This window comes from Saccoglossus kowalevskii, chromosome 9 (assembly GCF_978046115.1).
Source record: "Saccoglossus kowalevskii chromosome 9, keSacKowa6.1, whole genome shotgun sequence".
Lineage (NCBI taxonomy): Eukaryota > Metazoa > Hemichordata > Enteropneusta > Harrimaniidae > Saccoglossus > Saccoglossus kowalevskii.
The window spans coordinates 23,525,289-23,597,377 of NC_140649.1; the positions used below are offsets into that span (position 1 = coordinate 23,525,289).

The 72,089-nt window shown below is 35.1% G+C and overlaps 1 protein-coding gene across 1 annotated transcript; it reads right to left on the reverse strand.

Moving 5' to 3' along the window:
• Nucleotides 1-4,496: 4,496 nt before the first annotated feature.
• On the reverse strand, nucleotides 4,497-44,037 carry LOC102802061 (uncharacterized). Its single transcript, XM_085504019.1, has 23 exons — nucleotides 43,989-44,037; nucleotides 40,583-40,867; nucleotides 37,353-37,613; nucleotides 35,266-35,397; nucleotides 33,620-33,769; nucleotides 24,019-24,150; nucleotides 23,068-23,229; nucleotides 20,102-20,377; nucleotides 19,431-19,757; nucleotides 18,357-18,424; nucleotides 15,755-16,028; nucleotides 15,111-15,331; nucleotides 14,359-14,428; nucleotides 14,162-14,268; nucleotides 13,571-13,763; nucleotides 10,861-10,975; nucleotides 8,746-8,956; nucleotides 8,348-8,393; nucleotides 7,964-8,117; nucleotides 7,728-7,783; nucleotides 7,544-7,622; nucleotides 5,208-5,269; nucleotides 4,497-4,744 (listed from the first exon to the last, which is right to left on the reverse strand). The coding sequence occupies exons 1-23, from the start codon at nucleotides 44,035-44,037 to the stop codon at nucleotides 4,662-4,664; spliced, it is 3,513 nt and encodes a 1,170-aa protein (XP_085360145.1). The 3' UTR covers nucleotides 4,497-4,661.
• Between the last annotated feature and the right edge of the window lie 28,052 nt (nucleotides 44,038-72,089).

Sequence of the window (72,089 nt, forward strand, 5' to 3'; positions counted from 1 at the left end):
AAATTGTCGAAAAAATTGTTCAACAACCATCATGAATACTGCGCGAAGTGATCGCTTTTCACTCGTTGACCATTTTGAGATGCGTGTGAAAGTAGAAAATATATAATCAAATCATATAAATTCAAAGTATATAAATGCTTTATACCGAAGAAAGTTTACATGTAAATTTGTATTAATACTATTACTGTTATTTTACTAGTATTTTCTTCGGCGACAAGCCACCGATTCTGGTTGCCGGACCAATGACGCTCAAGATGGTTCATGTTCTAGAAAGTATGATCGAGAACACATCAGATAAAATAAAAAATAAAATTACCACTGCAATAGAGCAACAGGCGGTAATTTTAGGGCTTATGCAATTCTCGAGATTTTCCTTAGCACAAACATGTAAAAATTTATTACACAGAAAGGAAAATTTACCCCTTAACAACAAATGAAAAATTTACTGTATCTAACCACCTTTTCTGCTTTTTGAGCACTCTGTCGACCATTATGAAAGGCTACATGTGATAGACTGTGGCCTAAACGAGATTTGAACGGAACTTCTATGAGCACTTTTAAAAAGCTGCCAGCAAATTAATAATAAATTCAAGAAAAAGCAAGTGCATTATTGTCGCATACGACTTGTTTACCACTTCCGTGTGACTGAGAATGTTCTAGAACCGTACTGTGTCTGGGTGGAATTTTTAGAAGCTGGTTAAATAGGTAATAGAACACTGTAGAAGGCAATAGAAGGTAATGGAACATTCTAGAAATTTGTAGTAAAGTCCAGACTCATTATGTATGCTGATGTAATGGTCTATTTATAGACAGTGTGGGTATATGCAGGGGAGTTGTTCAGCATTGAGATCGGATCGAAGATCTCGTTGAATTGTATTGGAGTTTAAGTATATAATTATTGGAGTAGTTGAGTTTTACCGCGTTATTGTACTTGATGTTTGCGGAGTATAATAATACCAGTACCAGTTAAATCCTCATCTGTTGGCTCCGTGTTCGTATTTTATCATCGCCGCCAGGGAAGTCTTTTTGTTACTGTTGCCATTTTGGTATTTGAACCATCACACATGTACTATACCAATTACGGTAATATTACGTTGCATGTGACAATTATGAAAATAAACAATCACATCTTTGAAAAAACAATTAAGCCCATTCAAGTAAGAATGAAATCTGTTTATGCATGTCAGCGATTTGAAAGCGGATGTACGCATAGATGGAACCAGAGGTATAACTGTTAGGCAAATAAGTTTTTGGCAAGGATTACAATTGTGATCGAAATATACCAAAGCTACATATGTATCAAATATCAATACAATTCGGCTGATAGTTTACAAAAGTAGTTAGTAATATAATTATATTTGCTAACAAGTAATTGCAAAACATAGTTCTTGTGACTTCTCAAGTTTAAGAAATATATAAATTATGATCTGACAAAGTGATATGGATCCTATCTCCAATCGAATTAAATTTACATACCATCCAGACCTGTAATTGCAGAAATGCTTGATTTTGATGATTGTTGTAAACAGAATAATCGAAATTCAGCAATTTGGAATCAGATAACCAGATGAATGAATATGCACGTGCGCATGGTATATAATGTCAGCACATGTCGGAGATATAGCTTCATAACTGTATGAGCTAAAACAAAATTACCACCAGTCGGGCATATAAAACCTAATCCAAAAAACAGACAAACATGCATTGGGTTCCATATTGTCTAACGTATGTACCAACTTAGAAAAGAAAGGTAATGCATGACCTAAACCTGGTTACGGAATATTGAAGCATTTTTAACATTAAAATGGCCACCACTTACTGGTGAATTTTGAATAGAAGGAACACATGAGCTTATATGCAATATAATGTATATTTAAAATTCGGAAATGTTTGTTTGGGCAGGGAATGTCCGAGACATAGTTCTGAAACAATATTTGTTGAAACAAAGTAGCCACCAGGCAGTCATTTAGAATCCGACCTAAAAACAAAATAAACTGCGTCCAAAATCCCACAAAGTCTGATGTTTATAGCAAGTGTGAACACAATCCGCCCATAAACAACTGAGATTCGATTTGTGAAGTTTTAATTGATCAGACAAGGCACTTCCGACAAACAGGATGATAAGCCACATACACACAAACACAAGCTAAAAATATAAATTGATCAAAATGACGTCATTCGAAGTCACAACTACACCACATATGAAAATAATTTGAAATTCAGGAGCACGTCTCCAACAGAAACACAATAAACACAACACAAGTGTTGTATCCTAATTTAACAATAGTTCGATCAAACACAAATATATATGAAAAAAGTGTGTTAGCCATGCTCATCATTTGTTACAAGCATGGCTCCCATATTTGTATTTGTTCGATACCATGCTTTGGCAAAACCTAATACTCAGCATAAGCAAATGTATTCGAAACCATGCAAAATTTAAATGCGAGAGATATCTGTCATGTTTTTTTTCATGCTCGATTTGCCTGAAACAGCGTCCTACTCTTAACAGCATAGGAAAGGTCAAACAAGATACTAAAACCATATAAGGCCCATATCAGACTTCGATCAATTGTGTAAAAATTTGACATAACTTGTGCAAGGGAGGTGAAACAAAATGAACTTACGTCTAACAATAAATCTCATAAAACCATTCATTCTCTTTGTCGTTGTTTTTGAGTAATATAACATTCATAAATTCCAGAATCTGATGGTTTAGCTGATGTAATAGTAATACTACTTTGTCCATTTCATGCTTCTATATCCACACCATTATGTTTCCATTTCAATTGTGATTCTGTTATTGATGTTGATTGTATGGTCATTGTCAGTTTTACTTCATCTCCCCAACTCATGACTCATGCCCATCCATATTTAACTGTATGCCTTATGCATATGTATGTCAAACGTAAGTATCTCAGTGTAAAATATTCTCACTTAAACGAATTTATTTACACATATTATTAAAAACAATGTACAAATGTAATGCGCTCATGGGATCGCGAAGACTCCCGTGACATGCAGGCAACTGCGAAGAGTTCAGTGACTAGAAGTGTCATTACATAGTTCACAAGCACACTGCCAAGCTGACCACCTTCTCTAGTGGGAGGACGTATTATGCGTGTATAATATGGACAATAAAATCGTGGAAATTCGCTAATCACAGCCTCGTCTGCACTTACAGTAACATTACCCTCTCGAAGACTGTGACTGCTTTGTTAAAGATATTGTCTGGTGCTAAATTGAATAGAAACCACGGGGGACACGTTATTATATCACATATTTATGCTTTGATGTGTTGGAGTTGGGTATGTGCTCCTTTAGAACTAAATTTGGGTCTTTGATCACATATAAACCAGTTAATGTTGCTTTAATGCGTGGGGTAAGTTAGTCATCGTCTGTCAATTCATATTTCTATCCGCCATCAACCAAACAATGCCATCATACAATTAAACATATTCATTGATTTAGATTCCCAGAGAGTGGCTGACCTATTGGCATTCGATTTTTTCCCTCACTAAAGGGGATGAGGAAACAGTATAACATCACATTATCTGTTACACAGCGAATAATGTATTAACACGGGGTGAATGGAATCCACCTTCGAACTTGACCAGGAGGTACTATCATAAAATGACAATTCTCAGATTCATAGCATTGACACATAGCGGGATAATATCTAGTCATTTCGTAGCAATATGTAACAAGATATATCGTATCATTACACGATTTTATGATAACTGAAAGAAATATTGAACAAAGAAAATACAGATACACATTTGCATCAAATGCAACTACACAAATAACAAGGGTGCGTGCAAACAAAATATAGTACCAGTAGATTTTTATCATTTATTATTTTTCTTTTTTATTTGGTTTTAAAATAATCATATTCATTCAAATATGATCATGTCATTCGTATTGTCATTCTAAAATGATTTAAAATAATATCAATTTGTTATGCACTATCGATAAATACTTGTACTTGTATAGGCCTAAAAGTTTTAAACACAGTCTATCACTACAATAAACTGTTATTACATAAATACCATCTTCCAAGAAGGTTCAAACGTATATCTGGAACTGCGTACTATTATTATATATACCTATCCATTGGTATACTTTCTGTGAATATATATGTCATCCTGAATGAATAATATATTATGTCAACATGATATAAATGCGCCTTTTTAATAAAGTTGAATGTGTAATACATGCAATGGATTATGTACATGTTGACACAACGATATTGTGTGCTTCAAAATAGTAATTAGGAGTGTTTACGTATACACCAATTCTGTGTTTATATGTTTAGAATTCCATTGCGCGTTTATACTTATCTTTGGTTTTCATAATTTAATACGAGATCAGGGTAGATATGTCTAGGCCTATACCAATATGATACAAATTATATTGAATCTTGCTTTATGAATATCAAGGTTACCCAGAATTTATGAAAATAATTTGAGCGAAAACAATATTCAGCAGAGAAACAATCAAAATTGTCTACTATACACACGAGAATATATTTGCTAATATGTAATACCACCACGTAATGTTATATGTAATGAAGCCACGTCGTTGGGAGTAACTTGTTAATACAATACATAATGTACATGTATATTCTGCTTATATTATAGTTAATATGCATGTTTCATGATTCATATTTTGCCGAGCGACTGATACTGAGATTCTTGTACACTCTGAAGGTCTTGATAATATCCCTGTGGATCTTTATTTGGATCTGTGAGAAGGTAAATATACATATGGACATGGACGTTGCAAATAATATCTTTTAATATACAACCTGATAGTGCGATGTCACAATCACCGAATTAAGTTGAATTAAGGTGAACTATGGGTTGGAATAATGAATTGAGGTGCAAATTACATCGATATAAACATTTAGAATATTGCGCATATGTATATAATTACATGTAATTATTATTGATGAATTTTAGTAATCAAATTATGTAGATGCAGACATCTTTACGCATACATACTGTTCAGTATTAAGTAATTGGTCTCTTGTTAACTGCGATCCCAAAATGGTGATTGGTTGATGATAGCATAGTCAACTAGCAATCACAATATTAAATTCATGAATTACACAGATGAAGCTAAATCGGTATATCGACATGAAAATTTAATTTTCGCATAGTTGAATCAATGTATTTTATTGTATTATAATAATTTAATTTGTTTACCTCTAGTTCCAAACGACTTGGAGTTAGCTGTTCGTGTTTGCATTGAAGACTTGGCGACATTGCTATTAAAACAACAAAGAAATCTGAAATTAATTTATTAAAAAGCTTTATACATTACATAACTACAATTGCATTTGAACTGCATTTGTAAGTTGTCATGTACTGTTTTGTATTTTTGACAAGTAAATAACAATTTTAACAGTATATTTGTCACGTGATCACGTATAATATAATTAACATTCAATTCTGAATGTATTATTTGCAATATGTCACAGACCGTATATTTAAGCAATATATACCTCGAGATGTTCCATAATTTACGACATATATGCACGAGCCGCAGTATAGTGACAAATCGATAAAACTCAAAGAAACTCGTGCTATACCCTACTTCGATGGATGTTATTGCTATTATACTATACCAGTATACTGACAATTTGATAAAACTAGTAAAAAAACAGTTTATTTGCATCTACTATAAACTCATGATTATGACCCTTGAACATGACTATTTATAAACAGCATGTAGTTGTACACTGAATGCACACACAAAATAGTTAAAATTAAATAAAAACTTCTTTCATTCCGTGCGAAAGCGAAACGTACCCACAGTGAATAGGAGTAAACACAAAAATTAGCAAAGACGACCTTACAAACCTTTTACTGACTACGTCAACGCCATTTTAAATACAGGTTGGTGTACACTTTGAATCAATCAAACAACGGATCTCCCCGTTTTCATTACGGTTTTTGAACAATTTGAGTGTAATTGGCCAATTTAAAGTACGATTGTGAAATAAACCTAATGTCTGACTCATCATGCTACTTGTAACTGTGGATATTTGACGTTCAGCGGTACTTGGTTGGATCGAAATTTGAGACATGGCGGGACACGGTAAAAATAATAATATTCATGAAGCCTTTGAAACGACAACAAAAGCAAACAAAAGTGATAAAAGAAAAGAGAAATATTGTACATATCTGAGAATGAATAAACATTAAATTAGAAAATAATTCTCCTGATTAATTCATACAACTTTTATTTCTGTGTTTAAAAAAGATATTTAAGAAATGGTCGTACCTCTTTAAAAACAATATCCTGCAATTCATTTTTAATATTCCAGGGATTGTCACCAAAAAGCAAATTCAACTTGAAATTTAACTCATCTGAGATAAGGTAATTTGCTAGTGTCTGTCCTTCATCAATATTCGAAACTATTAAACTATTTTGATCAAATCAGAGTAATCAGTACGGTGGCGTATCATGTACGGTGACCGGCACGGCAATCTCAGACTCAACATCTGACCTGAATACATCTTTGGTATAACCAAGGTTTTGTGACAGTATGCCTGACAAGTTTTGTCGTTGTTCTGGGGGTAATTCTGTCGGATGCTCGCTTCGTTTTTGTAACAGGACACGTACATGTTATGCTTTGTCCCAACTCCAGCCCAATCAGCCGACTGTGCACGCCGTCGCTTCAATACAGCGGTTGATGTAGACTCGGGAAAAATCTGCAGGTTTCGAAATTATTTTCATTATTCTCGCTAATTTATTTATACATAGTGGATAATTACAAAACATACATCGTCGTCAAATTCTACATTATCCCGAAGCCTTTTAAAGAGTTGTCCCGTAACGATGCAATTATGTCAGACATAATTAGAACGCCGCTACGGGATACCGGTTGTTATTGGTGGTATACATATATTCTTGTGTCTGGTAGTTTTTTTTTTTTTTTTTTTTTTTTGCATTTTTTGTTCGTCCTTCAATCTCATCTACTTGGTCACCAGTTAAACTTACAAATGTTGGTTGTTCGCAATCTATTTCAAACACAAAGAACACGTTTAGGTACCGTCCCTCACGGTGTTGGCCGACCATGGTTTAGGTTTGTGTGGCGAACGACGATCACTCAAAGCAAGACGCCCACAACATGGATCCCGCTATTAACACAGAGCAATATTATGGTTATATAATTTGTCAGATGTTTTTAATTCGGTAATTCTTACAGTATTTTCCCACAATTCAACCACTATTTTCCCCTAAATATAAAATACTTCCGGTTTTATGCATTTCCGCATTAAACATTTAGTCAATTCATGTTTACCTAACTGTGCATTATCAGCCAACATTCCTTTAATTGCATATGCAAATTCTGTTTTTGGACCAAATCAATCAAGTCGTCGGATCAAAACCATCATTATACTGGTATAATATAATACAGTATAGTTACCGGGACTCATATACTTTAATTGCATATGCAAATTTTCTGTTTGAACCAATCAAATCGATAGATTAACATAATCAATATACGTGTATAATAATACGGTATAGTTACCGGTACTCGTTCATTTTCAATTCTTCGTAATTAATGTCTTGATAATGGTCGTTCTCTTTTTTATCGATGTTCTCGGAATCTGTAATTGCATTGCAAGAACCAAACGTTACACAATAATTTAACGCACACACATCTTTATTACTTTAACATAATATCATAGGCATGTAGGCATACAATACACTACCTCTAATTTCTCTTGTCTCGTTTCTAGCATGAGCAATATCATCGTGTATCTCGTTCCTAAACAATACAAAAACAAAACAAGCATGTATATATTATTTAGTGCAAAACCATCATAATATACTTTTGGCAAATTTACGAAAACAAATATTAACTGTTTTTTTACATTGTTTAACATAACATTACGTCACGTCACTGTTCGATGAACTTCATGCGTACAGATTACTGAAATGTGATTACCTTTCCTTGTGTTTATTGTTGAATTTCAAACGACGTATTATATATAATAACGAAACGCCAATGACAATGGTAACAACTACACCAGCAGCGAAACCTCCTATAAATATGGGTATTGTATTATCTCCTTCTATAATTCTGTTTGTGTTCTCGCCAGCTAGAAACAATACAATTTGAATACATTAAAAACAGAATTTATGATATCACCGAAATCATGCCCAGGCGCAATCTAACTTACATTTTTACTAACATAATGCAGAAATCAACTTTAACTAAAGTAAAATCGACAGTACTTTCAGGGTATGGCAATATTTGCTTTAACACGGTTGAAAATACCAGTTTACGTAAAGGTTGCACTGTATAACATTTCTGAATAATGAATGTTACCTGTAAACGAAGTCAGCTGAATGTCATGTAACATAAACACATCTACCTGCATCGCAAATGAATAAATGTGACCGTCAGATGCATTGATCGAACACAAAAATAATTGGCAAAATTAGAATAAAAGATTCTATTATTAACAGCTGAATCAGTTGAGACAATATATAATTAGGAGTAACAATAAAATAATACGTCATATTGTTAAATAACTACTATTATTATTATTGTTGTTAATTATATTTGTAGCTGTTCTGTAACAGTCACTATAACATTGACATTAAAACAAAGTAAATGTTATTCATTGGTTTAGTGATATGGTCATTGGATGTTAAACAATCCCCCGAACGTTTGATGGGGTGTTTAATGTAATAAATATGGAAGTGCAATACTGATAATCTTACCCCTGTAGTATACACTGCAAACCCATCATATATGACATATTTCTGTCCAGGTGTTAATGGTTTATTGATAAAACCATTATATTCCATACCATCACCCACTTCTAATTGATGAGGGATTTCATTCAGTGGAAACGATGCTGTGATATACTGGTTATCTGCTAAATTGCGCTTACTTTTCTGTATCTCCTCTTCCACAACAACAATATAACTCCTGAATAGGAAACGGGTATAGAAGCGTTAAAGACAATTTCATTTGAAGTGACAAACAAATCAACATACTTTATATCACTATCCCCTGTTGTGGTGATACTTTAAACTATATCAGTCTAGATTACTAGTTAAGGTTCCTAAGAAAATACATAGCCGCCAGTCGGCCATTTCGTATGAAATCACGAAACAAACTGTCAAGCATCAGTAATCAGTTATTTCTGATATCAAATTGTTGATAATATTTTGAAATTTAGCTGCCGGTCAGTAGCAATTCATGGAAATCTAAATAAATAAACGAAAATACAAAGGCAATTATACCAAATTAAATCTATAAAGGGGTATCTAAAAATAAGAAAATTCCAAAAACCAAGGCACACCAAAGGATGCACGAGTAACACGAATGGTATGAGTAATGTCAATACCAGTCCGGGTATACCTGAGTAAGACGTTGAAATGCAATGACATCAATAGCCTACAACGAGTCAATTTGAATAACATGTTTAAATATGCCGGTTTACCTATGTTTTGAAGGATAAAATGGCGTAACGCGGATGAAATTCAATACATCGTTTTAAGCTACGTTCAACAAAGTTTAATAAAGCCAAATGGTCGATATGACAGCACTATACACGATCCAGCGAACATTTGTTATTTTCTTCCACACAACTATTTTTCTACAAATGTACTGCATAGATGCAGGAATCATTGATAACCAATACAAATCAGATCACAATGGCGCATATGCATATATGGGGAATTATTATTATAATTGTTTTTATAACTACTTTACTTTCTTCTTTATGAGGGATTTTGGTGTTAAAAACAACACAACGTAAATTAAAATATTATAAGTCAATGTTTGCCCACTGACCATTGTGTTGGGTAGTGCAATGAAAGTCTTAATTATTTCAGACATACCATTCAACTTTTACTGGCAAGACTCATTAATTGGTTTATGATGTGAACAAGTAATTAACACAGTGTCCAGGGAACCAATCAAAATACATTATTGTTTGAATATAGTAGTATCAAAAACAAATTTGGTACCAGTACATAATTACGCATATATATATATATATATATATATATATATATATATATATATATATATATATATATATATATATATATATATATATATATATATATATATATATATATATATATATATATATATATATATATATATATATATATATATATATATATATTAGTTACATGCAATATCACAATTTTGGCAAAACAACTGGAGAATTGAACACAATTTTGTCTATATGAGTACGGTTTTGAGTAAACTAACACTGCAAAAATAAAGCACTGAGCCACACGTGCACTTGTTAGGTGGTTCACCCAGTGTTGCTTGCAGTTCCCCTCAATCACTCAATGATTTTATCGCAGACTGGGATATCTGCAGATCTTATGATGGATAGCAACTGTCAGCATATTCACATTAGCAAATATCTTTTTGGACGCATTTTATATTTCATTCAGACACAAACAAATACAGCACGGAAATAGTCGACTCTCGTGAATCACAAATAGAGATAATGACATGTTAAAGATATTACCATAAATACAATATACAGCTATCCCAGATTAAACTTGTGCTTCCATCTATCCTTAATATATCATAACAAAACTCTGAATAATAATTCCAGCTTATGTATGCGTATTTAGGTTTATTGGCATTACTAATTAATGACAAGTTCGGCTACAAGAGATTTCCCTAAACTATCCGTGGTCATTGCTAACTAATTTGCAGTCCAACACCAATACGATATGTACGATTCACTGATAGTCAGCAACGGCAGCTTCATGATAAATGAGGATTATTACCCAAATTCAGCTAATTGTAGTATACACTACTAAAACTATCTATAATATTAAAATATGTTTGTAACTTACATAAGTTGTGTATCAGAAACTAAGTCTGTGTTTGACTTCGGTTTTCTCAAACTAATAATTGCAGTGGTTTCTGTTGACAGGTAAGGTTCCTCCATATTATCAGAAACATAAATACCTATAAATGCAATTATTATACATCTGTCAAAGTAACGCCATAAGTTACAGTTATATTTTACGGGGTATTTTCTTTCTACCACAATAGAAAATGCGATATTATTATTATTAAATCATTATTATTATTAATAAAAAAAACATGGCTGCCATCAGGGTTTGACTGGGCTCCACACAAAGAAGTTCGATGATTCTGTTCTATACATTTTGAATTTCGGCATTTCCTTTATGCATCCTTGGAAGGAAAAGATGTAAAATAATAAGTTTATTACGAGAATATCTCAAAGTATGCACTCAGCCAGTTGACCGTCGCATCGACCTCCGCTGCGTACCGGTTGATACTCCCGCTGTACTGTCTGTACATAATTCTCCTTATATGGTAGGATGAAAATGCTCCGTAAAATACCGAAAAATTACGGCACGCTGTAACTTATGGAATTACAGTGACAGATAATAATGGAGCCCCACACCCTCCCGTGGCTTTCGTTGCGTATTTAAGTTATTTTCACGAGTGCGAGATGCGGTGTATTCGCTTCGCTCGTGAAAGTACGACCGCAGGATACACCGCATCTCGAGTGAAAATAACTACCATACGCAACGAAAGCCACGGGGAGGGTGTTGGGTTCCGTTATTATTACATATGTTTAATATTTGATTATTTCATATTAGAGAAAGAACGTGCAACAAACCGGGCTGGAACTTAAGGTAGAGATGCAGTTTACCTACAGGTATTTTAATTAGTTAATTAGGAAACCAAGATGACCTCCCTTGTCCACAAAACTATATATTTTCGGAAAACTTATTGTATGAATTTTAAAATGTTGTTAGTATTTTTTTGTTATGGACACTGTAGTTTGAAATATGCACACAAATGTGCTTTTTTGGTCAAAAGTGATTAAAAAAATAGCTTCTAAACCATGCTTCTGTTTGCTGTCGAAATTGGTTTATGGGTACATCTGTTTACTATGAAGAAAATGCCATCTTGAAAACTGTCATAATTGCTCATAATTAAAATGGCTGTAACAGTTTCAAATTTAAATGTATTATTGTTTTGTTAAAAGTTAAATATAGTGCATAATATGGAGAACCCGTCATTTCTTTTTTCACCGTGTTTCTTTTTAATTATTTTTGTACAGCCTTGCTAAATCTTGCTGAGCATTCAAAAGAGATAATGTTTGCACCTGTTATCTATATTTTAAAATCGTTTTTTTATGTATGTCCCACTATTCACAATTCTACAATATTTTAACAGTCTATACCCAAGACTGTTTGAATAATAAAAAGAAAAAAAAAATGTTTCACTCCCAAGTGCCCACGAACCTTTCTACCTTAATATGTTCCAATATAGTGTTACGCCCTAGCAACGCGTGTCACTGTCAATGAGAAAATAAAATAATCAGATGTCTAATCTGAGTCACTGTCCGAATAAATAACTCGTTGACGTTTAGTTGGAACCACGACAAAACCAGAGCTTGGACGACTATGATACACAGTTCTTGTTGAAGTTAAAAGTACCTCCACAGAATTGTGCATTGGCAAACATGCCATGTAACTGCGGTAATCTACTGACGGGATGACTTTCGTCGACAGCGGTCGTCGTTGAGCTGCACGCTACAACTTTGTGTGTGATGTTGCTTGCTGGTTGGTTGGTTGTGGATTGATTGAGTCTTAGTTGCCTGTTAAAATGTTGCTCATTTGGCGTTGGTAATCTTTATTTTGAACTGAGTAACGCCGCAACATCGCCAGCAGAAACCTCTTGGTACTCGTATATCGATGTTGATGGTGGCGGCTCCAGAGTAATGACTGATTTTACTGCGGGTGGATCTTCCGAGAGCCCTTCAAGGTTTCTTAAACTCAGTTTCCAGGTAGTCAACATACATTAAGTTCAGCCAATCGTAGTATTCTATGTGATGTACACCTAACATGCTAAAAATGTTCCTGACGATTTGAACCGGACAAAAATAGCAGACGAAAATGTCTGTACAAAATAAATATAGTTCGGTAGCCAATGGAATTATCATGTTCATTTGCAAAACTACTTTGAAAATACCGAAAACAATATTGCATGGTTGCAAATTAGTGTAGTCAAAATAAGTGACTGCCTAAAGGTATTATTAGGTACTATTACTGTTGTTCAAATTTCATTTCACTCGGCAAGTATATTAATGTACCCCAAAAGAAAAATATCGTAATTCGTAATATTGTTTATTTCTGCTATGTTTCGAAAAACCGTACTCCTGAAGAGACTACTTTGTTAGCATTCAGACCTCATTTGCATATGAGGTGTGGAAATACCGATTTTGATTTCAACGACAAATCAAAATAAACTGCAGTACATATATAATAATATTTTTTACAAACTGTTACTGTAAATAAATAATTACTAGCACCTGTACTAGTTTTCCGGAATTAATGGAATTGGTGTTATAAAATGAGCTTGGATGCAATTGTCACAATGAACTTGATGTAATGCCTAGCACTATCAATTGAACCATCATGCATGTAATGTGTAAGTAAAGGCATTTAGTTCAGAATTTGTTTTTTATTGTGATTTGCATATTTTTTTATGAATTGATCAAACAACGTAATATACACTTACCAATTGTAGTTCCAGAGATAATTGAATTAGGTTTACCAAATCCTTTTGATGTACTTGCACTCACTGATATTTCAAACTGTGTTCCTCTTGGTAATTCTCCTAGAGTGTATGTATTAATATCGCCCTCAACGAGTATATCCTTAGATTCCAACACGGTTGTTGAATACACAGATGCAGTTGATCTATATGTTATCTATTATGAAATGAAAATAATGAAGAATTATAAGTCACTACTATGACGCAGCCAAGCTGAATAAATCTCACACCAGGGAGACATTGGAGAAGTCATATACCTGTAGTTTGTTTACAGTTAGTGTTTTGTCATTTTGTAATTATCATGGTGATTATCTTATTCTGTTGGTACAAGTATATCTGTAGAAGGGTACACAACAATATAAATATAAAACCCAATCATACTGGGCCTAATTCTACTGAACTGTAAATCGTCCACAGATCTGCAAATTCTGTTTTTTGAACATACATGGAATACAAGTTGTAGCTGAATAGAAGTAAGTAGCTGGAAAGATGTATGTATGCACATAGTTTTCTGCAGAGATGAATATATAAACCGAACAGATTCTAATTACTTACTCTATATTGTAAAATATCACCACAAAATATGGTAGGATCTGTCCATGTGAATCTGATGCTGTTTTCAGTTGTTCTTTGTACATCAATGATGGCAGGTTCACGAGGAACTGTAACATATGGTAATTTCTGTACATTATTTTCAACAAATAAACAGACATGTACTATGTCAAAATAAACCGTTAAGATACATTACATACTTGTTTCCGATGTTTTTGTATTCATTTCGGTACTGTATTCACCTTCCACAACAATAGTAGATGCAGACACCTGAAAATAATCATAATTTTATGCAATAATAGATAACATGTAATATGAAATTGAATAACATTATTATACTTAAATGTGTTCTCTTTTAACAACTATCTATGCTTGCATCTCCTCCTCCTCCTCTTATATTCATTTGAACCACAGTAGCTCTAAAATAAGCACATCTCCAATAGAAGTGCATATAAACAAAGTTTAGTGTAAAACTGGATCATTAACTTATGAATTATTTTGAATAACAGACATACCTCTATCAGTTATGTAGGTTATTAATTGAGTAAATATTATTTTTATAATTTTTTTAAATAATGCCATATAATTGATAATAATAACAACTGATATTTACTGAATCTTTACGAGTATGTTAACAGAAAAAAAAACTGACTACATATACACCACAATCTACCATAGTCAATCTTCGTTCAAACAAATATCCCACTTGTGAATATTGCAAAATCAAACTTGTTTACAAAAACAGTCCGCTTACTAAAAAATGTTTTCAACCATGAAACAGTCATTTCCTATTAAATGGGTATTTTTTCAAACGAGCATATTAGTAAACGCAAAACAAAAATAAACTTTCCGTTTAATTGCTAACAAAGTATACCTACTTACATTTTTTGTTATTGAATGTCAGCATCTTACTTGGAACAATGGGTAAGTGACAAAGAGTGGTATAACTCACTATTATAGTATAGTTAACTTCGTAATCCAGATTATAGATATTGAGTTCATGTGCACTACCATTATCTACCAATATATCTTTTTTTGTACTTTCATCACCTGTTTTCCAATATGTTATTTTATAAGCTGTTATTATTCCATTGGGTGGGTCTGGTTCTAACCATGTAACAGTAATTGCGTACACTGCTGGTTGTAGTGTTACATTTCTAGGCCTAGAAGGAACTGTAATACAAATACATACAGTATAGTATAATATATTATAGGATGTTATTATGCCATTGGTTGGGTCTGGTTCTTACCATGTAACAGTAATTGTATACACTGCTGGTTTAGTGTTACATTTCTAGGCTTAGAAGAAACTGTAATACAAACACATACACATACAGTATAGTATAGTATATTACAGGATGTTATTATGCCATTGGTTGGGTCTAGTTCTAACCTTGTAACAGTAATTGTATATACAGCTGGTTGTATGTTACAGTTGTAGACTTAGAAGCAATAGCAAAATACATTATTTTATGTTATAGGTATTTATTATGCCATTGGTTGGTATGGGTTTAGCTATATAACAGTTAGTGTAATGGACAACCATGGACAAAACATACATGTATTCAGCAGCTTGTGAATGATAAATCAACTTACCATCCTCATGTGATATAACGATCACTGAATTACTTGGTGGACTTGTAGCATCAGCATTTCTAAGCAGAGCAATGACTTCATACTCTGTGTATGGTAGTAATGATTCAGCAGTAAATGGGATAACTTTTGTACCCATGACAGTTTCCTGATAAATTTCTATCTTTCCAATCTCATATTCATCCTCTGTACCTGCCTTTCTATACTTCACTTCAATGTAATCAATGTAACCATCCACACCATCTTTTTTACACTTTATATCACTACTATCAGGAATCTGAAATATTGAAACAATAACACACTGTAAATTGTAAACACTATCAATACAAATACATATAAAATAAGTGTGTGGCAAGCTGCATTTAAACTGTACTATAATTACATTTATAAAACTTGAGATACTTTTAATACTCAATGAATAGAGTGATTGTACTTATTGTTAAACAGATTTAAATATGTAAAACGTTAGACTTAATATCCCACTGTATCATTTTAACTGTCGCCTGAGGGCGCTTGTCTCTGATCGATACTATCTCTTTTTTTTACTTGCTGGCTATTGCTACTCAAATTAGCAAATATTTCTAAAATTCCAGCCTCCCACTCGGTACAAACTACAGGCATTATGCCAGTAATTATTAAGTCTTTGATATTGCTATAAAAGTACGAAGTATGGCATATTATACACTAATATAAATACAATATTAGACAGAAATAATTCGTTTAGTCTATTGGTGATAAATTCATTTTGCATATAGTATATTGCTTGAAAATAATCGGGCAACATTTTTATAACACAATGCTACACGCTTCAATGGCTAGTCACTGAGTGTTTCCTCTTAATTAATAATGGCCCAAGAGAAATCATTGACGACACTTCTTTTAAGGGTTGTGCATGTTGAAGTGTAGTTTACTCTGAAGTCAAAATGTTCCTATTACTAAAGTTTACTTGAAAAACAATGCCAGAATTCTACTGGATATCACACGGTGTCTAGTCCGGCAAATTACCTAACACCTTCACTTTAACAATGCATTTGGCCCAGTGTTGAACATACGATGCTCAGTAATAACATGAATGCTAGATCAATATAGCTACAGTTAATGTTTTGATATTATTTATCACTCGATGATGATGTATGACTAAAAAGTAATTACAATATAATGAAAAAAAAATTAAATACACCCTAGCATAATTACAAAAGGACAATTACACCATTTTAGATCATTAATAGAGAAATATGCAAAAAACGACGCTCCTATCAGAATGATATTGCATATATCAAAGTGTTACATGAATGCGGAAGTGAGGGTGAACCATAAACTTGACTGGATTTCAGATTAAAATTGTCTAATAATAATAAATAGAGCGTCTCACACAAAAACTACAATATATGAGTATGACAGCTGTCCATGTCCAAAATAAAAAAAAAACTTATGGTGACTATTATGACCTGTTAATGTACCAAGTTAAAACGTAATCAATCAAAGCATGTGTGAGAAATAACTTCAGATATGCAAAAAAAATATCAGGTATCTAAACATTATAGCAAGTTTGAAAAAAAAGTGGCCGCCAGTTGGTCCTTTTGAATAAAAATATACAAAAACTGGACATACACAATACACACAATATGTACAACCTTCATAACTTTCACAAAGTTGGAAAAATTCGGTCTAAGTGTGTCCGGTTTTAGTGCAAATCTGAAGAGAATCTGGAAACTAAACGAACAGATATACAAACAGACAGAGACAAGACCACACGAACCCGTTTTGACCATGACGCTATCACAAAATTATCTCATGGGAATATGCATTCGACTAGGTTTTAAGCATGTGAGAGGACTGACAACATTGGGAAATTTACAGTATCAAACGATGTGTTCCTTCCTTCTTATAGAAAATGTCCGCGCCGCTGTATTTGGGGGATGTTAAGGTGAATTATAATTACGTAATTTCTTTTTCACACAATTTTTAAATGCGAATTTATTACTGTAGTTTCAACTTTTATAGAGCAATTACATCTTTGTCGGGAATAAACATTGTCATTGACGATGAATAACTCATATCCACCAACAATGCTTGATGGCCTTTACGTGGACTGATTCATAACTATTAAATAGCGTCACACGGTGATATGCTAAAACACTGGTCAAAAATGTTCTTGTCTTGCGCTGCTCTGTATAAGTAAAATTGAATTTCTTAGGCTTACCAAAGTCAGACTCTACCCATTTTTGACATTCTACACATTATTTCAAACTGTAGGTTTGTCCACCTTGAATCAGATCATTGAAAAAAGCATGTGAATATGTTCGATATATTTTATTTGTGAACTTGATTAGTTCAAGCATGAGTGAGCTAAGGTTGACTGTAGACGGACGAACGAACAAACGCACGGACGCACAATCAATAGTCAATCCGTTCAAACTGGTACAATTGCGTTAAAACCGGTACTATAAGGGGAAACATATGTAAAAAGGAAAATTTTTGTTTTGATCAACATTTTGACAAATAAACTTTGTTTTGTCGAAAATGTATAATGGAAACATCTATTTCCTTGATTTTTCAGAATTATAAGAACTTGCAGTGATAAAGTAGTTCAATGAATGTTTACCTGAACATGAACTTCGAGTTGTTTCAACTCAGGTGAAAATACATTCATAATTGTTGGTTCTTGTGAGGCTGTAATATAATCGAAAATGTATGTAAAGTTCAAAATAAAATCTTTGAAGAAACTTTAAATGTTAAAATTAATTTTAAACGCAAAGCTAAATATTTTACAAATTCATTTGCAATTTAATGTGTTGAGGAATGTAACTCTTTTAAACATATTTGAAACATATGTTTTGTCTACCTTTTAGTCTTGTAATGTAGTATATGTTTTATCCTTTTTTGTGCAATTAATCTAGGACCAATCATATAGAGGTTGGTATAGATTATGATGGAATTTTGGTTCACTTACTATAGTTTGTGGTTTTAAAGCGTCTATATACATGCATACTAGTGTAAGACCATTGTTGCTAGATTCGTTTTCATGAATTAGGGTTTGCAATATTCCTACTCAAATCTTTCAATCATACACGATCGTTCACAAAATCGTACAGTCAATCCCGGCAATCAGTTAAGTGGACGTGCTTCGGGAGAATAATTGTTCTAATTTGCGATAATAAATTGAAATAATGGCATGACACGTACTGTCCGTGTAAATGGATGGACGAAGTTATTGGTTATGTATCAGAATGCAGGTTGAAACAATTACACCAGAATCATATTGATGCAATGCATTATTTTAATGTGAATGCTGATGAATTAATATACAACTTTCTTTAAAAAACCTCGCTCACTATGTTTTTGATATGTATCGGTAAATATGTTATAATATGTTTATCATTGTATGCTTGAGAGTAAAATAACATATTTAGTGGGAAATAATAACTTTAATCGCCAAATACACGCATTTTTACTTGTGAGGTCTTTTATAATCTACCATCCAAAAAATATACAAAGTGGAATAGAACAAAATAGTTCTTGCTTTGCGTCACCTTATGCTAGATTGTTCAAACTATATTGGATGTGAAGGTGAAGTATGACATTTTATGTGGGAGTATGATAGTGATGTTTGAATCACATAAATTCAATAAGAATATAACTAAATTAATTCAATAATATAGAATATAATCCTACATACTTGCACACAGTGTAGTTCCTATAATAGTAGTGTCTTTACTTCCTTCGCCAAGTGGACCCGGTCTTTTAACAATCACTGTAATTTCATATTGAGTAGACCACTGTAATCCTTTAATGGTTGATGTATAACTCATCTGACTTGAATCACTGACTGGTATAACTTGACCTGATATCCAGTCATTCTCATCACTCTCTCTGTAGTATAATTTGTGAGATTCAACTGGACCATCTCCAATATCATCAGTAGTCCATTTGTTCCAGGTCACAGTGAGCTTGTCAAAACTTACATCTATATCTGGCTTGTTGGTGTCACTAAATCTAGGTAGGCCTATTTAGAGATGAAAAGCAGAATGACTGTTAATATATAAATTTATATATTGTATCCAGTGATATCACTATCCATAATATAAAATAAATATATAGATATATATAATATAAAATAAATACATTTTTCATCAGTAATAGTGACACCTGTTGTTTAGTATGATGGATCCCCGCGGGTAACCGTATATATATGTGTGTGTATGTGAATATGTATGAATTACAGAATGAAAACTATTGTTTCATTGACCTGAACTTGTACAAGATATTTAATATTACATTATGTTCAACAATAATTATTAGAATTTAATTATTATTATACACTATAGAAGGATTCAAATATTTCATTACCATAAAACTGCACACTGGTCGATCCTAAAAATCCAATTGAATTACCACAGGAGTACATATCACCACTATCTACAACAACACTGGTAGAATTGCCAAAGATAATATATTTACTACTTCCTGTATTGGTTAGAGTCAGATAGTTACTTGTACCAGATTTCCATATCTTTAAGTCATTAGAGTCAAAAACAGGATTACCACTGACTTCACAGTAGAAGTTGGTAACTTCGCCGGGATTTACTTTGTGGTTAAAAAAACGCGTACATTTGAGAGTGCCATCTTGGGTTATGGAAAAAAAAAAGATAACAGTCACTATCACCATTTGAAGAGAGAATGTTTTCACAATGCGAGATACATAATTCACCATGGAAACCAGTGATTAGAAATACAAACCTTGTTGACAATCAGAATCTATAGTATCTAGATTTATCCATCCTGGTGCACAATCTCCATTTGGACAAACACCAGTTTTCTTATCACATGATGCATTGTTTTCACAATGACAATTATATTTACATAATTTACCATAGAATCCAGTGATTTGAAATACAAACCTTGTTGACAATAAGAATCTATAGTATCTAGATTTATCCATCCTGGTACACAATCTCCATTTGGACAAACACCATTGTTCTTATCACATGCTGCATTGTTTACACAATGACAATTATATTTACATAATTTACCATAGAATCCAGTGACTTAAAATACAAACCTTGTTGACAATCAGAATCTATATTATCTAGATACATCCATCCTGGTGCACAATCTCCATTTACACAAACACCAGTGTTCTTATGATATGCTGCATTTTTTACACAATGACAATTATATTTACATAATTTACCATAGAATCCACCGATTTGAAATACAAACCTTGATGACAATCATAATCTATAGTATCTAGATTTATTCATCCTGTTGCACAATCTCCATTTGGACAAATACCAGTGTCCTTAACACATGCTGCATTATTTTCACAATGACAATTATATTTACATAATTTACCATAGAATCCAGTGACTTAAAATACAAACCTTGTTGACAATCAGAATCTATAGTATCGAGATTTATCCATCCTGTTGCACAATCTCCATATATACAAACACCAGTGTTCTTATCATATGCTGCATTCTTTACACAATGACAATTATATTTACATAATTTATCATAGAATCCAGTGATTTGAAATACAAACCTTGTTGACAATCAGAATCTATAGTATCTAGATTTATCCATCCTGGTGCACAATCTCCATTTGGACAAACACCAGTTTTCTTCTCACATGCTGCATTGTTTTCACAATGACAATTATATTTACATAATTTACCATAGAATCCAGTGATTTGAATTACAAACCTTGTTGACAATAAGAATCTATAGTATCTAGATTTATCCATCCTGGTACACAATCTCCATTTGGACAAACACCATTGTTCTTATCACATGCTGCATTGTTTACACAATGACAATTATATTTACATAATTTACCATAGAATCCAGTGACTTAAAATACAAACCTTGTTGACAATCAGAATCTATAGTATCTAGATTTATCAATCCTGGTTAACAATCTCTATTTACACAAACACAAGTGTTCTTATCATATACAGCATTGTTTTCACAATGACAATTATATTTACAAAATTTACCATATAATCCAGTGATTTGGCATACAAACCTTGTTGACAATCAGAATCTATAGTATCTAGATTTATCCATCCTGGTGCACATTCTCCATTTGGACAAACACCAGTGTTCTTATCACATGCTGCATTGTTATTACAAAACAATTATAGTTACATAATTACCATACCAACCAGTGATTTGAAATACAAACCTTGTTGACAATCAGAATCTATCGTATCTAGATTTATCCATCCTGCTCCACAACCTCTATTTATACAAACACCAGTGTTCTTATCACATGCTGTTTTTTCACAAATGACATTTATTGTTACATAATTTAACATACCTACCAGTCATTTGAAATACAAACCTTGTTGACAATCAGAATCTATAGTATCTAGATTTATCCATCCTGGTGAACAATCTCCATTTGGACAAACACCAGTAATCTTATCACATGCTTGATTGTTATTATAAAGACAATTATAGTTACATAATTTACCATACCAACCAGTGATTTGAAATACAAACCTTGTTGACAATCAGAATCTATAGCATCTAGAATAATCCATCCTGGTGCACAATCTTCATTTGGACAAACACCAGTGTTCTTATCACATGATGGAATTTTTTTACAAAGACATTTATAGTTACTTAATTTAACATACCTACCAGTCATTTGAAATACAAAACTTGTTTGTATCTAGAATCTATAGTATCTAGATTTATCCATCCTGGTGAACAATCTCCATTTGGACAAACACCAGTAATCTTATCACATGCTGCATTGTTTTTACAAAGACAATTAGAGTTACATAATTTACCATTCTTACCACTCATTTGAAATACAAACCTTGTTGACAATCATGAATCTATAATATCTAGATTTATCCATCCTGGTGCACAATCTCTATTTGGACAAACACCAGTAATCTTATTACATGCTTGATTGTTATTACAAAGACAATTATAGTTACATAATTACCATACCAACCAGTGATTTGAAATACAAACCTTGTTGACAATCAGAATCTATAGTATCTAGATTTATCCATCCTGCTCCACAACCTCTATTTATACAAACACCAGTGTTCTTATCACATACTGCATTGTTTTTTACAATGACAATTATAGTTACATAATTTACCATACCAACCAGTGATTTGAAATACAAACCTTGTTGACAATCAGAATTTATAGTATGTACTAGATTTATCCATCCTGGTGCAGAATCTCCATTTGGAAAAACACCAGTGTTCTTATCACATGCTGCATTGTTTTCGCAATGACAATTATAGTTACATAATTCACTATACCAACCAGTCATTTGAAATACAAACCTTGTTGACAATCAGAATCTATAGTATCTAGATTTATCCATTCTGGTGCACAATCTCCATTAATACAAAAACCAGTGTTCTTATCACATGCTGCATTGTTTTTACAATGACAATTATAATTACATAATGTGCCATAAAAACCAGAAGGACAAGAAGATGGTACTGAAATCAAGAAACATTGAATTACATTACAATAGTACTAATAACTAATGCTTTACATTTTACATGAGATGTGTGTGCTGGTGCACAAAACAGTTAAACTTTGTAACAAGACACTCGTATGTACCCACAAATGTATTTGACAAGGTTTTTAAAACATGGGATATTACGATCAACAGCGAATCCCGAGTAAAACACTTGAAATTGGGTATTCTACTGTAGAATTGCATTACAGTACTGCACTACCGAGTGACAGTAGTGAACAACATTGCCACAATCATAGGTTATGTCAGCGCCAGGACAACAGACTATCCCAAGCAATGGCAATGACAATGTTATTGTTTTAACATGGTAATTCCTTTCATTGATATAAATATATGTGGACAAATCTCTAGTTCTATCATGAAATTACTACAATTTTGCATCACAGTCAGAGACTCGAAATTAATTCTTAACAAGTCACTATCAAAGACCTAGTCCAGTTTACACACTATTTACACTCATGTGACAGACACGATACAAAGTGGAGTCAGTTTATTTGTGTGACTCCTTCCTTTATTCTGCCCATGACATTCTATTCTGTATAGCAATCACTAGGACTGCTACTACATTCTTCTGTTGTAATTACACCCATTGTTAAACTGACATATCTGATGTGATATCATAGTCATACCTTTACACTTATTATCACTCCAATCTGTATCATAATCACCAGAATTGCTAATACATTTTCATTTTTTTAATTACACCCATTGGTAAACTGGCATATCTAATGTGATATCATAGTCATACCTTTACACCTATTACCACTCCATCCTGTATCACAAACACCAGGACTACTAATACATTCCCCTTTTGTATTACATCCATTGGTACAGTGACATGTCTGTGTACATCCAGCTCCATATGTTCCAGAAGGGCAATCTGGTAATACAAAAAAATAAAATGTTAAAACTACCCCTGACTTGAATCGCGAAATAATGCGTTTCAAGTTTATTTCATCTGAACTATCTGTTTCTATCAAACACTGGGTTGCAGCACTCAGAAAATCTACCGACTTTCTTGCTCCCATGAACCACACCAACAACAGTTTTGCTAGGCCACTCTAATGAGAAACAGTGATTCATGATAAATCATAATAATAACAGTAAACCTGATATACACTGTCTATAAATCAGTGTGTGTGATGTTAGTGATGTTCTGTCCTACCATGTTATATCACCAGGGCAATCCGTGGTGAGATTCTCGAGGTAACAGCAGTCCAGCTATTTTTTGATTTCCAATGGCAGGTTGTCATCACTCTGCAGAACACAAATTACATACTTGTTTCTCAACTCGTGTATTTTTGTAGTATATGCATGTTTGTGGGTTATATGCAAACCCAATATTGTCCAGGAACCATCACGACTATCTGGCTGGTGTGTAGTAATTCACCCTGTGCAAGAACATGTGAGATTGTGTGTCCTTATCTTGAGCTAGAATTCACGCAGGCCTGGCCCCTTGGAATCCTTTTTGGGGTGTTATCTTACCAATATGTGGCATAACTTAAATTTTCTAATTTGAAGAAAATAGGTTAGAGCAGTATATGTGGAAATTAGTGCTGTGGCTATTCTGATATAAGGGCTCAGAAAAGAGAGTAACCCCTCCCCAGGGTAAAACAATTCACAACCATGTTTTTTCATTGCATTGGGGTCTCTGGGGTGGGAAATGGATGGTTGTGAAAAAATTTAGGTCGTTTAACATATATTTTAGGTGCAATTACCAATTTGCGTAATGGCGTGTTTATGAATTAAGATAACTTTGACGAAAAGTTGTGTTATTGTCACATTCTTTAACATATATGCATATAATTGGTGTCATTTTGTTTGTAAAACCTTGTTCTATCAAGATATTGACAGCAACATTGATAATATTTAGCTAGATTTTTTTCGCTGAATAACTACTTTTTTAACGTTTTTTTTGCTTCAATTTCTGTTACAGCATGGTAAAATTTTCAAAAAGACCTCAGATTTGGAATATATAATCAGGTCACACTTACCAGAAAAAAATCACTGATTATCTCTGATTGTACTGAAAACTAGTTTTTCTATAATTTGTGTGTTGTCCAATAAAGTAATATGGTTTAAATGACCATAGCTCCAGTGCTACAAATGACATTGTCGTCTTTCGTCTCTTCTGTTGATGTCGGTATGATTACATGGGTGCATTGCAGTGACAGTGATCTGTCTGCATTAACATAAAGCATCTTTTTATTTTCAGAGTGCACGTGGTAGTGGGTATTGTGAACTTCCAAAGTTAACCCTGCCCCTTTCAATTTTTTCCTGCTAACTACATTAGCTGACGAAAGCATGATGGATTGTGCACCACCAGAGAAGAAACGTTGACTGGATACAGACAAATGTATAATTTGCTTCAAGGCACTCAGCAAATTGAAGGTCAAAGATAAGATAGTGAAAAATCCAACCCCAGAAGGTATTTTAAAAATATTAAAGAATGCACATGCACGTAGAGATGATGTATTTGAAGCTCTATCACCAGTGGAAGATCAACTTCGATCAAATAGTCTGAAAGTGTCATTCCACAAGTCGTGTAGAGCAGCATATACCAGTTCATCAAACAATTATATGTACATGATGGACAATACATCTGGAAGCTCAACCAAGTCCGGATCTTCTTCAACATCTGAGACACAATCATTACGAAAAGTAGCAGAACTGAAACTTCTGGGTTTGACATACGAAGTGACTGTTTCATTTGTGGTAAAAGTAATCAATACAAGGAACGTCTGACACAAATTCAGACAGACACTGGCAAGAGTACAAGAGAAAAAGTGTTAACTGCATCAGAAAAAAGGAAGGATGATGTTGTTTATCACCGTATGCTGACAAATCTTGATTTGCAAAATATCACAGAACCTGCTATCAAAGCTATATCAGTACAAGGAACATTTCTGCTGCCCAGAGAAAATTTGTACAGCCTGACCAGACAGCCTTTGACATCGTGGAAGCTGAAACAACGACTTGTTAATCATTTTGCCGGAAAGCTCGTCTTCATTGAAAGGCCTGGACGCTCTGATTTGGTTTGTTCAAATAATATGACAGTAGGTGATGCTCTACAGAAGGAGTCATATGTAGACAATAGCAACACGGATTGAGGATTTGGGTACTCAGCCTACTCAATTAGATGATAAACAAGTTTTACATATGGCAGCTTCTATACTGCGAGTGAGCATGGCTGGTATTAAGGACGAGGACACGTACACATCCAGTATGGGTATCAATGTTGAACACTGTAGTGAGTATGTCCCTAGCATCATGTATGATTTTGTCATATGGTGTGTAAAAGAAAGTGCGTTCAAGATTGTTTCCAGCTGCTGTGATGATGGACAATACAAAAATGATCTCAAAATAATTTCTATTTGTCATACTCTGATTAACCAGTGTCAGCAGGTGCGCACACCCATTGCACTTGCACTTGGTATTCGTATTCACCACAACTTTGGAAGCAAAACTTTCATAGAGGAACTGCATTCCCTAGGATACTGTGTATCATATGATGAAATTGGACGATTTCTCACATCTGTTGCACTTGATCAAAAACATGAAGGAGAATTCATTCCCAGATGGTTGCATCAAGAAGCTGACTCCATACTTGTTGATGCTGCAATTGATAACTTCGACCAAAACGAAGACACTCTTGACGGCAAGTCTACAACTCATGCCATGGCAGCTATAGTATATAAGAGATGTTGATCCATCTGAGTGTCGAGTGCCTAGAGTACCACAGAAGTCGCTGTCATCTGTACAAGCTTTCAATATGAATGATGCATTATTAACAAACCATCAAGGCGCCCTGAACCTCCAGATGTACAAAAATTATCAGACATCAATGTTCAAAGAACAGCAGTAAGCTACACAGATGCCGAGAAAAGAAACCTACTGTGGGCTTTTGGACGTCTTCACAAAGCCGATGATGCACAACAAATGATCCCTGCTTGGACAGGTTTCAATTCAACCCTATCTGACAGAAACTTGCCAACAACAACAATACGTTATATGCCATTTATCCGAGCACCACCATCTGATCTCTCAACCATATACACGATCCGCAACAAGTTAGTTAAGATGTCAACGAAGATTGGTCAGTCACACATGCTGATTACTGCTGACATGGCAATTTATAGTAAAGCCCAGCAAATCTTGTGGATGAAACCGCCAACACTGGATGGACGGGTAACCATCCGAGTTGGTGGGATGCACACATCCATGGCCATGTTAGCTTCCTTAGGAAAGCTGTATGGTAGTGGGGATTGCTGTCACTCTGGACTGAGTCTAACACATATGCTGAAGCCACAGCCAGACAAATGCTGCAAGGTAACCAAGTTGCCCGTGGAATTCGCGGGGTAAAGATTGTTTATGAATCTTTATTCAGAGTATTCTATGCATCTTTCCAGGTCTGGTTAGAAAAGTCAAATCGCAATCCAGTAGATGACACTTTACAACAGAAGCTCCAAGACCTACAACATGTATTTAGTTCAACAAATCATGAAACTTCTAGGAATTCTGTAAAAGAAATAATGGAAGATGACCTATCAACAATCATGGATGCTATCAAAAAGTTCACAACAGTAGGCAGAGCACAGTCAACCACATTCGCCTACTGGGATGACTTCATGAAAGGGGCGAGAGTGCTGCTTCATATGTTGTAGGTAGAAAGATATGATTTGTTTGAACTCCATTTGAATGCTATGTGTGAAGCTCTTCCATGGTTCCGTGCTGCAGGTAGAATTAACTATGCCAAGTCCCTTGCTACATAACAGATATGAAAAATCTAGAGCAGAAACACCCAGAGTCCTATCAACATTTATGCCAAAGTGCATTTGTGTTTCGGCACACTGGATACTACAATTTCAATGCTGTTAGTACTGACCAAGCGCTAGAACAAACTATTAATAAAGAAGGTAAGAGTCAGGGGGCATTATTGGACTCACCCTGCGAAAAGATGCACTTAATCGCTGGCTTCTGACTCGATATGTGACAGCTGAATTTTCCGATGCCTTCAGAAACATGTGCCATCAAACATCAGACAAAAGGATCCATGGGGATCTAGGATGAAGCAGGATGTCAAAGGATGAGTCTGATGTAGCAAATGTTGTTGATATCTTAAATCAGAATCAAAATCCCTTTGATTTGGATACTGTTCCTTCCATGCTCATCAATATTATAACTGGCCAAGTAGCTTCAGCAGAGGTGACACGGAGTCTCAGTAAAAAGCCCTTGCAATGTTATCAGGAAACCAGAGCATTACCCTGGCTGGTGGTTTCACAGATGGAAAGCAGGCCAAAATGATCATGAAAAACCAGCCTACAGATCCAGAGAACATGTTGTGTACACAGGAGGAAGCAGACACAAGAATGTTGCTGCATGCTGTTGATATATCAGAGTCAAATCATAGAATTGTTATTCGTGCAGACGATACAGATGTACTAGTTCTTTTGGGCTACTATTATAGTAAGTGTCAGCTGTCTGCTTTGGTCTATATGCATGCGGGTCATACAAACAAAGAACGTTTCATACCAGTAAATGAAATATGTGACAAACTTGGCCCTGAGGTGTCTCAAGCATTGCCAGCTGCTCATGCACTAACTGGTTGTGACACAGTATCAAGTCTGTTCAGGATTGGCAAACGTGCAGCATACAGTAAACTTCTCCAGCATGCCAAGAAAATGCCTGCTCTTGCTTCATTTGGAGAATCACAAAATCTGAACGAAAGCCTACCAACTGCACGTAAGTTTGTAATTGCCCTTTACAAAGGAAAGAAGAGAATCCATGAATGCACTACTCTAGATGAGCTAAGATACCATTTTGCCACTCAAACAGACAAGCCAGCTTCATCTTTCCCACCTACACGCATTCAATCAACATGTCATGCATGCCAAATACCAGGTTGCCATCTGGACAAAAAGTCACCAGGCTCAACCAGAAATTTGGAACCCAGAAGGTAGTGGGTGGAAGAAAAACGGGGAAGGAAATTTTGAGCCAGTCCTGTTTATGGGAGAAGCAACACCATTAGAAGTGAGAGATCTCACTCATCTTTACTGCACAGATGACAACTGTACCATTGCAAGAAAATGCCACTGCATTACTTCTGGTCTGTTATGCACAGAAGTATGCTCATGTTGTAAATCAGATACTTCTTGCAGCGACGTCAAAGAGGACCTTGCAGAACAGTCTGATGATGATGCATACAATTCAGATGATGACTAAGAAAAACATTTAATTAGAGAAAGAGAGTTTCTCTAGAAATAATCAGCTTTACTAACTAATGTAATCGTGTAATCATACTGATATGCATACATAAATATGATAGAAAGAGACTCGTGAATGACTGTAATTTATTTAGTATAGCGCCATTGTTCGCAAATAAACAACACATATATTTATACAAATTATAGCAGAATGGGGTTTCAGTACAACCAAGATAATCAGAGATTGTTTTATGGGAATTGTGACCTGATTATATATTCCAAATTCGAGATTTGTTTGAAACTAATGCCATGCTGAACCTAAAATTGAAGCAAAAATCAATAAAAAAAGAGATTTTTTCAATGAAAAAAAAATCTGGCTAAATATTATCATTACTGTTGTCAATATCTTGATAGAACAAGGTTTTACAAAAATACTAAATATATGCATATATGTTAAAGAATGTGACAATAACACAACCTTTCGTCAAATGTATCCTAATTCGTAAAGACGCCATTACGCAAATTGCACCTTAAATATATGTTAAACGACCTACATTTTTTCACAACCATCTATTTCCCACCCCAGAGACCCCAATGCAATGAAAAAACATGGTTGTGAATTGTTATACTCTGGGGAGGGGTTCAGTCCCAAATACCAGGCTAAACCACTGCACTAAATGGGGTAATTGATTTCGAGTTTTGAGTCATTGACTGGTAATATTCTTAAAACAAGAGGGCTACTCTTATGTTATTATGTCTTGTTAAAATGTCATGTCTGGATCAGGTGCATGGTCGAATGTTAGCTACTGAGTCCCTGCTTGCTTGTAAAAAAGTGAACGGAATCACGTCATTAAGCTGTCATTGTTGATAAAATGCAAGAAGATAATGTCAGTGTGATTAATTAGCCAATGAAGTGTTAGAAAAATATCAGGCACATGTAAGGTGTGAATCATGATTTGAACCGTACAATACATTCAAAGTACAATGAAGACAAGTAATTACTATCATAACCATGTGAAGTTCGATCACAGAAGTCAACTAATTATGTAAGTGATTAGGTAATTAATATTCATATATTTTTAACCCAAACTAATCATGCATTTGTATTGCTCTAAAGCATTTGTGTACCAAGTTGTGTTATTGTCTGCAAATATTGTAAAACCATTTAATTAGACATAATAGATCTTTGGATCTTTAAACAACAATCAGGAAAAAAATCAACAAAACAATTAACTGGCAGGTACATTACAAAACCCGGTCAAATCTGTAGATTGCTTGAGCTCAGTTTATGTGTCTAGATTTTCTACAAAGCTTTTTAGGTAATATTTTAGAAATAGTCTAATGAGTAATCTGATGTGTTATAGTTCCTGAACGAGGATATATATAATTAAATAAAAAATATATATAACATAGGCGTTAATGTGCTAGTCTGATTGAACTTCTGATTAAATGCGAGGTAAGACAATGATATATTTAACACAACAGACATAGCGAAAGTACAGGTATGGAGACATGTATAATATAGTATATACATTTAAGTCTCTCTATCTGTGTATACTGTTTCGTTAAGCCGTTATTACTGCAGTTTGACTGCAGTCTTAATATATCGATTGTTGATGCATGCCTTTGCTGATGGTCCGTTTTATTTGTTACGACAAATACCCTATATATATTTAAACATATTTGGCTTGTATCGTGCTTGGTTCTGAGGGGTTTGTTATAGGTCGCATGTCAAGTTTTAATTATTGACATATTCAAGAATAGAATCTTATAATCTTATAACTAGTTGAATGACTTTAAATGATTTGATAGTTTAACATTGTATTCACTGTACACTGGTTAAAACACGAGTGGTAGTTGGCATTGAATGAAGACTGGTTCTTACGTTTAGATTTATATATATATATATATTTTTTGACTATTTTTTTCAGAAAGACTATAATCTTGAGTGCAGTTTGCTGGAAACCATACTGTAAATTGTTATAGTCTAACTTATGTTATATGTAAGACTGGACTTGATTGAGCTTCAAACTATTTTTTCATATTATTAGTTAAAAGTACATGAGGATAGGCATGATGGAATTAGGCCGTGAAAGGTTACAGCGATCTCTTCCACCATGAAGATTGATTCTTGGACATTAAAAGCCTAGTATAACCATTAATTATCGAACAATTCGCCTACTTCGCTGGCAGTGGATAGAGGAACCAGACTGTGAATGGTGCTCTGAATGGTGATGGAAGATGGCGTTTACTCGTGAACTTGATTAAAAAACAATATATAACAGGGCATTTCAGTATAAACATGGTTGGCTCTAAATTCGATTTTTAAAATCCACTTTCGTTTCGGATATCTGTTTTTATTTTAAAACCAATTGATTAAATCCATTTTTGTTTTTAAAATCCATTTTTTTATTTTTAAAAACCAATTGTTTAAATTAATGTTTTTGAAAAAATCCATTTTCATATTTGAAATAAATTTTCATTTTGTGTAGAGTTACAAAGCTGCAAAGTTGCTCTAGGAAACGTGAACGTCGCTTATGTGAAATACAGTGTGTGAGTGGCAATGTGGGTTTGTCAGCATCCTTTATTTCATGTTTTTGTCATATTACCTCAAACCTTGCAATTAGAGTGTGCATGGAATCATGGGAAGAAACGCGTACATTGCTATGTGATAACTGTCATAAAGGTGAGTGACAGCTCATACTTGTTTTCAACTATGGAAGGACAGTTGGAATCTACTAGGTGTGCTTGTTATTTACATAACAAAGGGTGTTTACAACTCTGAAAAAAAAAATGTAATCTACCAGGTGTGGTGTTATTTGAATAACAAAAGATGTTTATGATGTATCGGGTTGCCTCCGTGACACAGCTGCTAGCAAGATCACATTCTGATTGGCTCATGTGGAAACCCAGGTGGTGTCTCTGAATCATGCATATAAATTAGACAGACTCAGGACAGTTGGGGTCCATCATTACAACTTAGTATCTTATGTGTAGCTATTGCGATTTTGTGAATCAAGTGATACATGCTTCAACCATCATTCTGTGAGACTTGTATGAACTGCTCTGTGATCTCCTGCTTTCAGTGGTGCCCTTCAGAATAACAGCTTCCTTCTGCAACCAAGACTCCTGTATTTCTTTGTTGTTGTGTTGCAGAAGCCATTGACTGTCGCTTATTTCTACATCCTGAAACTGTATGTTATCACCAATGCACACTTCCCTAAGCAATCCCCTATTTTAGTGACTTTATTTATTGTATTTTTCTGTGCTTTGTTTTGTGTAATTATTTTGCGAGGTATTAAAGCCAGGAACTTTAACTCGATATTGTTGTGTATGTGTATTTTATTTCCAGTACTATTGTCTTGTCCAACCTATTCTAGCAGTAAAAGAACCCTCTGTCCAGTGTGAGTTCTGTGGGTGGCCATCTCAATTGCAATAATCAGTCCTTACACTGTGAAAGGGTTCTACATGACAGGTCGGAACAATATTGCTCGGTTTGGTATTACTGGAAGTTACAGGGATACAATGAGCCAACGTATGATCAAAATTTCATTGAAAATTGGCACCATGACAAACTGTTAATTATTGGAAACTACCATCAAAAGCTAGCTATTCCTTCAAAACTTGTATTTGCCATAGAGTTCATTCATTCAATATTCAACAATTTTTTGTTTTATTCTTCGATTTATTCAACTATATTTTCCGGTGTTTATTTTATTCTTATAATAAATTCCCATACAAAAGTGTCACAACTATTTAATTAGGTCACAATAAGATCTGTCATCAAAGCGTATAACATTGTTTGTTGAACTGAATAATAAAGCAGTCACATTTGAATTGTGTGTCAAAAATTAACAATAACATCTACCGCCAAGTGACCTATAAGGTTGTAACCAGAGAGACTCGATTGAATACAATACAATATAATATGGCATGCTACATGCTACAAATGATATTAAAATTATATTATGTGACATTTGAGAACAAATATACACATATTAACCATAACTTTCAATAAATTTATGAACTTATTCAGAGACGTTTCCATGTCTTGAATAATCTATAATTATCTTGAATTATCTTGAAGATTTCTAAAAACAATTCGTTCTATTGCGACATTTTTGAAGATACATTAATTCAACTTACCTTCAAGACAATCCAATCCTCCATGTGATACAAGACATGAACATCCATACGGATCAGAAACACAGAACATCCTTCCTGTACAAGCTATACCTGTATTTGTACTTGAACATTTGCGCCCACATGACTTTCCCCAATAGCCTCGTGTACAACCTAAAATAGAAAAACTTTTTTTGTTAAGAATTCAACTGAAACTTTAGATTGTTAACACTGTGAACGCTGATTGGTCTGATGAAAAGTATTTATTATCAACATTTTAAAATAAACATATGATTACGTCATCTCCTCATGCCAGCGAGATATCAAAAATTAAAAATAAATTTGGTGGTCACATAAACAAATGCCCTAAATGATCAAACTTTAATTTGTGCACAGGTTTACATGGTGCAAATGATTTATTCATACTTTGCCTTGTTGCATAGGATGAAAATTGTGTACTTTATATTCATATGAATCTTAAATTTAGTTTGTAACAGGAAAACGAGTTTTTTTTCACAAAAAATAAACTGCACTACAGATAAAAAAATATACATAAGGATAAACTGCAATATAGAGGTTAGTTAGAAGGGTTCCCAATCACACCAAGAGGCCTATGTGCTGTGCCCTTATAAAAGGTGTCCTTAATAAATTAAATTAATGTACGTTAAATGAAGCAATGAAATTATGTGGTGGTGGACTAGAAATAACTTGACTGACCACTAAATGACAAACATGATTATAGCATGAGAAACAAGCCGAATCTGAAATGGGCAACATAATTTCTCACTGAACATATTAATTATTACAGCACACCACACACGTAGTGATGAGTCTAGTACATTTACATTCAATAAAAGCAAAAGCAAAATAACTGCAATACTGAATCAAATACATTTGAGAGAATAACATTGTCTATGATCAAATAATCTGTGGTGCTTCTACGCTGGGACCGTCTTACATACACTACACCGATGCTGATTGAGAACGTTGTAAGCTGAGTGACGGACAAATACAGATATAAGGTGGCGGCGTTCATGAGAAAACCATTACTGTCACTTCAAAGGCATGAATAATCGTAGGCGCACGGCACATCTGGGGATTATGCGTAATACCTGTAGACTCTCAGTTTCGATTCACTGTTCCGAGCTAAACACAGCAGTTCCGCCTGGGGGAGTTGGGCTGTTAGTGTAAGTAATTGATGCGACTAATAAACAAGTGGTCTTGCTGTAACAGCACTTCTATTTTTTGTGGTCACTCTAATGACTACCACTATTTGTTTATTTTATAATTTTATGAAAGTTGCCAATTAATAGTGCAGTAATATATGTATATAAGCAAAATCAAATGATAGCCAGATTTGAGAAGATGGACAAAATACACTTTTTTATTTATACGTGTATTCACTAGGTTTACTACACTTATCTAATTGAAAGATCTTGGAGAGTATAATAGTATATCTGGTGCCAATTATCTTCAGTATACATGTCTTTATTCTGTCCACTCATTTATATGTCACATATTTAAACCAAGTGTGAATAATTGCAATAATTATGTACTTTATCATTCTTATAAGACTCATGTTTACCATAGATCACACCCTATTTATGTAAACATGCATGCACAAACAAAAGGTCAATTATTCACGAGCTCTGAGTCATTATTTGTCTCACCTGTATTACAGTCATCTCCGGTAAATCCTGGTGGACATATACATTCTCCAGTGTCTGCATTACATATACCTCCATTATAACATGTAGGACAGTTAAGTGGACATGTATCACCATATTTACCATTAGGACAACCTGTAATAATTGGAATATCATGTGTGACAAGGTAAATAAACTTGAAACTACATTCCCACTTTGCATTAATTTGCAGAAAACCACTCACTAGTGGCGTTCACGTTACAAATCTCGGCACATGGTCAGATGCTGTAGTATTTAATGCATAAAGTTGTCGGCTTTGCATATTTAATGTGGTGAGCTGCTAAAATTAGTCAAAACTGATCGACGAATGGGAAAATGATTTTGCCGCTGACCCAGTTGATCCTAAGTGGGCCCTCCCAGCGTGAATGCAACTACTGTAGTTCCTCTGCAAACATGATAGATTAAACATTATGCCGAGTTCAGGTAACAAGAACATAGTAAGCACCGTAAAGCTCAAGATTTAAGTGGCCTTTGACAATGAGAAGTATGTTTCATTTGGTGAAGACCACAAAACATGCATTAGTGCACAGATCCATAGCGCTGGATAAGAGGTAAAACATGTTGGTCATAAAAATTAAAGGGAAGGTAATTGAACAACAAAATATCAGAAGATCTTAATGTGTAACAGACTTGTAAATTAAGTGTGTACTTTATTTGGTGCTTACTCAACATTTTAAAAGAGTAAATTCTTTGTATTACGTGACATAGCGTTGTTATTTATACTCTAACCGATAGTAAATTCCTAACTGGCTAATTTGATTGTGTCACACCACTACATCCCATAATTGTGATATTAGTATTTTATAGTGAGCCGCAAAAACAACGCTACTATATCAATTCTTGATTTTGTATTCAGTGCTATGCATTACACTTAATAACCTATTGCTGGTGCCTCAATTTTGTAAGGAAGACAGTATAAAACCGGACCCTGTTATAATATGGTGAGATTTGCAGGTGACCCCTACGCATACATGGTCGGCAATATTTATTGCGCCCTCGCCGACGGGTTAACTGGGCTGCAAATAACGCCTGACATACTGCTGTAGTTTTCACCGGCGACATCATAGTTATATCGACCAGCCATCGTTGTAGTTATGTCGGATTTGGTAATGAATATTCGATATAGTAACCATAACAACTTTGCTAACCGAGGATTACAGCACTTGGCATACAATCAAGACACTCGTATGCCATGTGCATACAAAGTTTTGCTGGTAGACTCCACGACAGTCGGCATGCATTTGTATAAATTTATCCTCATAAGTACTTGTAAAAGACCTCTAAACACTACATGATAGGAACCATCAGATTGATAATAATTATTAATTAAGGTTTGGTCATATGAGAAGTGAAAATTCCGATTGATTGTAAAAAGATATTTTGCAAGAACAGGCAAGAACTTCATTTTTACCCTGGTTGTAGACCAGAAATTACATATTTTGATCCCAAAACATACTTAACGCGCACAGATCAAAACCAAATTTGAAGTTCAACTGTATGTTTTTGTGAAACACTTTTAGCCATTTTCGTGAAAACTTATCCAAGCATTTCAGAGTTATGACACGGCAGAATTAATGTAGATGAAACAGAAAACTAAAGATATACCTCTGCAATACTTAGTACATCAGACAATGAATAACATATGGGCATGCATGTCAGGTTGCACGAATTCATATAACCCAAATTATATTTCCCGCTCTAGTTAGTAATTTTGAAAGCTAGTTCAAAACAAAAATACCATGTCATGTCAGAGAATAATTTCATGAATACATTCATGCATAAGACGTGTGTTGACCATGTCTGTCCTTGTAGTATTGGGATATGACAGATTGTTTACAAAAAAGACGTCTGGCATTTGGCAATATTGACTCAGATCACAAAACAAATATGAATGCATTTTTACATGTATGATATCATGTTTCGTTGTTGTGTAGAGTTATGTATTAAATGAAAAGTATGAATAAGAATAGCAAATATTTATCAGTCTTCGATCAAATGGGCCATGAGTAATGAAATGACTTAAACAATTATGTAAAACTATGTGAACTTACGCCTAACAATTAGTCTCATAAAACCATTTAATCCGTCTTGTCGTTGTTGTTGAGTAGTATAACATTCATAAATTCCAGCATCTGATGGTTTAGCTGATGTAATAGTAATACTACTTTGTCCATTCCATGCTTCTATATCCACACCATTATGTTTCCATTTCAATTGTGATTCTGTTATTGATGTTGATTGTATGGTCATTGTCAGTGTTACATCATCTCCCCAACTCACTGTCTTGGTTTGACTCTCTGGGAATATTTCAGCTATAAAAATAAAAGGGAGATACAATCCATAAATAAGTTAGCATCTTTCCTGAAAGACTATTCTAATATCAATGTACAGTGTACGTGCAATATTAACTACTCATTTTACAGCCCCATCTTTTCCTGTACAGCGAAGTAAATCATGATTTAGTCTATGTGGTAATTTTGATCCAGGAATGTCGCAATTCCAAAATTCAAACTATATAAGGAAGCCACATCAACAGCAGATTTCATTGTGTACCAATATAATCGATCGATGTATGCGATGATGCCTCTACAGAGTAGTTATGCCATTTGCGCGTACACGTAAAACTAACTTGCGTGCGGGGTTCATTGTGGCTTTCTAATTATATGTGCCAATACAAATGGAGTATCACATATGTTGTAAATACATTGCAATAGAACAATTGGTTAGTAATGATGTCTATATTTTTGTATCACACACTGACTCAGTCACAGATAATGTAGCCAATGAATAATATAAACAAGGTTGTCGTTGAATTCTCTAAGAAGTAATGCTAGTCGTCACTCCTGTTGATAAACATGTGCCACCCATTTCATAACAAATCCTTATTGATAAATTTCATGCCGGGTGTACATTGGATAAAAGTGAATCACGGTTGTCATTGCATACCGATGACGGTGCAATCAGTGTATACATGTCGGGTGATTCCTGTATAAACATATTTATAAACAATACAAATATATGGTACAATAAAACGTTATAAGCATGTCACCCAACGGCAGCTGTTGGTTTTGTTGGTGAACTAAATATTGTGACCCCCGGGCCAGCGAGTCAAATCCGAGAACAACAAAATTGACGTAAACAGTTTGAATGGCCCGCGAAATGAATAAAACTGACTAGTTGTATGCTGGCTGACAGAATGTACACATGAACAGACCGAATATTATTCTTTTCCCTTGACGCACGATAGCATGTGGAATATATCGGTCAATGTGTTGCTACTACGAAAAAAAAACCCTGTCCCCAGCACTGATTTACTAGTTTGTTGCTGTTGATTTAACTATGTAGTAACTTGTACTAACACTTAGTTGATTCACGTGTCATTGCAAACAGGGTCGGGTTCACGTGAAATTTGAAATTTCCGCAACTGCATTGTCTCGAAACTTATATTAAACTTTAGTACAAAGTTCGAATAAATATTGCGATTCAGTTCTGGAACAGAGAAACTGCTTTATTTTGATGAAATCTGATAGAGGTCCATCCAAAATAACGATAAATGAAAAAAGCAGGATTAAACGAATATTCACTACTAGCAGCATATACAATGTAGATCCACTAATTGTAATACACACTCTTCGGAAGATCTGATTTACAGGAGAGTTGGATTGAAAATATCTGGTTCATCCAAGGTACTTAATGCTTAACTTGAATAAGAAAACAATCGATCTAAATGATTCAGAAGCCAAAGATTCGTTGTAGCACTATTTAAAAAACATAACATAAAAACATTAATCACTAAAATTAGAGAATTGAACTTATTGTTACAATCTGAGAGATCGGAGAATGAGAAACAATAAGTCAAAAGTGTAAAGCAGCGGACATTCAGTAATGTGAAAATTTCACAAGATCTACAGTGGGGAAAAAAAAGCTCCAGTCGTAGATTTTGACACGCAAAACTTGGACCTATTGTAAGAACACAATGAACTGTAGCTTTGACATAATTGGACTTCAGGATTGTAAAAAATCGAATTAATGATCAATAAGACTATTGAATTGTGTACAAATAATGAAACGTTCAAAGAAAATGAAATTTTACTTTAAAACGAAATGGGTTTGGAATTGAAAATGAAATTCGATTTAAAAACCAAAATGAATTTGAAAAAGTAAAATGAAAATGGTTATTAAAATAAAAATAAAAATCAATATTAATTTTTTTTTAAAGTCATAACGTGAGCCACCTCGGTTGCCGTACACATACCCGAAACCATAGATAATTGTAGACAACAAGTTTTCTAACTGTATCATACGTTATTAACCTGTCCTTCATGGTATTTAAATTACAAAATTGGATGTTCGGTTTATAAAGCTTTATAAAAAGAAGAACCGCCCAAACTTACATTACACATGTGACTCTACTTAAATCAGATAGCACCGTATTTATTTCAAGACAGACCACCTAATTGCCGATCTAAAGAAGATTTCAAAATATAATTGGCCTGTCAGTTACTAATATAATACATGCTATATATACACATAATACGGACGCAATATTGCTACAGACAACACCATCCATAGCAGAGGCGAAAGAATATAAGATATATAATATATAATATATTTATTACAATAGTCACGTCACGTACAAACATTTGGTTCACATGAAGTTGCAGGATTAATTAGACACAATAACTTGCAAAATTAAAATAGGTATTATAAATATTTATTTCAGAACCACACAGTATAAAAACTGTGTTTCGTAGAGGCAACCCCACAATGCTTTGAGACATACCCCTGGTAATCACGTGGCCGTACAAATGGCTCCAACCACTGGTCGATCACATGTTTACTTTCCCATATCTTAGGATTTTATTTGGCGGAATGTAAGACATTGTTATGTTAAAAGCGGGGCATGACTTTTGCTGGCTGGTACAGAAATAAAACTCCTGCGTTCGTAAGAAACAGATGTGTGTTTCTTTGTATCGAGCATGGTGTTTCGCCATTGTAAGAATTATCTGCTAAGCGAATCAAAATCCCCACACATATTCATTTCTTAGCACGAATAACGTCGACATGAAATAACGATCACATCTTTTCTGTCATCAGGAACTTATAAGATTACTATACGTGTATTAGAAGATGTTGTTACAGCTTGGCGTCAATATCATTTAAATTATATACTAATTTATTTTAAATATTTAGTATCAAGATTATATGTAAGTAAGAGTATATAGAATATATTATTTATTATTATTATTGCTTACAAACAATAATAATAACATATGCTCACCTTGTGATGCCACTAAAACGGTTTGTAACCTGAAACCTGAATGATCACAGTAGTATACACCAGGTAGGTCAGAGCCTGCTGGGATGATCATCCTTCTTGCATAACCATTCTGATCTACATAATACACGTCACTTGGTAGTTCATCCCCTGTACCAGTATCTATTACTCTACCAAATATAAATGATGTTGTCCTATCACTACCAGCTGAGTATCCACTAATGACAATACTCGCAGTCTTACTTGGTAATGCTTTAGCATTAAATAAGGTGATATCCTTATAGGCAACTGATGACAGAACAAAAAAAAAACAGTCATTAAGTATTAAATATAGAATACGTGATAAACCTTGAACAAGCAATATATCAAAATGCTTGATAAAATCACCGTCTTCTAGGTAAACTGGCTGTATATATAACAACGTATAGTTTTGTAAATGTAATTGTTTGAGAATTGTTTAAACATAGACACTGTTAGTATGGTTCAAATTTGAAAACATACAAAACGTTTGCACATGTGCAGTATATTAGCATGAAGGGAGATTGATTATTATAATTGACATAATTGGAAAATGTTTAAGATCGTATAATTAAGTTAGACAATAAGCCGGTAGACATGTGTGAGTGTTGTCGTTTAAGTGTTATTAATTTGGAACGGGAAAATGTGTGATCACTATAGTGTATTTGAATCTGCCATAACTGATTTATTGCAGCACACCTGCAGGGTTGCATAGTTCAGATATTATTTGGAATGACACATAACAGACACTCATTGGCTTTAACAATGTTATACATAATATTTCCTGAATTGTTATCAAGAATTATATTAATTCAAATATTCCTGCTGTCTCAAATGTCAATTAAAATGCGTGTTTTTCAATTTAGTTTATGTCAAATTTCTCACCACAATTTGTTTCACACATGTCTAGTGGAGATTTACTTCGGGTTGGGAAAAGGTCACGGTTTGAATTGAGTCAAAGAAGTGGTTAGGTTAGCAATACAACTAGTGACGCCTCTAAAACTATCTATTCCTCTCAATCACAATAGCGTAATTGTAATCAATGTTCATCAACGGCGTTCTTTTATGCAAATGAACCAGGACTTGAATGCACGCTCATAAATTACCGTTGTAACAGTTTTCAGTCTGTAGAAACTTAGCAACGGATAACACATGTGTGGGATACACATGATATCGATACCAAATTCGTAGCCCTGGAATATCAGATTCATTTATTCCTACAAATATTCAAATGTTCATATATTCCCAACAAAAGACTCAAAACAAATTACATTACTAAATTTATTCAGTATTTCTGACATTGAAGAGGGTCTCTTATATATAGTTGAGCGTCAGTAACAAATGGGTTTCAATTCATTTAAATGAATAGATAAGCGATAACGCGAGATATATATACTCACTAAAATAAAAAAATTCCAAGGATTTAGTTTCGCGGTATACAACGTTTTCATCATAATTAGTGTATTTGTATCTTATAAGTTTATTTTATTAGAACGGTTTCAATTTATCCTCATAACTTGCTATTTATCTCGTTACAATGAGTTGTTTTCTTGTCATATTAGTCTCGTTATATTTTCAGAGTACATTTTCAGAGAAAAATAAAATCATCTGATCCAGTCTGTAAATCAGGTGAGAGTTATGGCTAATGTAACAATAATTATACATTGCCGTACAGCGCATTTAACCATATATCTATAAATTCACTTACAAAATGAATTATAACGGACCGAATTAAATGTATTTTTTATAATGAGATCAGACCACTTAATATTGTTATTACGTAGACTACCACTCTTAGTCTCTCGAAATCAGCTCTGCCTACTTTTCAATGGCAACGTGATAATATTTCATGGTATGTATTCCTATGTGACGATTGTAGCTAAGCAAATCATCCAGACGAGTCAACTGAACTAGAAACTAGTTTTCGAAAGCGAAAGTCCGTTGTTGAAAACTGAAAACAACACTCATTATCATATCGTCATTTTCAACTTTCAATTATGTCAATATCCAGTATGAGTAGTGGAAATGAATGGAGTGTCTTGTCTATACTAAATGTGATTATTAGCATATCGAAGTTTATTTCATTTCAGAATATAATGTTAACTACGTTGATAATATCCTTTTGTAACCTTTCATTATGTCAATATCCAATACGGATAGTGGACAATAGTGGACATGAATGGTTTGTATTGCCTAAACACAATGAGATCATTAGCATATTTATGTACACTAGAATGTTATGTTAACAACGTTGGTAATATGCTTTTGTAACAACAGACAGCGCTTTGAATGTTTATCACTTTCATACATCGTCTCTGTCAAAATTGCTGGTATATCCACCTGGTTGACGTCAATTAAATATAACTCAAAGTGTTAGACTTGTAACACAACCAGAAACTTGAAGGTATATAAATGCAATGCAGGTGTTTGTAAAAAATATTATTGCTACTATTATTGTTATTATAATTTATTTATTCATTTTATATAAATCTATTATTTTAAAATTGGAATTACACATTTACTCAATTTTTTTTTTATTGTGATGAAATGTATGTAAAACCCTGAGTTTGAATTTGTTATCACAAAATTTGATCATTCGTTAAGACAATACCCCTCCTAGTTTATTTGTGGTGCAATGACTCTCACGTATTGATCGTATTATACCGTGGTTATGCTCCAAACACAAATCGTCCCATTTCTGAATTCCATCTATGAATCCTATTATTTCGAATTTTGCCTGAATTGAAGTAGCACTTGAAAACAACAAGACGTTTCACAATATGACAGAGCTAGGTTGACTCGAAGACAGTAATTGACCAAACGGTTCCTGCTGGCAAACGACACCGACGAGTTCGTTTGTTATCGGAAAAGTTTGGCAATATGATTTATTCTCTGTATTACTTACATAATATCAGATATGAGAGTTATGCTAGTACATATGTGTTTGTAATTTCAGAACAACTAACCGGATTACTTGTTGATTATAGTTAATGGTTTTTGAAGAAAGATTCAGTCGAATAAAAGTCCTAATATAGGGGCTCTTCCTTTAACTATTGCTACGCTGATTTTACACTTTTTATACTACTACACTTAAAAAGAACACCTCAATTTGCAAATCACTACTAAGTAATTGGTGTTATTAGGAGAGTACCGTAAAGAAGGTTTGATTTTTCTCTACAGTGTAAGTCTAACCGCAACAAACAGTTGTAATGAACGCTTTGTTAGTCAGTATAATAGACATGTGGTAAACGATCGTGAGCTTGCTCTCTCAAACATTTTTTTTTTTTAACGCGGAAGTAAATTCTGTTTAAAACTGAAAACAGGACGTCATTACTATTATTCCTTTCATATTATTCACTATTCAGTATAAAACATGTATTCAGTAACCTACCTGTTTGTGAAGTCTGAATAACAAGGGCAAGAAATAGTAACAACTTCATTTCTAATGCACTTATTCAATCAGGTTCTTATCGGCAAGAAGTCATGTGTCAGTAAATTACCGCAATGCATACTGGGTAGTTGATCTAAATATAGATGTAGTATCTCAGTGCGTATTCAGTACAATACATTGGAGCGTAACTAACTATACAGTAACAATGAAAGAGGAGAACGAGTTTACCTCATTTATTACACTTAAACTGAATTCTACTTTAGACACGATTAGCGCCAAACATTTAATGTATAATGAAACTCTGTTTTAGCTTATTTCCTGTACCGAGGATAGCATCCTGTGTCTAGTCCAGCAGTTTGTGTTGGTGGGTCACTGAGTATTCTGTCATTGTGTTTAACAATAAAGAGAAACGCTTGAGTGTGTGCTATGCAGTATCTGCTACTGCCACTTGAATGGAGTGTGTGTTCTGTATACAATGAGATTATTAGCATATCAAGGGTCTACCTCAGTTCAGAATAAAACATTAACTACGTTGGTATTATTCTGTTGTAATCCGTCGATTATATCGGTATCCAGTAAAATTATGTTATCATCCAATATTCAGATCTTTGACCATCTTCGCCTTTCAAACTAAGACTGAGTCATCTGTGCTCGCTGGTTTAACTGCCCTAACTGAGTAGGTCATACTGACCTTGGATACCTGGTTTTTATGTAGGTCGCTGTCTGTGACGTTATAGATTTGGCTTTACAATCTTCATCTAGTCCATGTGAGGGCGCGCTCATTAAAGCGCTGTTTGGGATCCGCGGCTGTGGCGTGCTGAGGGGCGCGTCCGCTTATACTAGTATTGGAGCTTTTCCGTTGCGTGAGTTCGAAATTGTGTGTGGTATAAGCACAATACGAGATGTGTTTGTAAAAAAAAAACTTGAACTTCCAATGTCACGTTAAACCTAACACATTCACCTTTCATATAAGTAAAATTGTTTTAAGAACTTCACGTGGTAACGTTGATGGCGCTATCATCTTTGTCGCCCTGCTTCATCTAAAAGAAATATCTTAATGCAAACAACAGTGGATGTGAGAGGAATTATGCCACATATGACGTGACTATATATTTATCTGGGCGATATTCGTATTTGTATTTCAATATATAAAATTTTGTCAAGAAAATTTGTTGACTACATACAAATAGTTCCATTATTAGAGAAAACTTCTTATTCCCATGTTTTAGCTTACGGTGCCGTTTTTAATTATTTGATTTGTTCGAATGGCAATCGCTATTGAATTTACATTGTATAAGCGATATTAAGCTTCGTTTAACACATCTGTTACAGTTAGCAAGGTTCCCACATTACGTATGAACATGGTTATGTCAAGAACCCAAATAAATAAATAAATAAATAAATAAGTAAGTAAATAAGTAAATAAGTAAATAAGTAAATAAGTAAATAAGTAAATAAGTAAGTAAGTAAGTAAGTAAGTAAGTAAGTAAGTAAGTAAGTAAGTAAGTAAGTAAGTAAATAAATAAATAAATAAATAAATACAGAGCCAATCTTTTTGAAAACCCTTTAAGCAGTTGTTGTTATATGTCACAGTCACAGTAGTTTTTAGATTTAATTGGAAATTGTTTCGAAGTGAGAAACAATAATTCGGTTTTAGATATTTGACCAACATTTTTTAGGTAATATATGAACTAATAAAAAATGTATACGAGGTTGAGCTATATTGAATTAACACACGTATGGAATGGAATCATCATCTTAAATATTATTATTGTACTAAGGTTGGTCTTACACCGAGTGTTGTGTCTGTGTTGCGCGTTTCTAGGAGCGTAATGATGGCCGAGAGTTAAATATTTACAAAAATATGGCAGATTTGTTACCCGAAAATAGAACTGAGCCACACAGTGAGCATCGCACGAAATGTCAATGTCAAATATTAAATGTTCTATTCAAAGGAAAACTGGATTGATGATCGCCATTTTATGCTATTATGAGCTCCACTTTTGATCATACACATAACGTAGCAGACGAACTATTCACATTACGACAGAATATTAATGAACCATCAAATAATGATAGAATGTGTAAACATTGCATTGCATATTTTATTATAAACACAATATTCTTTTTGTTTGTTTACATTTTCAAAGGTGCTCTCTACGTATAGTATTTAAACTTGAATAATATGTATCAGCGGCATCTGGTCTTAAATACATTTATCAATACCGTATCTCACATTGGTAGCTGTACTCGATTTTACATTTCTGTAGGAATAAATACTCTAATATAAATAAAGGATCGATCTCGTAACATAATGTGTTGTAATTGATGTCATATTACCTACGTACTGGAATAAATACCTTATTATTTTATGTAGTATTAATTATATTGAAACGAGTCATATCTACGAGTCACTTGTCTGTACGTATGACTGTCAATACCGAGCTAAATCTGTCTTCTTAGTGTGTCACATATGTGAGTAAAAACATATTTTCCTAAACAGACTATTTTACACGAACTAGTATTGTAATGGCTGAAAATCGGACAACACATATGCATATATCATCACTAACGATGACCAGGTGCTACGGGGCATGACTCCGCGTAAAATTACCACGGCGAAATTATTATTTGTAACACAACTATGTCAAGTAGTATTACACAAGTAGTATTACACATTAAACGAGTGTTTTTTTCTGTTTTGACACAGGTATGTAGAGTAAGTAGGTCATGTTGTGTCTGTAGATAATAAAACTTCTTTACTTTTTGAACATATGCGGTAAACGTGTTTCTCAATGAATGCAGTGCGTGTCATGTTGCATGACGTATACTGGAACGATTAGGAAGGTAATCCGTGGTATTTTTTGTTTGATTACAGATGTAGTGCACATTGACCCTTACCCAGTAGTATGTGAAAAGATATTGACAGCAAATGCACTTGAATGAAAATAATGATAAATAGAATCAAGACACCGTACTTTATATTTGTTTGCCACAGTTATTGCATTTCATACAAAACATTATTTTCTTAGTGACATACTACATTTTATTCTGTACACAACGGTCGTCCAATGCAATAAAGCAGTGCAATGATGTTCTCATCTCTCATATTCCAATAAGCCAAGCTGATTGGTCGAGAGCCATTCACGTTGTATAGAATAAAACACCAGAAACCCTCAGTTAATGCCAATCCAGCCATAATTTCACTGATTTCACTCTGATGTTGTCAGCACGTACGATGAACCACTCTTTGCCGACAGGTTCGGCAAACTTGATTACTGCGACTATCGGGACGATTATGTAAATAGAGTTGAAAACCACGACGATATTTCACTTGTGTGGCGTGAGTAGCTAAACAATACCGCTGGTAACACACAAGTGCACAATTTGAATATGTAACTGGGTCGGCAGCGGTGTACCTGTATACATGTTCTATATGTCATTTTGTATTTTTATCTGATATTGTAGAGTCACCTATGAGATATGCTATATATCCCCGCTTTTTGTATCTGTATTCTACCGACATCTTCAGGGATTGCCGCATTTGTGGCACTCAACCATTATGCGCCCTCTACGGGGAGTATTTAAACTCGACAAAATATGTATCAGTGCCATCTGGTACTGAATACATTTACCATTTAAGTATCACACATCAGTAGCTGTACTTCATTTTCTATTTATATATAAGGAGATCAGAATCCTTTAATGCAAATAAAGGATCGATTCAGTAACATAGTTTGTTGTAATTAATGTTATACTAGAATAGGTTTATTATAATTATCATAATATCGTATTAAATATTTTGAAACGATATTATATATTTGAGTTATTTGTCTGTACTTATAAAGTGAATTTGCCTACTGTACACAAAAGACGCGAATCCGTACACGGATCGCTTTAGAGGTGTTCGACCAAAATCGATTGTGCCCTGAAATCTGGTGGACTATCAACTTGTGAAAGAAAATCGCCTGCATCACTATTAGGTGATATTAAGTGTGTTATATATGCGAGTGAGAATAGCATATTTTCCTAAACAGACAATATCACACTACCCAAGCATATCATCACTAATAATGACCAGGTGCTAAAGGGTATGACTCTGCATACAGTTAACAAGATGAAAATATCGCAAGGCTTAGTATTAACTCATACCTGTTCTATACAAAGCTTGGACTACAACCAGACACAGTTACCGCAACTGAATAAAGTTTTTAAAATCCATGTCTTTCATAGTCCTGGAAGTTACCTCCTTTGGTGTATTGTAATCAAAGACGTTGGTGCTGTGTCAGTAGCAGGTGTCAATGTTGAATGATGAAGAGACTACATCTGGTGACTGAGGTGCTAAATGAGTGTCAATGCAAGATGTTGATGGTGTAAGATCGGAACATATATTTGGTGGTACTGGTGGTTGTGTTGACGTTAGAGGAGTTTCACCTTCATCAGGGACGTGTGATGCAGGATTTTGTGCTGGTCAGGAATTCTACAAATTAAAATACTAAATATTTGACATGGCATGATGTTTGTCAGAGTTGTTTACCATGGAACATGCGGATGTTGCAAACACCAATCACTGAGTAGCAAGCACAGTCAATTGACTTATTGTGGTCGCAGTGTGAATAGCAAGATTTGCTATTTTAAGTGTGCTAGTCTATAACGAGTCGCTAAAAGGGAATTGACACATTGTAAATTGTTTCCTTTGGGTAACATCTCACACGCCAATAAATCTCTGGAATGAATGCAAGAATTAACATAATTATTATCTTTAGGAGAAGACAGTGATGTAATAGTTGCACGTGTAGTGATGAAAACATTATTGACTTGTGAAAGGGTGCACTGAACAAATAACTGAATATACACCCTATTATTATTTGCTGATGTATTTATTGACATGATTCTTAAATTCAGATTTATAATACTTGGTGAATGGGAAAATTAATTTAGTAGCATTATCAGTCAAAAGCCATTTATACTTCAACATATCACGGATTGATGAACATGATAGCAACATTGCTCGTCATACTACTAGTACATAGATTAGATTTAACTGATATTTACAATCACTTTTATCTTGGGACACTTAAATCATATACATCATTATGAATCCGAGTGTACACATTTAATAGTTGGTGGCAGTACTCAACATTAGCACGAATTTGGCTGAATTTGAACGCCTCTGAGTTTTTTTTATGACTGATGACTTATAACTGTATTATCATCAGTATTACATTGACTCATATTTATATCTGTATCCATATTCTTATTATGAGTAGTAATAATATATTTACTTATGATTACTCATATTATTATTGAAAAGGTCACATTAACATCTTTGTCATTCATGGTTTACATTAGACTAGTCTTGCGTGAAATTCAGATGAGATCGTGACACTGGGGATCAAACGATCAAACTTGGTATACAAGCTGGATAGGCACATTCATTATTTTATCTATTTTATGTTTAGCTACATTGAAAAAGGTAATATGATATTAATATTTCATGAGTATATGACGTAATTATGACGTAATAATTAAAACTATAATAAGAAAAAGCGTTTTTGTTTGTTTATAGACTTAGCAGAAAGTTTATATGAGTTCGAGATTAATTGAATAAAACATCAAATTTGACATATACGACACATATGCTCAATATAAGGTCGTTGGCTCGGTTTGCCCAGGTGAAGTTCACGTCAAGATTATTGTTTTATCTAACATATAAATTATGATATAATAATAATCTATAATGATTTTTACAAAACTGTAGTGAGTTTTGTCTATGGAGAAGTAATGAGATGAGCTATGTAATTACAATACAATTTTAATATTTCTTCGAAATTTGATAACATGACGTCATAGATCCAATTTCATACAAAGAAACTTTCTTATTGCAGATTTGTATTTAACATAATTTACTCTCTTGTGTGAAATCTGCTAAATTAAATGCACCTGAACTGAAATAACAATGTTACTACAATCACAGGTTATAGTTACCGTATAAACATGGTTAATCACGTATGTAAATGTACATTTTATACAACCAATTGATTATTCCCGGGGAACTAGGGAAACTATCAGGAGAAATAATGTTCTTGATCACTAAAGAAAGTTAAAGGCGACGTCTACATATACGTTATGTATAACAATTATCTGTACTACCAAACAATGACTATATAACCATTGTCATTTACACTGCCTCGCCTAACATGTTAGCCTTAAGAAGAACATCTGTATTAACCCAAATATAAAGCTAAACTGTCATTGTGATATGAGACATGGCTCAAAATTTCACAGCCACGGTCAAAATGTCAGTATTTTCGTAAAATGGTATCTTCATACTGTTGGTTAGATATTTACTCAACGTTTAATATTATGCATATCGAGATACCAAATCTGTAAATCTTTTCTTTCTATAGATACCATAGTTCATTACATAATTTAACCAACACATGTGATATTATATTTTAATTAATTACATTATTATCTATTTGTTATCTATTTGATAATTGCTGGGAGAGTTTTCCTAAACATATGTTTTCTAAATATAAGTTTTACCTGTATATCTCCAGTAGTGAACATTATTACAATACATTTAAAAGTACACAACTTTATACTCCCATGATCAAACTTAAAAAAACTACTCTGGACTCGTTATCCGCTAAAACAACAATCGTATAAGCATCTGAACATTTTAATGAGCATGACAGACAACTATGCGTGTCAAATCAAAGACATAGAAAGAGAGAGACACGCAACTGCGGTATTTCTTTTCATCTAACGTATCTTGGTACTTGGTTAATCCGCTTAATATAGATGAACTGTAATCCCGAGTTAATCCTTATCATCTTGGTAAACATCGTGAAAATGTCTCGTATTCCGCGTTATCTGAGTGCGCGAGTTGAGCGATAGTATGCTAATTGGGTAATTTTGTTTACAAGATGGCTTCCGAGTTTGCAAACGTGTTCGAAGGAGGCGACGTAAATGTCTACATTGACGACGACGGGACAGATTTAGAAGAAAAATGCGTCAAAATTGGTTCGGCGTTACTACAAGTACCTTGAGCAGTATATTGCAATCGCCGTCGACGAGCAAGACAGTACCAAAAGAAAAATGTTAATTTGTAATCCGTGTCTTAAGCAATTCAAAACAAAACAAGGATGCAAGAACCGTCTAATCGGTGTCCATAAACTTACAGGTAAGGAAGTGTTTTCTAACGTTGTATGTCAAGTTTCTCTCGTGTGAAGTGTACACAATAACTTTGTCTAAATTCATGCACGGAGGTAAAAAGATACATGGAATTATTGAGGGGGGTCGTAATTTTCTGTTTTAAACGAACTCATTTTATTAATGTTCAAATTAATTAATTTCAGAACCAGGACGTATTGGAGAACCAAGTGCAACATGTAGGCATACTACTAGACAGGAAATAAAAGCCATGGGTAAGTGTTTTCAATCACTCATTGTTTTGTTGTTTGAAACTTTAACAAAGGCAATAGGTAACTCTTTTTCACTAAACCAAAACGTTTTTGGGTTGTCTAGACATTGATTTTTTTTAATAGTTTAAAAATACTTGTTATATAAGACAATAGAAAGATATTATTCCTATACTACAATGCCAATAATAGATCTAAATAATAACATGAATGAACATAATAATAGTTAAGGTCAGATTTGGTTATATAACTCACACAAATGATCAAAATCCACAGTCCAATCTCACAGCAACACTTTAATCTAGACATAAGTGTTTCTCTTACAAAAGTTAGTACAAACCAAAATAGTTTATGTCATTGCTACTACTTCATGTGTAAATCTGAATGTTGTACATTAACAAACTGGTCATAAATTCTTCAGTTGGATTAATTAAAAAATAAATACCTGCAGGATTACAGAATATCCACTTGGTTTTTATTATATTAGCATTCCTGTCCATCAACTGGAACAAGCTTAGGAAAGCAGTAATAAAAAAAACACATGGGGACAATGACATAACTGATGACTTCATCAACTAAACTTTTTTATATGTAATTTATTGTTTTTGCTTAGATTTATTATTACCGATAATATTTATAATGCAACATGCAGCTTGGATGTGGAATGCCTTAAATATGTAATGATGGAATGTTGTGTGTTCATGTACATCCAGAAGTACTCAACAGGTCAGATGATTTTGCAGCTTAGTAATTACAACCATTTTCGCTTTTTTGTAGAAATAAAGTCAAAATTTACAATTGAAGATGCTTTGAAAAACTGCGAACAACTGTTTACTAATGCATTGGAAAACAATGGTGAGAAAGACATTCTGAACAGCAAGATGTTATCCGAGGTTAAAGAAACAAAGCTGGCTGTCACAAAACTGTTAAAAGGACAGATTAAAGAGGAAACGTCTTCCATTCTCCAAATTTTGTGGCCTGCAATAACAGCTGGGGACAGTAAACATCTACGTCACAGTAGAAGGGAAGCAATATTTGCAAAATTTCATCAAGTGAGACTGTCATCAGAATTAAAACAGCACATGGCAACATGACTGGCAAAGGCAGGTGCCACAGTTTCATCTTTTGTAATGATGAGTATTGCAAGAGTGTTTTTTGAAGCTCTACTCCTGCAACAAGAACGAGTTGAACTGAGTGACAGCAAGAGCAGCTCTATCCAAATGACACAAGTTGAAGAGAATGTATTGCGTTATGCCTGTGGCTACATTCCAATGGCACTATCCAAACAGTTGCGCAGACGTGGGCCAGCATACACTCCCATGATTCAGACTTTGTCTACAAGGTGGAATATTTTCTGTCTGTGACAAAACATATTTGTTTATTCACAGAGTGGAACATTTTATTAGACTCCATTCTGCATCCATTGCAGAGAATAAAACTATCCATGAATTTGTCACACAGTCAATCCTTGCTGATAGAGTGGCATTAACATACTTGTCAGACCTGTCAACCAATTTACAAGATGACGCCTCGCTCAAATACATAATTATGTGCGTGAAGATATTAGTAAATATCAGAGGCCATTCTGCTGCACGAAAAATAGTTGAGGAATTCAAAGTAAAGAATGCCAAGACACATCGTAGCAAAGGAATTCGCAAAGAACTGAAAGAACTTGCAGCTTAAAATCCTTAGTATCTTTGAACAATGCTGTTGTATTCAATATATATATATATATATATATTATATATATATTATTTATTATTATTATATTATATATATATATATTATTTCTTGGAGGGGGGTCTGGAATTGATAACTTGCAAAGATCAGAATTTGTCTATGTCATGTATCCACAGCATCAGCTCGGGGGGGGGGGGGTGATAAAAGTTAAAGAAATTTGGGTTGTGTCTACCCATTTGTTTTGTTGGCGTCACTGTCGCAGTTGCAGTGTCTGGTGCTGAGGGATGGTCAACTGCAAATATGAAGGACATTGCTAGCAACGTCCATCTCTGTACATCAGACACTGCCAGTGTTTCTGCAGTGATGGTCCCAGCAGAAGCCATACACATGTCCTAGTTGTGTTTATTTATTAATGTTGTTTCTTAACATGTAAAATTAGCACAGTATTATTGTCACAAGGTTCCAAAATACATATGTAATTTCGGATCATAGTAATGTAATTATTATAAAATTAATTCCATGAAGCATGCAAATTTGCAATGAAAAATATAACCTGGGCAGAATAATCCCAGCAACGAATTGTGTTGAGTATGTGGGATGTCGATTCCCCACTCAAGGTGAAATGCACGTACGTCTGCTAATTTTAAGTGGAGTAATAAGAACGCCATCAATGTCAATGAACCAACTAATTGCTTACTGAAAAGGATGTACATGCTAATTGTCTGTTATGCTAATTCATGCATGGTATTTAATGAATGAAAAAATCTATTGTCAACGTCTTTCCTGCCACGCAGTTGCTGAGTGGGCACATCATTCGTACGTCGGAAGGCACGGCTCTTTTATCCTTTGTTAAGAAATCGCCATGGATGCAGTTTTCTAGTGGATGTCACCAATGGTTTTGCGAGCTGAGTAAATTTCCTGGGAACAATAATCTAAACCACCTTGCCAAGAAGCCTTTGGTTCGTCGAGTGTAACCGGTTCAATGCTCCGTTGCCAGCTGGAATAGGGCGTGTCCATCTCTGTCCATCTCAACGCTTCCACATGAACTGTACTGTCGACATGGTATGCCTAATTATTTCAGAATTAATTTAGAGTCGTAGTGTTATTTTGTTCAATGCTTTGTTGGGTTTCATACTTTTGCCAAATAGTTTTGTTAAATTTTACATATTTTTCTTAATTTTGGCTCTACATACTCCAGTCTCTTGTCAATTGTGACTGGAGCTTGAAGCCCTGTGTATATATCAGTTGATCCGTATATGCCCGCCTTGTATTATTTCCCTTTTATTTATAGTTGTGTTATTAAATATTGAGTTGAAATTAATGCATCTTCGTGTTGTCATTGCGAGCGTGTGTGTCGAATTCGTGTACATTTCCAAACTTGGTCACCCCAATAATGGGTAAAGAACCCACAACACAAGGCAAGGTCTTTTTGGTCCTCATTTGGCTACCATTATTAACTGAAAACAAGCCTTGTGACATTTGGTGGCAGCGGTGGGATAGATTGGCATCAAAAAGCGGTAAATGTGCAGTCTATCAACAATATTTGGAAAACATACTTAAAATATTGAGATTGACCACTTTTCGTATTGAGTATCACGAATTGGCACTACACGAGCAGTGACTAACGGTACGGCGGCTCTGTTGGTTCCTAACCCTAATATGCAGTTTAGGTTAGTTCAATTTTTTACGAATTAGTTGACTCCTAGTCCAAATATCCTGTTTATTTCTGGCCTTGGAGGTGTTGGTCTTTGTCCCACAGGTATTATTCCCAGTTTTGCTCGAACATAGACCATGAATTAGAATTGGTGGAAGTTAGGAAGTTGAGGAAAATAGCAAAAGAGTTAGGTTATCATGATGAACCTGAGATCGTTAAATATGTTAGGGACAGAATAAGTGCAACACAGGCTATGGAGCGGGAAGAAAGGTTAGAAAAGTTGGCAGAGGAGAAGGCACAAAGAGAACTCGACATGAAAGCAACCCAGGCTGAAAAGAAATTGGCATGTGAACATCAAATTGAACTTGAAAAATTAGCAATGGAGGAGAGGGAAAGGGAGCGATAACACAATATGCAGGTTAACCCAGGAGGGAATGTGAAACCCAAGCTTGAAACCACTGTTAACACTAAATACCCTAGGTTACCAGAGTATAAAGATTGGGAAGATATGGATGCCTTTATAAATTGGTTTAAAATATTTGCAACTGTAAATCAATGGCCAAAAGGGGGTTGGGGAGTTCATTTCTGTGCCCTACTCACTGGTAAAGCGTTGACAATTTATAATACTTTGCCAAAAGAGGATGCCCAGAAGTGGCAAATTATTAAACAAACTCTTTTATTGGCTTATGATTTGACTGAGGAGGGCTTTCGAAAGAAATTCAGACAAGAAAGACCCGGCAAGTTAGAATCTGCCAAGCAGTTTGTGGTGCGTTTGAAGAACTATTTAAAACGTTGGGTTGAGTTGTCAGGGGTTGATAATACAGTTGAGGGGTTTTTAGATTTAATTTTGCGTGAACAATACCATACTACTTGCAATTCGGATTTAGCAGTGTTTCTGCGTAAACACTCTCTTAAAAACATACACGAAGTGGTCGAATTGGCCGATAAACATAGAGAAGCTAGACAGTACGTGTCAAATAAATCGTATAACCCCCCCCCCTCCCAAACAGAATGTGCCTAAGAATCTTCCTCAGTCAGGTGGTACCCCACAGGCGGTAAGAACAGTAGGTAGGAATAATAAGCAAAGGTTGTGTCACAGATGTGGCAAACCTCTGGCCAACCCATACTTAATACGGCTTCCATGTTAGAAATATCTGAAACTCAGCCTTTGCCCGTTTCGGAAAAACAGACAGTGGCTACATGTATTTGTTTGACGAAAGAACCATGTATCCATGAACAAAATAACAAATTGGAAGTCCGAACTGAAGTGTGGGCGCATAGTCCCGGTAATTAGCATGTCTAGTGTTAATCACCTAAGTAGTGTAGAACCGGAAATGCCGGTCGTTGAGGGCGTGGTTAACGACAAGGTCGTTAGAGTCCTTCGAGACTCGGGTTGTAGCGGGGTTGTGATTAAAATTGATTTAGTTAAACCCAGCCAACTTACAGGTGAGGTACGTACTTGCATATTAATGGATGGGTCGTACAGAAAAGCTGCTGTAGCAGCATTAGATATTGAAACGCCCTATTATGTAGGCCAAGTGAAAGCTGTATGCATGAAGGCGCCAGTTTTTGACTTGATAATTAGAAATATTCCCGGGGCCAGAGAGCCTGGTGATCCTGATACCACCCAGAGCAGAGGTGGAGATGAACTTGCCCAGTGTAGAGGTGAGTGTAACCACCCAGAGCAGAGGTGGAGGTGAACTTGCCCAGCATAGAGGTGAAGGTGTAACCACCCAGAGCAGAGGTGGAGGTGAACTTGCCCAGTGTAGAGGTGAGGGTATAACCACCCAGAGCAGAGGTGGAGGTGAACTCGCCCAGTGTAGAGGTGAGAGTGTAACCACCGAGAGCAGACGTGGAGTTGAACTTGCCCAGCGTTGAGGTGAGGGTGTAACCACCCAGAGCAGAGGTGGAGGTGAACTTGCCCAGCGTAGAGGTGAGCGGGTAACCACCCAGAGCAGAGGTGAAGGCGAACTAGCCCAGTGTAGAGGTGAGGGTATAATCACCCCGACTAGAGATAGGGATGGTAACGTAGCCACCCCCACTAAAGATGGGGATAGTATTGATAGTAGCATAAACCCCACTGGAAATACGGTTCAAGATAGGATCGAGTTAGTACAGACAGTAGAAACTAGAGCCCAAATTGTGTCGAAGAAATGACTGACCCATCCAATGACTGTTCCCGAATTTAAAGATGATACGAACAAAGTTACAGTAATGGTGCTTAAAGCAGCACAAGACGGGGATCCTAATTTAAAATCTGTTCGTAACTTGGCTGAGTCTGGTAAGCAGAAAACCACAGGTAAAACAATGTAGCCTATTTCATAATCAAAAAATGGGTTAATCTATAGGAAATATAGTCCCCTAAGATAGAATTAGGTCGAGAGTTTACTCAGTTGGTAGTACCTTCAGAATTTCGTTTACAAATAATGAGATTAGGTCACGATTCCGTCTTGGCAGGTCACCTTGGCACTCGTAAAACTGTAGATAAAATACTAACGCAGTTTTATTGGGATAGGTATATCAGCCCATTATTATTTGCATATCGGGAGGCTCCCCAAGAAAGTCTTGGATTTTCCCCATTTGAACTTTTATATGGTTGGACCGTGAGAGGCCCTATGGCCATATTGAGGGAGGTGTGGACATCGGAAACTGTAAAACCCGGAATTAAATCCACTTATCAGTATGTACTGGATTTAAGGGAAAGGTTAGAGGACACATGCGAAATGGCACGAAAGGAATTGTTGAAATCCCAGTGTAAATACAAACATCACTTTGATAAGAAAGCCAGGTATAGAAAGTTTGAAGAGGGGGATCACGTAATTTTACTTTTGCCTATCTAATGACAAATTAAAAATGCAATGGCAGGGACCATATATTATTGTGTGGGGTCGGTAGACTATTGAGTTGAAAAAGAGGGGAGGTTGAAACAGGTCAATGGTAGGAAGTCATGATATTAAACTGGTATCTGAGCAGCCGGTAAGACTGAAGTCTTACCCAACTCCTTTTTCCACTCGAGAATCAATCATTAAAGAAGTTAAAACTATGTCAGAATATGGGGGTTATAGAATCTTCAGATTCGCCATATGCCTCCCCCCATAGTATTAATAAAAAAGGATGGCACAATCAGGTTCTGCACAGATTTTCGAAAATTGAACCAAATTACCGTGTTTGATACTGAACCGATGCCCAACCCGGAAGAATTATTCGCACAATTAACTGGCGGACGGTATTTCACAAAATTGGATTTAACCAAAGGGTTTTGGCTAATACCCTTTACTGCCGAGTGAAAAGCAAAAACTGCTTTTTTTAACTCCATTGGGCCTGTACCAATATAGATATATGCCCTTTAGATTGGTCAATAGTCCTTCCACATTTTCAAGAATAATGCGAATAGTCCTCTGTGGTATGGAAGGAAGGGTGGTAAACTTGGTGGGTGACATTCTCATCTATACAGAGTCATGGGTAAATCACCTGCGCACATTTTCAGACGTTTTGGCTAGACTTCAAGCAGCAGGTTTGACTGCTAAACCGAGTAAATGCTACATGGGGTTCAGGGAATTAGAGTTCGTAGGTCATCGGGTGGGTCAAGGTACGCTTCAAACAATGCCTGGGAAAATTAAGGCATTACTCATACAGAGCGGCCACATACAATCACGCAGGTTCACTCGTTCATTGGTGTTGCGAGTTATTATCGAAAGTTTGTTCCGAATTTTGCGGCAATTGCCACAGCCTTACATGACCAAACCAGGAAAGGCCAACTAAAGAAGGTTAATTGGGAAAAACCACATCAAAAAGCATTTGAAGCGCTAAAAAGCGCCCTCAGTAATCCACACATTTTGAAACTTCCAGATTTCAACATACCATTTATTTTACGTAGTGACGCTTCTGATACCGGTCTGGGCGCGGTTTTAATGCAAATTCACGATGACCATCATTTTCCTGTAGCTTTTGCGAGTAGAAAGCTTTCTGTACAAGAAGCTAAATATTCAGTCATTGAGAAGGAATGTCTAGCACTAATTTGGGGTCTACGTAAATTCCAGCAATACTTGTATGGTGGAGAATTTGTTATTGAAACTGATCACCAGCCGTTGATTTACTTGAATCATGCTAGAATGGCAAATGGAAGACTGGCCAGGTGGGCTTTATAGCTACAGTCATTCAGGTATAGAATCGTGGCGATTAAAAGCTCCCAAAATGTAGGAGCAGATTATTTTAGCCGAAGCACTATCCAAGAAACTGATATTTGAAATATTTTGTGCAATATTTGGTATTATAATTAATGTCTTTTGTTGCTTGTATTGTGGATAGACAAAATCACCACGTAGTAGTTGTGACATGAAAATTGGTGTGTTTGCTGATACTTGAAGACAAATCTACTCCAAGTAGTTGTGATATGAAACGGGTGGATTTTGTCTTAGGAATGGGAGGTATGGCACAAGGTTCCTTTGTTAAGAAATCACCATGGATGCAGTTTTCTAGTGGATGTCACCAATGGTTTTGCGAGCTGAGTAAATTTCCTGGGAACAATAATCTGAACCACCTTGCCAAGAAGCCTTTGGTTCGTCGAGTGTAACCGGTATGCTATAAACTCATTATGGTTACAAGAATTAATCAATTTTGAGATGACCTGCTTATCACCTGTCTCTCTCTTTAGCATGTGCTGGTTGGGTCAGATAGAGAGAACCACTGATATACTTTCTTCTTTATATTAGCATTTCCACTTTATACATGTTAGTGTCAACCAAGGTTTATTTTTTTTTCCTGTCAGCTTTGTTTTAGCTTGCAGCTTTATCATAACCTTGTCATTTATTTCATATAATGTAGAAGTATGCTTTGCTATATTTCGATGCAACATTGTGCTGCTTCAAAACTTGTTTTACTGGCTTTACTACAAATTTCATTTACCAAAATAATCAATTAGAAAACGCTTGCCTACTTTCAAATGTTGGAAACTTATTTTGTAGATTCCACTTAAGATAAAAAAAATATTAAAAAATAGAAGTATGTATGGGGGTCTAAAAACTAACTCTGCGGCGCAATTGTGCGACTCGCCGAATGTCGATTATTGCACTCTGCGACAGGATCGCAGTGTCATTCTGCGAAGAGCACGATTCCCATTGGTTGGTTGGTTGAAAAGCGTGAATCTCAATGGTCGATCGATGTAAGGGTACACAGCATGCCTTATAGAAATGTTTAGTTTTAAATGGTTATTTCGCCGACATACCGCACAGTTCGGTAATCAGCAAGTATTTAACAATGATTTATTAACATATTGTGACGTTAAATGCGGGGGGGGGGCCTTTATGGGGCTACACCGTATTCAGGATCGGGGAGTTTGTCTTTAATACCGGTCTAATAGTCTTTGTCTTTGGTAGCGTGCTTATCTAATAAGTCTCCTCCCTCTCAGCTCGTCCGCTGTCACGGGGTGGGGATCGTTTGGTGAATGTATATCACCACAACTGAGACTGTGCAGAGAAAGAAATATACCAGTAACGATTATAATAAATCAACACAACACAATATATACGGTTTCCTGTACTTTAATGAACAAATAACAGGGATGCTGGTCACTGGAACCAGCAAGGGGAGGGGGATACACTGTAAAATAAAATAAATTAGAGACTTGATCGATGCTGCAGGGAACACTCCACTCTCCATTGGACAGCAATGTGCAATGTTGCGTTCCTTCGTATCTGGCACACTGGCGAAGCAGCTGCACTACAATTTAAACTCGTGCTCTGTGTCCAGGGAGTATCGGCAACTGCACTGCTATCTGCTGCTACTGGTACAACGGAAGTAGTTCAGGCAGTGAGCTTCAGTGGTTCCTGTTGATCAGCAGGGATTACTGTACAGCACGTCTGCATATGTACCCCTGTATAGGGTACAGCTCACTGGAGTCAGGAATCAGCATCACAAGATGTTACAGGATCAAGTCAGGTCACCTTCCTGACTAAAGATTTTCCCTTATGTCTCAACTTAAATACCCTAGTTAATTTATGGCCATGCAAATAATAAAATGTATATAACGAAATGATTGGTTATCTCGAAATAGCCGACAAATCAGTGTACAGAGGATGCCAATTTTGGTAGTGGAATAAACCACTCTTAATCCAAGCTCTACCAATTTATAGTAGGAGACTCGGGTCAATGATGTCATATCTATTTTCATTGCCAACAACACTGGGCTCAGCACATTCCAAGGTATTTCACAATCACCATGTCACTGTCTGAGACATACCATTATGCCACAGGGAGAGACAGGATGTATGTATCTCAATTTCTGCTGACAACACAATCCAGTGACTGTATCAGCACAGCAGTCTTAAAAATAAACATGTGCAATGGGTTGTTGCAAATTATACAAACATGTACGCTTTTCATTCACACAGCCAGGGCTCTGTACTTTTAACTTACAATTTATGTCACATTATTCCCCCCTGAGTTCAACACACCGGGGTTGATTTCATAGCATTTTTTCACAGACATAAATTATCTTGGAAAATTGAAATTGGTTATACTTTGGGGTGGTAATTAGTATCTGAAGTCTATCCTCTCAATTGAAATAGTACACAAAATCAAGGACACAAGTCACAGCTCAAGTTGACTTTTGACTGCCATTTTGTTTGTCAATTTAACCTCTCTCCCCAAACTCCCAATGCTGGTCTGCAGCCCAGCAGTAGGAATGTGGTTTGAGATCTTTCTGGCCACAAATAAAATAAAAACTAGTTTTCATGAATACGTCAAAAATAATTAAATATGGAGTAGTTTATTCTTCACGCACAAGTGCGGGTTTTCTACTTTTAAATTTCTAGTTACACTAAATCCAAATGGAAATATATATATGCCACCCAAATAAAGGTAAATACATTTTTCACGGCAGTGCAAATTTCCCATACAGGGTTATTCACTCACAGTTTATAGTTCAGTTCTATTTCATGTCTTCCTCATCTGATTCCACAAAAATGCACTTTGACTGGTTCATAATTGTCACTTTCATCCGATCTCTTCTAATGTCTTCATCACAACCGTCGCATACTCTCGACCTTTCTTTATTCCGAGTTGCTTCCAGCTTCCCCAAGTAACTCTCACGGCGGGCGCCAACCGTGACATCTCTTTCCATTTTGGTCTGATTCCTTCGCCCTCTTTACTGGACCTATTCCCGCATCAGCCATCTGGGCTTCCTTTATCTGATCACTGCTCACCTTAGGTTGAATTCTGACAGCCCATACCTGGGTCTCTATTTCCGTTTCCACCATCCTGGTGTCCACTATTCCTTTTCCCATATTCACCTTTTCTGTGTCCCTCATGCAAGTGGGAGTATCCTGCAATGAACTGCTATACTCTCCGGCCCTGGAAATCACAGCGCTATGTTCCCCCTGCCAACCACATTTCCCGCATGGTCTCCTTATAACCTGTCAGTTTTCCCGTGGATTTTCCCTGGCCTATAACCTTATACTCGGATTCCCCAAGGACTTTGATCCACCTGGCGAGTTTTCCTCCTGGACACTTAAAACTCAACAACCACCTTAGAGCTGCATGATCAGTCCTGATGGTGAATTTCCTACCGTACAAGTACTGCCTGTAGTATCTCACGAAATTCACCAATACCAGTAATTCCTTCCTTGTGACGCAATAATTCCTTTCCGCTTTACTCAGCGACCTGCTGCCATACCTTATCACCCTTTCCTTTTCATCCTGGACCTGTGATAAGACAGCACCAATACCTGTTTCACTTGCGTCTGTATCCAGCACATATTCTCCTGTTTCCTGTGGATACGCTAGTACCGGGGCGGACATCAGACACTCCTTTAATACCTGGAAAGCAATCTCACATTCTGTATCCCAATTAAACACTTCATTTTTCTCCGGTAATCTGTGCAAAGGTACTGCTATTTTGGCAAATCCTTGTACATACCGGCAGTAGTAAGACGCCATCCCCAAGAAACTTCTTACATCCTTCACACTTTTTGGCGTTGACCACTCCTTTATGGTTCTCTCTCTTTGTCTGGATCAGTCGCTACACCATCTTTTGACACTATATGACCCGAATACATTACACTGGTTCTGCACAGGTCATATTTCTTTGGCTTGAGTCTTGACCTGGCTATCAGCAATCTGTTCAATACTTTTTCCAAACACTAACTTCTCATATACATCTCTGCCGTACATAATAATATCGTCTAAGGTCTAGGAACTACAACTTGGTTCAATAATACTGGCATTTAGCATCTTTTCTACTTCCAATGCAGGTCTCTGCACCACCTGTGGATATTGTTTTCTTGACAGCAGTGTTTCTGATGCCCCAGTATATATTAAAAATATCTTTGCAATCCACCTCCTTTGTCTGCCGCAAATATCATGCCGTTTTCCCATGGAAATCAAAGGCAAAAGATCGCACTACATTATCGGTAAATCTCTTCCGTTGTTGCGTTCACCATGAGGTCGCTGAACTGTCATTAACATATTTAAATGAGCTATGTAATTTAGACACGTGGGCACCATCCAGCCTTTTGATTGGTTAATTAGCGACTTGACCTATCCTGTCAATAATACGTCACGTGAGCATTCAAAAACATGGCGGATATCATATCGGCTGTTTACATGTGACTGAAATCATTCGTTTACGGGGAAACTAAGTTGAATTTTACTTGCATTTTATAACAATTCAACGAATTTATTTTTCGTGCGTTATTGTAATCACTACTAAATAATAATCACGAATATCAACACTTCGAAACAAGTAAGTTATTCACTTGTGACCCGCAGCATGGCCGGATCGAGCTACCGTTATGTGATCATTTGCCACTAAGCAGTGCATTCGTGTTTTTATTTGAAACTTCTGTTAGAATATACTTTTCGTTACCAAGAAAATCAAAAAAATAAATGCATATTACATTAAAAAAACAGAGTATTTTTTGTATCATGTTGAATTTTTTTTTGATTGACTGTAATTTTACAACATTTCGTAACGCCTATTTTAGAACCAAAACAAGGCCTTTAACTCTTCCCCGACGCCTATTCAAGAGATTGTACGGTGTATTGTTTGTTTTGTGCATGTGTTGTGGACAAAAAATGACCACGCCCATTTAGTGATTGCAATATGTACGTAATAGAAACCGCACCCCGAACTTGAGCTTTTGATCCCAATTTTTAAATTGATACATTGTAATATAAACCGCGGTTTATAATAGGACTTTAACGGTATGGTGTATAGTCCTACACATGTAGGTTCATTGAAATGTGATGAGCACTCTTTAAAAGTTTCATTAAAATTCAATGAGTGGTTCTTAGGACAAATTAACTAATTAAGCAAATTAGTAGTTAATATGCACAATAATTTATCCTAAAATTAATCAAGTCTCTGCATAGTCCTAGAAGATCTATGTCGCAAGTCTCATTGAAATGTGATGATTAGTACTTGAGATATCAGGTGAAGGGCTGAAAATTAACTAATTATGCTAATAAGGTGATTAATATGCACAAATATTTCTCCAAAAACTAATTAGGTCTCTGCACAGTCCTCAAGTAACTATGTACCATGTTTCATTGAAATGTGTTCATTACTACTTGAAATATCAATAGCTGAAAATTAATTAATTATGCAAATTAGGTAATTAATATGTACTGATATTACCCTAAAAACTATCTGTGCAGTCTCATATGACATCTATGTACCAAGTTTTATTGAAATGTTATGATTAGTACTTGAGATATCAGTGAAAAAGCCAAAAATTGATTAATCATTATGCAAATTAGGTAATTAATATAAACAGATTTTTACCCAAAACTAATGAAATCTGCGCATTAGATCAGAGCATCCATGTGCCAAGTTTCATCAAAATCCAATGAGTGGTTCTTCAAATATCAGTGGAACAGTCATGGAACAGCTTAAAATCAGTTAATTATCATGCAAATTAGGTATTTAATATTCATAGAATTTTACCAAAAACAAATCAAATCTGCGCATTAGTTCAGAGCATCCATGTGCCAAGTTTCATCAAAATCCAATGAGTGGTTCTTCATATATCAGTGGAACAGTCATGGAACAGCTAAAAATCAGCTAATTATCATGCAAATTAGGTAATTAATATTCATAGATTTTTACCAAAACCTAATCAACTCTGCGCATTATCCCAGAGCATCTATGTACCAAGTTTCACCAAAATTTGATTAGTGGTTCTTGAGATAACGGTGGAACAAAAAAAGTGACATACATACATACATACATACATACATACATACATACATACAGACAGACAGGGTAACTGCAAAGACTCCCTTTTGTGCTTCGCACACGGGAGTCAAATATATGTTGCCCGTTACTCGAAGTTTGATTAACTGTTATTTAAAGTTCGAAATGTATGGTGCCCGTAACTCGAAGTTCTGTTAACTGTTAATTGAAAGCGTGGTGGTCGTATTTTACACGCGTTGTATACGTCGCTAGGAGTCCCATATCGAACAGGACGCAACACGACGACTGTCACACTTGTTACAATTACCTGTTACAATTTGGACGTGGTTTCACAAAAGTGGGCATGGTTTCAAAGACATGGGCGTGGTCATTTCTGTAACTCAATGTTTTCATAACTCGCTGTTTGTAATCGATGTCCTGATAGCTACCCCCAAAACGACGAATGAGGTCGAATATTATTAGCGATTGGATGTGAAAATTTATTTTCTCCTTCTTTGTAGGAAACTGTTTCTCAACTTGTCTCTTTATTCAAACAGCGTAAAAGCATTTTATATCACCTAAACAATATGGACTCGCCCCGAGTAGACGCAACCACAAATCGGCGCCAGCGAGATTCGAAAGCCAAGCAGTTAGCCAATTCGCTAGCGAGTTTGCAAATTGGCTGCCCCAATACTTCTGAGATTTGCTGTAACAGAACCATAACATTTACAAGATAAACGTTTTGTTTACTAGAAGGAAATGTCTTTTGGCAGCATTTCTTGTATTAATTTTCATTGCACAAAAAAGCAGCAAATACTGTTACTGAAGCACAGAATTTGCATGTTTTTTCCCCGGCCATTCACGCAAACTGCAAATCAAGTCTTTTACTGCATTCATAGTTTTTGTCACTTTGCAGCCGCAATGATGAATGCATTGTGACGTATTTTGACCCCCGGAATTTGATCCTGCATTCTAGCTATATTTACCTCCCTTTTATACCAGTTCAATTTCCTTTCATTATTTCATCCAGATTCCATGACATTTAACACCCACCTTTATTTCACAGTCACTCTAGTTTTCACTTTTTTAAAATTATTTTATTGATCGAAAGAATTTTCACTCCCATCATGCAATCTCCCATAGTACTTCCGCAGACACAGAGGCGATCGCCAACATAACTACAAATAACCTCGCTCTCAGGAGCTGAGGAATTACAAGATAAATGATTTGCTTCATTAAACACAGACAACAATAACAATGCATATTTCCACTGATCAGTGACCTTTGAATGTGTATCAGTCATCAGTGATCAGTCAAGTAGAAACAGTCAAAATTTTTTTATCAGATTTTCTTAATTTTTGCATGATATTTTCATACAGGACATCTGTCATTCATATACTGATGAATAAGGTGACCAAGTTTGATAAGGTTTGGAATAGAATTAGTAAAGTGTATTATGCAAACAATGACAATTATTAACGACGACGACAATGACGACAACGCAGGACAGAAATTTTTCCCTTAATATACCTTTCCCTTACATCTTTGATGTTACGGGCAAGGTAAAAACATTCTCCTTCCAAAAAATCGACCACGTAATTAATTGGCATATTGTTGTAATTTATTATTCGTACCATCAACTTCTAAAACGTTTACATTTACAGTAATGAACGAACAAATAAAACTTCAAATTGATCATCAAAGTTACGACGGGACATAACTTACTTTGCGATGTTATACACCGGCTATACAAATAATTCCTCTTATTCAGTCATGATGCCATGCAAAAAATGTTACTTCTTTTTTTTTGATATGAAATAAAATTAAATCTGACTTATTTTTATCGGGAGTGATTATTTTTGATCACACTATTGCTTTGGTAAAAAACACAGACCCGCCATGATGATTGTGACGTATTAGTTGACCGGCATGTGTCCTTTGAGAAGGAATGCCATTAACCATTCAAAATGCTGCATGGTAATGCCAGTAGAATCCGAAGTTTTCCGAATGATAGTGATCATAAAAATTATAGTTGCATAAAACAGATCGAACAAAAAACCGGCTGGCTTATTGGTTGGCAGCTTACTAGCCTTGCTACTGATTAGCATATTTATCACCACAAGAACGTGGTGAAAAGTATAGAGGGCACTGCAGAACAGACCAATCATGGTAATTTGGGGTCAACGTCGAAGATTCTACAAAATTTTATGATCGAAGCCTATCATTAAAAATTGGTAGGCTGATTTATCACATTGCATTTTATTAATGTTAAATTTGGCTCTTTTTATTAATGCTCTTTTCGATCGTTAATGCAAATGGCGACATTTTGAAATGACAATGTGCGCTATTCAGTGGTACAAAAATATATTTATATGCAAAAATTTAAGCATTGCTATATACTGGTGTATCAAATAAAGTCATTAGTTGTTGTATAGTTGACATGGATTGTTATGAACCCCCCACGCTGCACCGTTTTTTCCCTATTAAAACTATTAAAATAATTCCCAATATTAATATTATTAATATTTACATGGCAGGAACTAGATGTTTATGAGTTATTAGGCTGGGGTTGATATGTATAAGGGTTCAATAAATTTCATAGTGCTAATTTTGTTTACATGGTTTGTTTACGTTGTAGTTGCGTGTAATATTGAGGTCAAAGTGAAGTCATACAACGAGGTATCGCTTTGCATGACAGTAAATTTGCCGATTTTAATGAATATTCATGAATATTCTCACGGTATCACAATCTGTCTGACTTCTTGACTCCCTTGACCCAGGTGTGAACGGTTTGTTTACCTGCTACACGATTCAAGGCAAAATAACGCTATCAGTTTCCAGACTGGGATAGAGGGACTGTGGTTGAAATCAACAGTCCAGCATCACAGTGCTTGTAAATTAACAATTGTCTTTTAATGTTTTAAAAACTTTGCTACATCTCCATGAATCGAACATTCAAAACACTGTGAAACTGTCATCCTTGTAAAACTTAACATTGAAAAACGACAACATTTGTAATTCTAGCTCTTACTGAAATATCAATGCCCATTAACAGTACTGCTTCTTTGATGCGAAAGTATGGCCAGTCATGTTATATTTTCACCAGATTTGGCAATAATTTTTACATGTAATTAGATTTGGGTAGAGTCCAGAGAGACTGTGATTAGGGATATACAAACTGCATGGCAAGTGATCTCAAAGAAAAGAATAATCTCCATGCTGATATTTTTAACAAATTGTGAAGGTTGATTTCCATTTTTTTTGTGAGCTCTAGTTTGTTGAGATTATCTGAGGTTGCATTGTTTTCCTGTATTTTATAGTGTTATGTGTACAATTTGCAGACTCCCTCCACCCAAGATATGCACCTTTGAAAGCATTATTCTTTATATTATGAGGTTATTACGAGGATACTGCATTACTACTGTTATTACTAAGTATACACAAAGACAGTACAGCAGGAGTATTGAATTATGCGACGATGCAACTGTCTGAGTGCATACTTTGCAGTGTCCTCGTAATAACCTTATTATTATACATCTTTTCCTCCCAGAGATGCATCATGGGGATATGTGGAAATCCAAAACATTTAGAACAGATTTAGCAAGCTTCTTTGTGTGGGGTTCGGTCAAACTTTGGAGGAAGGCATGTTTGCATGTTTTTATTATTAGAGTACGCTTACGTGCATAATTGTTCCGTATTTGGAATTCGCCTTTCCTAATATGGTAGAATAAAAATACCTAGTGCAATACTGCAAAATTACGGGACGCTGCAACTTATGGCATTTACGGTGACAAATGTATAATAATATTCTGTATTTCATTATTTTATTTATTTGTAGTTATTATAACTTTTAATTTTTAGTTATTTTTAGTTGCATTTCTTTTATTTTATTTTACACTACTGTAGAATACTTTATTTTTGCTTGGAATTTATTTTCGCTATTTTCGCTGAAGGAATGATTCCGTGTAAATAAAATCCAGTGAATATACTTTTTTTCCTATATTTCACATTCAATTAATCAAAAATCAGTGAAAATAAATTCCATAAAGAACGCCCAAAAAGCCTTTTCAGCGAAAATTAATTCCAGCGAAAATAAAGTATTCCACAGTATTTTTACCTAACTGTATCCACAGCAGATTACAGTTGTCATTGTTGGGTTGTTTCTAATTGGTTAATAAAGTGGGTGTGTGAAAGACCCCTTAACTCACTGTTGATTTTAAACAACATGGCAACTGTAGAGGAAAACATTGTGACCGCAGTAAATGAGGGCCACAACCTTCTTATTTTAGGCCAAGCAGGCACGGGCAAAACTAAATTGATAACAAGAATAAAGGTGTCAATTCTACATAAAAATGTACCGTTTGCTCACCAAGAAACCAATGGAAACTTGCCAGAATTCACCGACTCCATAGTGCTGGCAGCCATAGTACACGGAATTTTGAAATAAGCGGTCTTAGACACGCCCACATTATTAGCCAATCAAGACCAAGCATGCATTTGAGATGGCTGCGGCCGGCAATTGACATACAGCGGTAGTCATTCAGACTCGGGAAAACGTGTATTTTGTCGCTAATTTGCCGAATTTGATCGTGATGGTGGTTTGAATAGATTAGCACTTAACTGTATTCAGTTTTTGTGTTGTTTTTTCTAAGGTAAATGATTGATTACTGTTTAAATTCGAATAATTGTAAAGCTATGACGTCATACTGGTGAGAGAGTGTCCTCCCTTCTCGAACTTCGTTCTCGCCAAGGGGCTTTCGCGCTCAGTCGACAAGCCCCTGTGGTTGACAGTACCGTCTACATGGCAAGTACCTCCCTAACAACTAAACTGTGGCTGTGACTACGAATTAAGAAAGTGTAAGAATTGTCGAAAATGAACTTACCTGTCACCGAAATTTGAAAAACAGCGACGAGTAGCACCAAGAGCCCCATATCCTCCGAACTTCTGCGTCAATGGCCGCGCGATAAGTTGACTAATTTACATACAGTCAGGTGACCTCATCGCAACCACTTTAAAGTGACAAGTAACCTGTAGAAGGCTGTGTGGGTAATATTTTTATATTGATTTTTGTTGCATTTGCAGCAAATAGTTACCAAACAATGAGAAATCTATTGGATTGGATTTACCTCTCAGCTGGCTTCAAATACATAGTTCAAGACTGCCTAACCGGTACTTATACCAGGATTTAGCTACAGAACATAGACAGTCTGTGGTTACAGCTTCATGTTCCGAGTAATCGCAAGAAATTGACATTACAATAGAAAAATAAAAGACTGGCACTCCAATGCAATTAATCCTCGGATTGAAACGTAGACTTTGAAGTCAATGGTGTAAGCAATGAATAACTTCAAGTTGGCATAGAGACGACATAGTTTATTTAACCAGTGCTGAACTAGAAGCTGAAATTATAATTAAGTTCGTTGTCATATAATTTGTTTATTTCAATTTTTCCTGAGAAGTCAAATAGAATACATCGGTGAATGGATGTTTTGGGGGTGTAGTTTACACTGTGTATGGAATGGTAGGGTTGGGTGTCATATAATTTGTTCATTTCCAACTCTCATGAAGTCACATAGAATTTCACTTAATTATTTTCGTTTTCAAGCATCACGTGTGAATCCAATTTTCACTGTGCTGTGTCAAGTCTCAATGGGGTATGTAGGAAATGGCATTTTCACTGGAATTTATTTTAGCGGAAAAATGTTTACAGTGAAAATGAAGTATTTCACATTATTACATATGTACTGCAGTTTATTTTGATTCGTCCCTGAAATCAAAATCGGTATTTCCACACCACATATGCAAATGAGGTCTTGGAGCAAACAAATTAGTCCTTTCAAGAGTAGCGTTTTTCGAAACATAGCAGAAATAAACAATATTTAGAAGTACGATATTTTACGCTTGGGTACATGGATATACGTGCCAAGTGAAATGAAATTTGAACAAGAATAATGGTACTTCTAGGCAGTCACTTATTTTGACTAAAACTATTAAATTTGCATATCACCCATGCAATAATGTTTTCGGTATTTTCACGGTTGATATGCAAATGAACATGGTATTGGCGATCCGCTCCACTGGGATTGCTCTTACAGCCAATACACAGTCAGCTTGGACGTTCAGTTGCGAGACGTAACAAAAAAAACGCAGCCAGTGATTCATTTTGAAAATAAAAATACAAAATAAACGCAATCAGAGGCGCCGACCACGCGCGTTGGCAATAAATAGAACGCGTTGTGACACAGTCTCACCAGCCTCTTTCACTGACGCAATATAATTATGCTATTTCCCAACGCACTTATATTTAATACATTGACAAAAAACACCCCAAGAAAAATGTAAATCAAGCTTGTAATTACAAGTAACTCAACTCGAATGCAATATTCATCACTGTAAAAGTGGATAAATTCGAACCAGCCAGCTCATGATTGGAGACGTCCCGTCGTCTTCGTTGATAACTCGCCAATTCACCATAATCGTGGTGGTGAACTGTTTTAATAGCTGATTTGTAAAAGATGGACATTCAATTCATATTCATCCCAACTTATTTGAATATTCTTTCGGAAATTTGAGACATTGTTAAAAAATCCTGTACAGGGTTATGTCTGATGTAAACTAATAATACGCAATTATCCAGGCAGTACTAGAAATTATTGCTGATACTAAAAAAAAATTGTATTGGGAAGTTGGATACTTGAACGTGTAGTCCCGGGGCATGTAGTAGACGAACATAATCGTACTGTCACATGTTTTTCGTCTTAGCCTTGTCTTTTCGTCTTAACCGTCGCAGTCCGCTTCATGTAATAATAAAAAAGATTGGCAATTATATTCATAACGCATTTCAATCAAGGAATGAAAATGCCATTTGATATGTAACACTTGCTTTATCCTATTAACAACTAACTTTCTTTTTGTAGTAGTAGTTATCACAACTAATCTTTATTGCTATTAACTGATAGAAACATTGTATTTCTAAGGATGCAATAAAGTTATTATTATTATTATTATTGAATGTTTAGTTTGATAATTTATAAACATATATTCAGTGTGAAACTGTTGCTTTCAAGTTGTGTTAATACAAAGATGATTTAAACTTGTCCCTTCCGTTGCCAACGTATTCAATATACGGAAATAGCATGTGTGTGCGTTTGCGTGAGTGAAAGATGCA

Excerpts from the sequence above, each read along its gene's own strand:
- LOC102802061 (XM_085504019.1), bottom strand. The coding sequence starts at position 44,037 with ATGAAGTTGTTACTATTTCTTGCCCTTGTTATTCAGACTTCACAAACA. Across the intron at positions 16,029-18,356 it reads AACTCGAAGTTCATGTTCAG|ATTCCTGATAGTAGTGATAT; the intron begins GTAAACATTCAT and ends TCAATATTTCAG. Across the intron at positions 14,429-15,110 it reads AAGTTAACTATACTATAATA|GTGTCTGCATCTACTATTGT; the intron begins GTGAGTTATACC and ends GATTATTTTCAG.